The 53,961-nt window shown below is 43.8% G+C and overlaps 3 protein-coding genes across 11 annotated transcripts; all 3 read left to right on the plus strand.

Annotated features, from left to right (window-relative positions):
- Window positions 1-11,145: 11,145 nt before the first annotated feature.
- LOC307090779 (bone morphogenetic protein 2) lies at window positions 11,146-13,281 on the plus strand (the record flags this gene model as incomplete). Its single annotated transcript, XM_079757546.1, has 5 exons — window positions 11,146-11,476; window positions 11,766-11,902; window positions 12,012-12,128; window positions 12,499-12,679; window positions 12,884-13,281. 5 exons carry the CDS (start codon window positions 11,146-11,148, stop codon window positions 13,279-13,281), a joined length of 1,164 nt encoding a protein of 387 aa, XP_079613672.1.
- Window positions 13,282-25,767: 12,486 nt separating this feature from the next.
- vstm4b (V-set and transmembrane domain containing 4b) lies at window positions 25,768-46,836 on the plus strand. 9 transcript variants are annotated; one of them, XM_079756679.1, is made up of 13 exons: window positions 25,768-25,855; window positions 28,087-28,137; window positions 28,788-28,945; window positions 29,056-29,080; window positions 33,612-34,211; window positions 34,518-35,905; window positions 37,048-37,455; window positions 42,386-42,439; window positions 42,765-42,872; window positions 43,233-43,266; window positions 43,511-43,635; window positions 44,310-44,374; window positions 45,234-46,836. In XM_079756679.1, the coding sequence occupies exons 6-13, from the start codon at window positions 35,638-35,640 to the stop codon at window positions 45,357-45,359; spliced, it is 1,188 nt and encodes a 395-aa protein (XP_079612805.1). In that variant the 5' UTR covers window positions 25,768-25,855; window positions 28,087-28,137; window positions 28,788-28,945; window positions 29,056-29,080; window positions 33,612-34,211; window positions 34,518-35,637; the 3' UTR covers window positions 45,360-46,836. The 9 variants fall into 9 exon arrangements, with proteins under 9 accessions (XP_079612805.1, XP_079612808.1, XP_079612809.1 ...); XM_079756682.1 differs by having other exon boundaries at window positions 33,612-33,791; XM_079756683.1 differs by having other exon boundaries at window positions 33,612-33,704.
- A 3,404-nt stretch (window positions 46,837-50,240) lies between these two features.
- lrrc18b (leucine rich repeat containing 18b) lies at window positions 50,241-52,426 on the plus strand (the record flags this gene model as incomplete). Its single annotated transcript, XM_079756351.1, has 3 exons — window positions 50,241-50,364; window positions 50,814-51,103; window positions 51,917-52,426. The coding sequence occupies exons 2-3, from the start codon at window positions 50,837-50,839 to the stop codon at window positions 52,424-52,426; spliced, it is 777 nt and encodes a 258-aa protein (XP_079612477.1). The 5' UTR covers window positions 50,241-50,364; window positions 50,814-50,836.
- Between the last annotated feature and the right edge of the window lie 1,535 nt (window positions 52,427-53,961).

Genomic DNA, 53,961 nt, shown 5'->3' on the forward strand with positions numbered 1-53,961 from the left:
CATGTCAACAAACTGTTTTAGGTTTTGATTATTTTTCCCTCTCCATATAGTTGGCGCTACAGGAGCGAGGATGGCTGGGGAAGAGGGTGGCCAGGCCAACAGGGGCTGGAGCAGAGCCTCTCTCTCTCTCTCTCTCTCTCTCTCTCTCTCTCTCCCAGGGAACGTTGATTATCCTGCCAAGTTGCCTGAGAATCTTTAACAGAGCGCACCGAGACAAAGTCAAGGAGGCCAGAGGGACAGGGAGGAAGAGGGGGAATTCAGGATAGGGATGAGCTGAAGACAAAGAAAAGGCAATGATAGAGACGGGCTAAAAAGAAGAATGTAAGGCGTAAGTGGTAAATAATATCAACTCAATCATTGAGAGGAGCAAACGAGAAAAAGAAAGAAGTAGCCTATAGGCTACAATAATTTTTTTGTTAATTCAGAACAAAATGCTTCAGTGCTTTAGTGCTCTTTAGCTCAACTATTCCCGAGTTGGATGACATGGGCCATTGGTTGGGGTAGCTCGCCATCAAGCTGTTAGGCTAGATCCCAGCAGAAACACAATCTCATTAAAACTAGACACCTTGTTTATGTCCCGCTACTTTGACAGCTTCTACAGGAACACAGGACACATTGTGAACTAAACGTTAAACACAATGACTTCTGTAGCCGACACCATGAACCACACACAATTGTCGTAATCTCATCTCCTGCTTCTCACAACCTTTTGCATAGCTCAACATAAGGTACCGTCAATCCAGAAAAGTGTTTATGCAAACATATGTCAACCACACAACCATACAGTGAACCGCTTCGACACTGAGAACCCATGTCCATGACAAGCTCAAAACAAGCTCATCTTCAATGTTATGATTCATTACCTGTGGGAATCCTGTTGGAGCGTCAGAGCTCAACTTAGTGTCGTGCCACTCCTGGCGCTGAGACGTTCCTAGATGCTACGTTCACTAGAGTTCAAATTTGCTCAACTTTCACGCTGACCCTTCAGCATCGCTCACCAATAATCAATCACATTCGAATTCGACATTGTGTCCACCGGAAAAAGAATAGTTACATTTATGAACAATTCATAGATCTCCAATACCCAGCCCAGACTAACGCCTACACAGCTTGTCTCCAACGCCCAGCCTAGCACCTACACCATTTAATAACAAATAACTCCATCCACAAATTGATGGGACAGACATCAGTAAATGCAAAAAGTAATGCAGAGCACAATATGCACAATAGTACTTTTCCCATTATATTGAACTGCAATGGTTTAAAGTAAACGGGAAAAGCCAAACTCATACTTTCTAATAAATTCTGTTTTATTTCCAGACATTTAAAAAGATTTGTTGCAAAACAATCTTTGTCTTCTGTAGCAAATACCAAGAACTACACACACACACACTTTTTGGGGGGTTTGGAATAAGAAAACAATGCAGAGACAGGTCCTATAAACTGGCCTATTACCGCACCAGGTTTCCTTCCTGGGATTAGAGGTGAGCTCCGCGGAGAGATCAGCGGAGGCTGGTTCTGTAGCTGGGTCTTTCCAGAAGGACTGCTCACTCAGCAGGACCTGGTCCCTGCTATGAACCCAACAGAGAGATGAGATGAGCTGGAGACGTCCAAAGAGTTGGAAATGAGTCAGTAACATCTGTAATTAACTAAGTAATTTCGTAACTTTGGGATGATGTGGAGTTGCTTTTTTTAAGTACACTTTTTCTCATGTGCCTCATTGGAATATGGGGAGAAACCGAATAGCACTGAAGAAGAAAAGTGTTTTGCATTGCTGGCAGTTGGAATCCCTTGCTCAACGACACTACAGCAGTGGTCGGTGAGAGCAAACTTTTCCCCTGATCCTATGCATCACAGACATTGCCTAAACCTCCACAGATGTTGGGCACATCATAACTACTTGAACTGTATGATATATTAAAACATTTTTAAAATCCTCAAAATCCTAGACTGCCATCCAAAACCCCAAAAATTAAATCATCCTCATTGCCAAGAACAGTTTGGTTGCAGGCAAGGGCTTGGACAGCCATTTCAAAACAACATACGATACCCCTTGGATCATAGATTTGTGACTCAAAAACAAATGATGATCATAGTTTATACTTAAACATACGCACCCCCTCACGAACACACACACACACACACACACACATACACAAACACACACAGACACACGCACACACACTGAATTGGCCTCCATTAAATTAACATGTTGATGTATTGACTTGCCAATATTTGGGCATGAAGGTATTGGACTGCCTGTTCTGTTTTCTGCAAATTGTTTAAGCAGTAAATATATATATTCATATTTATGCATATACATATATATATATATATATATATATATATATATATATATATATATATATATATATATATATATATATATATATACCAAAGAAGATAACGTTCCTTTTGACTCAATTGACTTATTGTGTCTGCTGAGTTGTTGTTTTAACTCTAACAGAGACCCCAGGACAACCAAATGGAAAGGAGGGAGATTCCAAAGAACCTTTTAGAGAAGGGGGTGGAGGGATGTACCACATGGGGTTAAGTAAGGAAGGGTGAAGGTGTGCCAAAATTGCATTTATAAAAGGTTCAATTCAATATAAGTTCAATAAGTCATTTGCCAGCATCGTTCAGTCCACCCATTTGGTGTGTAAGTCCAACCCCTAATGGTAAAACGTGTTTCAGGTTCAAGTAATGAAGCTAAATTCACTTTGTGAACCTGGAAATGCTCAGCAGATTAGCGGAGGGAATATAGATCACTGTACCTACAGTACGTAGGCCTGCTACTCAATAGAACACTTTGCAACAGCTCAGGCTAATAGGAAACACCATTAGGTGACCAAATTGGATTCCTGTTTCACATCTCAAGAAAAAACACAGGCCGCTTCTGTTATGTCTTTTGACATACATCAAAATATCAGTTTGAACACAGTAACACACTGCATGGGTCATTTAAGCCAAGGCAAATCCATTCAATCCTTTTGGCTTAGCCCTTCGCTTAGCCCATCGCAATTAAAATCTCAAGGGGCTGAGTAGGCCCTATATTACCGACATTCAAATGAAGATGTTATGAACAACGGCAAAATCTTTGTTAGAAAATATTATGTCTTCATCCATTCCTGGATGAAGACAGCATATTTTCTGGACATTAAGGAGTCATGGGTCGCATATCCACTTTTCTCCACATACAACATTTGATCTCATATTCTGTCTTGCTTCCCCTCTGTGCCTTTTTGTTTTGCCAGCCTCTCGCCCACATCATTGATACCAAGTAATCTCCTCCAAGCTCTTAACGTTCTGTCTGTCTCTCTCTCTCTGTGTCTCTCTGTCTGTCTCTCTCTCTCTCTCTCTCTCTCTCTCTCTCTCTCTCTCTCTCTCTCTCTCTCTCTCTCTCTCTGTCTCTCTCTCTCTCTCTCTCTCTCTCTCTCTACCTGTCAGGGAAACAGAATCTCTTCTCATGATCTTGATCCTATTCGCTGTGTGGCTCTCTCCCCCCCCCCCCCCCCCCCCCCCCGTCCCAACCAGAAGGAGTGCACGAGGGAGTGAGCGGAGAACTCTTTTCCATCTCACATCTCCAACCCATCACGGCTCTGACCATGAAATGTGATTTTTCTTCCTCTCCTGGGGAAATGTGGTCTGTGTAGGATATACATTTCTCTCTCGCTCAATATGCTGAGATTGAGATGACAGGGGCCTGGACAACGAATTCGGGGGTGTATTGAATTAAAACCTTGTTTTTTGGACCGCTAGGGCGACGCCGCGGACGATAGCCTAGTGCTGGGACGATGGGAAACGTGTTTGTTAACCGTGTGTACCATTGTCATGTTTGAATCAAATTGAGGAAGTCGACAGCTGCCTTTGTGATTTCGTCCGGCCGTCCGAACGAGTAACATTTCAGCACAGCGCTGATCAGGTTCAGACTCTAAACCGCAATGTAACTACAATAATGTATTGACACGATTACATCTTCATTTGCCTTTCTTCTACACACTTTTGTTTCTTATTATTCATTCTTATTATTCATGATTTTATCCCAAATCCCTGCCTCTCCTCGTTAGAAGACTAATCAGGTTCAACCATCCCAACAAGTTGGGTTCCCTTTGGGTTTCTCTGGTATTTCTACATCTCGGCCCCCAAACAACGATTTGTTTACTGTAAACGCACGTTGCCATGGGGAGTCTCCGTCTGTCAGAAGGCATCAATAATATATTTTGTGAGTAAAAATCCAGTCTTGGTTGTTGCAAAATATTCTGGCCTTCACGCCAACCCCAAACACACTGCATTCAGAGTATGAGTTTTAGTGTCTGTATTGTTTGCGTGTGTGCGTGTATATTGTGTGTTAGCGTTTCTGTTGCTTAATCAGCCTTGGCTTTAGCTAAGGCTTTTGGGGTCATTAATAAAATGTAATTGCAGTCTTGCGTAGCTGTTTATCAGATTCTCGCCCTCCAAAGAATAGCTGTGGTTTGAAACTCGAGATCCACTCTGGCCTGCAGGTTTGGCCAATTCACTAACCCCACTAAGCCTTCTCTCTATTTTAAATCCTCCTCTGATGTCAGCACAACACACACAGAAACACACAGACACACACACACACACACACACACACACACACACACACACACACACACACACACACACAAACACACGCACACACACACACACACACACACACACACACACACACACACACACACATACACATAAACACACACTCAATAACATTTACAATACTAGGCACTATTTGAGTTATTTGTTCTAATGCAAAAAGTTTTTTATTTGTTTTAATAATTTATAATTAGATATCATGTTTGACTGCAGAAGACACAATGTAAAAAAATAAATCGGGTAAATAGTTGCCTGTATTGGTTGTTACGGTAATCGGGTTCAAAACATACAATTACAAAAATAGACTAGTACACACATTATTACCCGGCCAGTACTGTGTGTAGTAGTGCAACACGAATACATACAACACAATGATAAAGTACTGAAATGCATCCATAGTGGTTTGAAAAGCCACAAAGGGGAAAAAGGCTTTGGAGAGAACCCACACAGTAGACCCAGTAGTAAGCTGTAATAGACATCGCTCTGCCTCGGAGCTGGAGACATGATGACTGCGAGATGTCCAGGCTAGGGTGGAGGACTCCCATACACTTCCATCCTCACCTACTCAAGACCGCAGTCTGGGCTGACAGTAAGACTCCCAAAGACCCAAAAGCTTCCCAGCACCGTATCACCCTCAGCCAATGGAAAAGAGAGAGAGAGAGAGAAAGAGAGGGGGAGACTATGATGGCTAGATAATCAATGATTCATAATGGGAATACGTTACAAGTGTGCAAACAAGGTAGAAATACAACAGAGTTAAGCCCCAGGAGTAAAAGTTAGGTGGTGTTAAAGGTGAACAGCGGTGCATTATATATACTATCAGTGAGCTACACTAGAGATATTTGGCTTTTTTTTTTTTGGGGGGGTTTTTTACAGATTGTTTTTTTTCAAACAACTATTGTAACTTTTCCATATGAGAAAATACCAACCTATCGCACGGACACTGAAAACTATACAAGCTGTGCAAAAACATTGGTTCAATTATCCACAAAATGTATCTAAATCTTATATCACGTCATTCATTCATTAGGACTGTGATAGGCTGCTGTCCAACGTTTACACGCACCATTTGCAGTCATCATTCGTCAAACTTGTGACCGGTTTATGCAAACATCCACTTAAAAAGCGCGCAGAAAAGAACAAGAGATATGCATTTGGGACTCAAGTGGACCTTAGAAATAATGGCTTGGTAGCGCAAGAGGTTTGCCAAATCAAATAGTAGGGAGCCCTTAGACTGGCAACCTCACTGAGCACATATGCAGACACACAATCACAGAGCCAAAACCAACTAACACACATATATATAGACTCATACACAAACACATATAGGTAGAAACTTAGTCCCTCACACCCATACACCAACTTATACACACAGATACGTAGGTATAAACTTGCACACACGTACACCCACACCCACACCCACACACACCGGCACACACACAAACCAAACACATACACATACGAACAAATTTGGAAGTTCACCTTTGAAAGGGAAACTATAATCTATTAGTCCATGTTTACCTTTTAAAGGGAAACATAGACTAAATATCTATTTCTTTGAATAATTTGGTTTACTGATATTTTCTCAATTCTTTTCAATGGTTGCAGTGGTTTATTTCGATGTAGTATGCCTTCTGCGTCCATCTGCACATTGTTTCATGTGTCCGGTATGGAATGTTCTTTATTGATACATTTTGCCAGACTGACAAAATCCAGAAGAATTTTGTCAAGAACCAAATACGTAGCTCCATGGTATCTATGATCACAGCTTCTGTCTCATAAAAATGTCAGAGCATAGTTACTGTATTACACTCGGGTCATATTCTAACATTAAGGAGGATGAAAATGAGACGATTGAGATAGAGAGAGACAGAGAGAAAGAGAGAGCGAGAGCGAGAGAGAGAGAGAGATGGGAAAGAGACATTGACACTGAGCTATAGATTGAGGGAGTGAGGCAGAGAAAGCGACCTCGACGCGAAGCAGAACATTTGTCAACAAAATATTAAAATGGGTGAGGGCTTCATCATTAAGGACCAATCAGCTGGCCAGACAGCCAGCGATCGACCAATCAGACACGGCCGTCTTACAGGCATTAGATGGATGCTCGGTGGAGCCATTAGAGGCTGCTGGAGGAGAGCCCCGTCAGCTCCAATAGAGATGATCACACCCCGACGGGGTCCAACAGAGGAGCCCGGTCCAGGGGGCTTACCGGGCTGACTCCCACCTGAGCCCCCGACGTATCGGTTTGCCCGTAAATTAGATGCTGGTGAGGTTGACCCGGGCCAAGAAATGGGAATGAGAGCTGGTGTGTGTGAGTGTGTCTGTGTGTGTGTGCGAGTGTGTGTCAGGTGTGTGTTTCTGTGTGTGTGTCCAGTGTGTGTGTCCTGTGTGTGTGTGTGTGTGTGTGTGTGTGTGTGTGTGTGTGTGTGTGTGTGTGTGTGTGTGTGTGTGTGTGTGAGTGGTTTGAGTATGCTTGAGTCACTGAAGAAAAACGTTCAAGTGGCGAGCCACGACAATAAAACATGTCAAAGTCAAATTGATTGGAACTAAATTTAAGGGCTAGGTGGTTAACAAAGGAAGGAAGGGAGAGAGCGGGGAAATAGTGATGTAGTCAGAAAGAGAGGGATTGAGAGAAAGTCAGAAGAAGGGGTGTAGTACTCACTGCAACACTTGGTATTGGTCAGGCAGAAAGAGAGTGTGTGAGTGAGAGAAAGAGAGAGAGAGAGAGAGAGCGATGAAGGGAGAAGAGAAGGGTGAGATGGAGAGAGGGAAAGAGGTTGTGGGATGATGGACAAAATGGATGCAGAAGAGGACAAGAGAGAGTGATGAAAAAAAGCGCCAAATTCAACGCACATCGGCTGTGAAAACACAGCTCTACTCCAACATCCAAAGCACTCCCTCCTCCACGAACCTCCCAGATGACACCACGTTCTCTTCTTTAACCTGTACCTCAGAGAGCGGGCGAAGGCCCTGAGAACCGCCGCGTTCCTGCTCCCCTATTGGCCCAGAGCAGCGACCTCACCTTCAGACGCTACTTCATCTGGTAAATTGTTGCGGTTGAGATTAAACCCCTGATCCAGGCGAGGCCCACATTCCTTATTTTCCTTCCGCGTTCGGGCCTACTCGTAGAGAATGAACCTGCCCGTTCTCCCTTTACGCCTGGCTGTTTCTAATTAGGGACTTTTTGGTGTTTTTTTTACTGTGAATATAGCAAAGCAAGGGAGATTTTAGCATGCGTTCTTGATTGAGGTCTGTGTGTGTGTGTGTGTGTGTGTGTGTGTGTGTGTGTGTGTGTGTGTGTGTGTGTGTGTGTTTGAGTATGTGTGTGTGTGAGTCACCCTTTCAGTGTGCGCAGTCATAACAGCACGCTACCGACTCCCTCGGGAGTAGAGGGCTGGATGAGTGAAGCATGCTGGTGAATGGATGAATAATAAAGTATGTGTTGGTATTGCATTGTTGATCAATTTAAAAGAGAAACAGGTATATATCGCGTATAACACTCACCACAGAAGGGTCTGTGTTTATGTTCTCTCTCTCTCTCTCTCTCTCTCTCTCTCTAGTCATATGGGTTTGTAAAATTACTTCCTGATACGGGTTAGTGGTATTGGTTAGTGATATGCGTAAGTGATATGGGTTAGGGATACAGGTTAGTGATATAGTTTAGTGATATAGGTTAGTGATATGGGTAAGTGTTATGGGTTAATAATATGGGTTAGTGATATGGGTTAGTGATATGGGTAAGTGTTATGGGTTAATAATATGGGTTAGTGATATGGGTTAGGTACAGTGTAGTGGCTAGTCTGCTTGACTGCCAGCCATAAGGTAGTGGGTTTGATCTACATTGTCCGATGCGTATCCACAGGTCTCCCAGAGCTACGATGGCTCTGACACGTGGCTTCATATACAACGTAAGTCACCTCGGTCCGCTAGATGAATATAACAGATAAACCGGCTGCCATCGTCATTCAATGAAAACCAGAAGAAATACACAGCTGCTGGTGTGAGTTTCACAACGGCAGGTCTGAGAACACAGCTCATTGAGACCCTTCATCAGACCAGACCACTCCCAGACAAGGCCACACCGGGATATTTCAAACATCTCTCTCACAGACCTGGAGATGTCCATGTCTTTTCAGAGGTTAAGAAAAAAGTTTATCGACAAACACATTTGTTTCCCCAGAACCTGTGTTTGGATACTGAACCACAAGGCCAGCAGATCTTCACAGTAGTTTGAGTTGAAACCATAACAACCCCCCCACCCCCCGACCAACTTTTAATATACTTACATATTAACAGATTAACATGCAAATGAAGGAAAACTCCCAACCAATACGGCCTCCCAGGCTCAGATGGCTTTTACTCAGGAATCTGATATACTACTCTAATCGTCCCCATGCTTCCATCTTAGTATTGGGTATTAGTATTGCTAATGAGTATCAACAATAGTCGTTAAAGGTCAATATTAGTATTAATGCAGGCCCATTGGTATTAGTAATATAAGTAATGTATTAGCAATAGCATTAGCAGGAATGTATTAGTTTGATTGTAATAGAATTTTCTACACAGAACTGTATGTTAGTTAATAATTCTACGACTAAAGATTTATGAGTTGCTGTGGACAAACCCACACAGCCGTGCACACACACGCACGCACACACACACACACACACACACACACACACACACACACACACACACACACACACGCTCAATCCGGGCTGACTTCTAGACCTAGATGGTATGGTTCCACTTTGACCAGTGATTGTATTCTTCTTCATTATTCAAACCGAGGGGGCAACTAATGCCAGTGCTTGTGGCAAATGCCTTCCAGGTGTGTTTGATTGGCGCAGTAAGAAGTATTTAACACAAGGTGAAGTCATTAACACATGCTAGATTGGCAGATGTGGGGACAGCTGCCTTTTAGTGTAGAAGTAGCCAGAACTGCGGGTCAAATGTGTGATTTAATTGCACATTGTGCTGCGGCACATGATCGTTACAAGGAGGATTTATGTTTTTTTTCTTTGTGAAACCGCTTCATTTCCATTTTCAATATATGGTGTTAATTATTAAAGTGTTAAGAATGTCGCTTGAACACATTTAAAGAAGAATCGTTGCGTTTTTAAAGAGCAAACTGAGACTGCAGACCTAGAAGCTTAACTAATGGGGTAAAATAAGACTCTTTCACATTTCATGGTCAGTGTCCCCACCTGCTGGTGGAATCAGGATCGTGCTTCATCTACCGAACATCATGTTCTATATCATGTTCTACACACCACGTATTTGATTCTACTGCGATTTAGTTAGGTAAAAAATCGCAGTTAGGTAAGCTAAGTTAGGTAAGCTTAAAGTTAGGTAAGCTAATAGAGTTCAGAAAATATTTCAGAAAAAAGAGATATGAATGTAGTTGCGGTTCGGTGTGGTAAAATAAAAGCAGACTTCTTCTGATTATAGGCCCAATCATCAACATCCATCCGTAGGCTATATGTGAGGCAAAGCAAAGGTTTACGATGGGAAATTATACTGCAAATATAGAAGTATTGTATTAAGAGTCATTAAGCGCATGCATGTTACTGTGAATCAAAACGGTCGTTGCAGAAGAAGAAGCACAGGCCGGAGTGAGCGATTGCTCCTCAATGAGGGGATCATAATTTCCATTGTAATGGGCCCGCATTCTCTTCAATAACGAATATACTTAACAAATCAGGATTAGCCATGTCGTATTGATCAGCAGGGAAAGACCTTACGAATTTGATCCCTTTTGTCCTCGCTGATTGATCGGAAGATAATCCCTTGTCAGTTTTGACCCATGTGACTAAACGCATCATCCGTTTACCCCTCAACCCAACTCTGAGTCACTGTGCAAACGGCGGGTCCCCCTCGGGTGCCATGGATACCGAGGGCTCCTGACCTCCCCGACGACGTTTTTAGAGGGAGGGGGACACGCCGGACAAATACACGCTCGCGTGTGCAGCGCCCTTACGTGCGTCATAGCGCGGCTGTTGGTTTGCTCTCGTGGCTGCACAAGGGCCAACTGGCCCCACACTGATAAGGCGCTCATCTGATCTTTGAGACGGAGGTTAAATGGTTCAAAAAGCCAACAACGTATGGGGGTGGGGGTTCATAATTCGCATGCGTCATCCGAGTGTTTTACACGTTTATTTTGTGCACAACAAATGTTTTTTCAAATAGCCTACGCCAAAGGGACATTGACATTGTGGCAATTACCAAGCAATGGAAGGGAGGAAAAAAGGCGGGGAAATGTGTATTTACTTTTTGAGTCGTTCCTCTGAGTTTTGGGTTATTAACACACCTTTGTCATGTAAACAAGCATACACGTTTGCAGCTCTTAACGCAGGCACTAATCCACCATCAATCACTGGCCCCAGATCACCCTCATCCATTCGGTGTTAGCAGAATACAGGAACATCCTGTCATCAAAGCGGGGCTGCGCCTCTATTATATCACCCACCACCTTCCCAGGTAGGGAGCTCAGTCCGGCCGCTCACCCCACACCACACAACACAAAACAACATGACAACACGAGGTGTGCGCGTCTGGTTGCTCGTGGCTCTCCATCTCCATCTCAGGTGCGCGGTGGACGCGCTCGCCTTCCCGCACGAAGGCCTGCAGAGACACGCTAAAGAGGGGAAACCCACCACCACGACGACCATGTCGTCTCAGGAGAAATTCGACCGGATTTTCCACCTGAAGGAGTCGCTCCAGAAGCCCCCCTCGCCGCCCCACAAGCAGGCGCCCCAGTTCATGGTGGATCTTTTCAACTCCGTGTCCAAGTCCGCGGGCACCCCGCTGTGCCAGAAGGATATCCTAAAAGGAAACATCGTGAGGAGCTTTGAGGATAAAGGTACGTTGTGAACGGGTTAGGATCGTGCGTTTGTTGAATATTAGGGCCATTACGCAGTTTTTTGTTATAATGAATATGTTTTTGAAACAACAGTTTGGGGAATATTTGGCCAGCGCGCAGTGACCCAAAAATCAATCCCCAAACACCATCAACAACTTTACACACAAGAAAGCATGGAATTGTAAAGAAAATTAACGTAGAACCCTACGAGTGGATTTTTATTTTTGTGATGAAAACTAAATCTGCCCCCCACCCCGCCCACCCCACCCACCCCTTCCCATGAAAACAGGTCCTACGGGAGAGAGGTTTCACTTCTTCAACCTCTCGTCGTTCAGCAGAGACGAGCGGATAATCAAAGCGGAATTCCGATGGTTCAGGCAGAAACAGAAGCATTACTTCAAGTCCTTAGGGCCGCACGTCTATAAGGTAAGGCTTGCACCCCCGCCCCCACAAAACAAATAAATATATTATTCTGATATATTAGTCAGTTCAGGATGTTTGGATATAAGTTAACAATCTACTGCTCCTGCTCCAGGTGGACGTGTACGAGGTTTTGGAGAGCCGGGTGAGGCCGTGGAGAGGGAACCTCATCACGACCCGGTTGGTGCCCCTCTACACCCAAGGGTGGGAGGTCTTCAACGTCACTCAAACGGTGAGTTTCAACAGCGTTGGCGTCGGCTAAAACATGGGAACGCAGTTGCGTTTCTGTATGTGTGTGTCTGTGCGCGAGCCCGTTTGTGTGTGCGCGCACGCGTGTACGTGAATAGCTGTGCGTATTTTGCCAGTGGGTGCGCGTGCGTGTAATTGTGGGAGTGTATGTGTGCGCGCTCACGTTTATGTCAGTGCATGTGCGTGCGTGTTTTGTGCGCGTATGTGTTTTCTGTGCGTGTATGTGTGCGCGCACACGCATTTACGTGCAAGTCTGTGCGCGTTGTTTCAGTGCATGCGCGCGCGTGTGTATGTGTGGGTGGTCAATTGATCAGTTCAATCAATGTCAATACGAGTGTGTTGTGTCCTCGCAGGTGTCCAAGTGGATCGGGGACCGCCAGGAGAACAACGGCATCCTGGTGGTGACCACTCTCCCGTCAGGCGCCTGGCTGGAGGCCGCGGCCGAGCACCAACGCACCGACCACAACGCCTACCTGGTGGTGTTCTCCGACGACGCGAGGACGGAGCTCACCGGCAACACATCCATCCATCACGGTAGACGAATACGGCTTACTAGAAAACAAAAAAATCTTTGTCTGGCCCTCCTAGTCCACTTTTCTCATGGATAACTATACCACAAAATCAATAGCGTAGCCGCCTACAAAATGTATTTTTTTTAGCCTAGAAGTTCTAACGTTTTATGTAACGACTTGTCTAACACGATAATAATAATTTTCATTCATAACTTTATATCGATAGGTCATGGGAAAGCCCCTCCGAGCAACGACCCTCACGACAGGAAACGGAGAGCGATCCCCTCCTTCCTCCGCGGGCGCCCGCAGCCCTGCCAGAGGGTTCCCCTCTTCGTTGACTTCGAGGAAATCGGCTGGGCGGGCTGGATCATATCCCCGAGGGGCTACAACGCCAACCACTGCAAGGGCTCCTGCCCCTTTCCGCTCGGGGAGAGCCTGCGCGCCACCAACCACGCCACCGTGCAGTCCATCATGCACGCACTCAAGCTGTCCGACGACGTGGGTTCCCCCTGCTGCGTGCCGGACAAACTGCAGTCCATCAGCCTGCTGTACTTCGACGACGAGGAGAACGTGGTTCTGAAGCAGTATGATGATATGGTGGCGGTGAGCTGCGGGTGTCACTGAACCCCTGGCCCGCTGGGCTCTTTGCGGACTGTATGGTTGGTTGGCTGGATGGTGGATTCACATCTTTAAGCTAAATTAATGTTGGAAAAAAAAGAAAGCAATGTATTTTCGTCAAAACATGTCTAATATTGTCAAATTGTATTATTTTTAGAAATAAAAGATAGAAAAACGCATTTTATTTTTTAATGCCGGTCCATGGCTAAGCCCTGTCTTTATAGTGAATGACTAGTATAACCTTAATACAAAACGGTGAAGCTTTAAAGGTTAGCATTAAAGGCCTATAAAGAATGACCTGCAAATCAAGCCAAAAGATTGACGCATTAAATCTAACAAGATAGGATATTATTGATATAAACGAATAGTTGGTATCAATATTGTCAATCTTTCAAATAGTTAAAAGTTTGATACACAGTGTGTATCAAACTTGTATCAATGTATCAATACATTAATAATCTTCACAGAATATTTGTGGAATATTGAAAATTATTTCGAAAAATATATAAGTTAAGTAAGGAGGAGTACGGTCAGTAATATCTGTTGTTTTTATTGGAATGGATCACATAAACAGTAGTCTATCAATGAAATTCAAAATGAAACACCAAGGCAAAACAAAGTATCCTTCAAAGTCCTCTGCATGTATGATTTTTGGCAAAAGGCCACGGTATTTTACAGTTTCTTCTATAAATGATTGCAAAATAACTTTTGTTCTTCCTTTAAAATCGTTTTTTAAACTTGTGCATGCATAAACAGCCCTTTTTGTGCGATCATTCACAGGATATAACCAGGATTAACTCAAAGAACGTATATTCAAGGAACTTTAATAGTGCTCTTTGTGACTGCAAACCTACGTGGAAAAATATGAAATTGAGGACCACCATTATAGTGCTTAAACAGAAATACATCCAAAACTCTTCAATTGCAATTGACTCATCAACATTATATTACAATTTCAAGATTTACATCCGTGCTTCATCTTTCTTATCACATACAAAGAACAATATATATATATATATATACATAAATTTAAAGCACTATAAAAAAAATATGAAATTGCACATTGTAACACACAAGAATTCTAACAGTCACACACACACACAACACACACACACACACACACACACACACACACACACACCAATCACCATCTTACCTGCATCATTTGAATAATAGATTCACACTGTTGACTTCATTCCAGTTCAAAAAGACATCTCCTTACAACAATGAATGGTGGGGACTTTTAGAACAAGTCATTTATCAAAGTGACCAATGTTTTTAAAGCATAAAAACATCACCAGAAATCCAAATGAAATAAAACCTGAAAGTTCCTCAGTCTATTTAAAAGCCCTTGCTCTATATCAGCTTGCACAATCCAGCTCCTCTACACCCAGAAAGTCTCCCAGCATGTGGTCGTGCTGACCATAAACTGGTTCTAAATAGGGACGGCCTTCGTTACTGTACACCTGCCGTGACCTCTCATTCTGCCTCCGTTCAAACTCGCCCTGCTCCATTTGGGAGGCCTGCACGACAGATTTATGGGATATGGACGTCATGGGCACCGGGACAAATCCGTGGTAGAGCACCATCGGGGTGTTTAACACCTCCACAGTGGGCGCCTGAGGTATGGCGCCCTCTGGTGGCTGGACAGGCAACTGCAAATAGTTCCCTGTTTCTGGATCATAGAAGGTTTTGGTCTTCACCTGGATGGGCATGTCTACGAAAAAGTACTGCCCTGAGTCGGGATCTTGGAGGAGTTTGCGCTGGGTCATGGGGATGGACTGAGTCACGATGGTGTGCTCCACGCTGGACTGACGCGACAGCTGTTGACCATTGTAGCTGGACTGGCGGGAGAGGTTGGCTGGGCGGGGCGCCTCGGTGGCATACGCGTCGATGCTGTGACTTCTCTTCACCGTGACGTCTCCTCCTCTGCCGGCTTTCTCCTTGGCGCGACCCCTCTGCTGTAGCTCCTCCATGATGGACTTCTCGATACGCTGGTTCCTCGTTTCAGTCATTTCCGACGTGTTGACCGACATATCCGCACTGGCTCGGCGCTCCGCGTGATCCCTCACATGCCTGTCCACGCTCTGGGATCGTTTGGACTGCCTGTCTACTGCTGGCCGACTCTCGCTGACTTGGGCTTTGTATACGGGTACATTGCTGATCACCCGGTCACTGCTGTAGTTCCTACGTTCGGGTTTGTCCCGAGGATGATGATGCCGGTCACTGCTGCGGCCTTCCCGTTCTGTTAAAACGACGTCAGGAAGTCGATCAACGCTTCGGCCGCTGCTCTCCTTCCTGTCCTGCGTTCCTGCCTTGTAGCCGGATCGGACCACTTGGCTGTGATCCAGTTGATCGCTGCCTTGGGCTCTCTGTGGATATTGGGCTTCCTCAGTCTTAGTCTTGGTGTGCCTGTGATGATGACCGCTCTCGTTGGGATGGTATCTTTCGTCATTATTTTGGCCGTGCTCCTTGTTGATGCTCTGGCTCCGCTTTTCAGTGTGTCTTCTGGAGGTGGTAGAGGGTTTGTCCTCGGTCTGTACATTTTCTGGGTTATCAGCGCTGTGTTTTGCCGCCCTGGGCTTTCTGCTGCTGCTGGACGACTTCTGAGATGGCTTTTTCTGGCCCTCTTCTTTCTTAATCCTTCTGGTGGTCAACTTCATTGCTTTCATAAGGGCCTTCTCTGATTTAGGTAAAACCGGGGGAGGTTTGGAAGGCCCTGATTGGCTGCCGCTGGCACTGGATGGAGAGCCCGACCTCTCACTGGGCATCTTGGAGACTTTTTCCCCATCTTCCGTCTCAGCAGTGAGGTCGTCCCTGGTGTCCGCTGCCCAGCTTTCGACCCCGTCGGACAACGGACTCACTCCAGAGTTTCTGTCCTCTTCTTGTGGAACCGGTAGAGTGGGGCCGAATTGGCTTCTCCTGAGATTGATATCGTTTGAAACACTTGAAGGAGACAAGCTATTAAGTGGGGAGTTTTGCGGTGAGACTTCGCCAGGGGCGAAGCTTGTAATAATATTTTGAGAATGGTTGCTACTGGCGATGGCAGTGTTGCTACCTGGTGGGAGATTCTTTTTTACGTGATTTATTGCACCCAATTCCGAGCCGTTGAGATGTTCTTTCGGTAACCAGAGATGCACTGGCTTTACTGGTTTGTTAGAGAATGTGTTATCTTTGACGATGAATAAGGCAGGGATGTCCAAAGATGGCGAAGAGAGAGTGCTTGCAGGAGACATGGGTGATGAGTTGATTGTCTTTTCCTTTGTTTGTTGGCTTATAAGACTGTCGATTCCTCCCTCTCCACCGCCCCCAGCTCTGTGCCTGCCAACCTCCCGGTCCGCTTCTTCTTTCTCTGTACCAGGAGTTTGTAACAACGGCTTGCAAACTTCTGTCTCCCGTTCCCATACAGAGACAAGCTCTGTTCCTGTTGATGCTGAACCGTTATTGAGGTTTCCCAAGACATTAATAGGCTCTCCGTCATTTTCCTCCAACCCTGCAGTCAAATTCTCTAAAGAGTGATACACATCATTGTTTCTGTGTCCAGCACTCTCCACAGAGAAATAAGACGACTTTGATGAAAGACTAGCTTGATCAGGAGGGCTTTGGTTAATATTATAGCCATTTACTAACACTAGAGGAGACACAATGTTTCTAGGTATGTCAATGGCAGCCACCTGATCCAGTATCCCTTCGGCTTTGGTTGTTTGGTCAGCCTTGGCTGTTATCAGAGTTGTAGTTCCTGTTTTTTCTGTTAGGACAATACTTTCTTGGTTCAAGGGCTCTACTGGGCATACATCATCAGGCCTTAGTGGGGCCTTGCGCTTAACCTTCCGCGGTGATCCAAGACTGCAAAGACTCTCTTGGCTGTAGGTTATTTCTTTCCTTCTTTCCTCTCTTGGTGAGACAGAGCCATTTTTGGTCTGCAGCTCAGAAGACGTAACACATTCAGGTAGGATTGGATCTCCCTCAACTGCTGAGTTTGTCTCATTCTTTTTCCCAAGCTTATGATTGAAGATTTCTCTATTTTGTTCTTCCCTTTCTGAGTCTGTATTAACATCCGTAATAGAGGGTCTTTTATCTTTAGGACCGTCTTTAATGGAGAAGTCCTCCTCAGTTCCATCCATAGCGCTTCCAGACTCTTTTATGTTATCCTCCTCATCCTTTCTAGTAACTCCTTTTTTGCTCCTCGGTGGAACAGGTGGCACAGGGGGTACATCCTTCGTCTTCAGATTTTCTTTATTCTCTTTCAACAATTGTTTCCCGTCTTCCTCAGATTTTTTGGGTCTTACTAAATTGTTTTTCAGCTCTAAATCAGGGATGTGCCTTGCATCGTTGAATTGTTCTATTCCATTGTTTAAATCGTTAGAGTTGCTCGCTAGCCGTTTTTTCAAGTCACCACTGACTGTATTTATACCTGGCAGAGGGACCATTCCGCACAACTGATGACCTGCACCGGGCCTAGTTTCAGTCTGTGACAGAATATGTTTGATTTGATTATGATCCCTCAGATCGCCTAACCTCTCTTTGAGCTCCATATCTCTCAGTGCAAGCATACGGCCATTTTGATTTTCCTTTGCGTCCGCCGTGAAATTTTGCAAAACCGACTCACGTTGCTCTTGACTTTGTGCATAATCACACTCAGTAGCAGTGTTTTCTGCTAACAACGGGCCTGCGTCCTTTTCCTTCAAAGATTTATACTTTTGTCTTTCCGATATAACTTCCTCAAGTGCCATTTTTGCTCGGTCATAATTGTCATTTATAATTGCTTTGTTGAGAACAACATGGTTATCTAGCTTTGGGAAACCCTCCTGCTTGTTACGTTCTTGTTCTTTCTTTGCAAACATGTCCCTTTTGGCTTGTGTGTTACCTCTCATGGATAACATCCCCTTTTTGATATTTCTCAGCTCCCTGGAGATCAGGTCGTTCTTTGCCTTCGTCTCTTCATCTATGTTAATAGACCCTCGTCTTTCCCTTGCTTTATCGAGAACATCGCCTCGTCTCGCCCTTTCCAGCTCTTTTAAAGCATTCAAATCATTAATGATGTGCCCACTGTCTCTCATCATCTCTTCCTTCTTTCCCAAACCTATTCTCACTTTATTTTTACCCTCATTATAAACTTCTTCCTGCTCGTCCTCCCTCTCTGCGTGTCTTTGAGTTTTGATATAATTGTTCTGCCTCGCAGAAAATATGTGTTTCTTTCTGGCATCCTTCCTTACAGAATCACTTACATATTTCGGTATACAATCATTTTTAGCATTGCACGGATCTCTCTCGATCAGGTATTCATCAGCTGGGCTTGGTAAATCTGATAGTTTCTCAAGAGTAGGTATAATATCCGATTTAGTGAAATTTCGCTTTGGCACTGGTGGGGGATTTCTTTTGACGATAGTATTTTCAGACACGATGTCATCTGATCCACCTGTTTTATTTTGATGGAAGTGATGATCCATAACGGACCTGTCTTCAATTATATCTTCTTTTGAGTTCTCTGTGTTTCTCTTGCTCAGTTTTCTTTTGGGCTCTGAAATCATGTTTTTGATGTGACTTGAGTGATTCGTCTTGTTTTTTTCTGCATTTATTGCATCCCTGGCTGCTTTAATGACATCCATCGTACTTAGAGGATGGGAACTGGCATCTTTATCATTAACAGCTATGAACTGTGCAAAGTCTTTTGATTGTGTTTCCGAGCTACTGGTGTTTTCTGGTAGGTGTTGTTTATAAGCCGAGCTCTCTTTCTCCTGTTTATAGGGAGATGGTACTTTAACATCTGCTGCTATTTTGGGTGACAGTCGTTGAACAATATTTGGTGAAAGCGCTGCGTTAACAGCTTCCCCCTTTGGTGCATCTGGCAAAGGTTCCTTTGTTTGCTTTAAAAGATGGCGTCTGTTATCGGGAGAGACACTTAATGCCTTCTGTGGGGCTTGCGGCGGACCAGCCCCATTACCAGCAGTGACGGCTTTCTTGTACAAATTCAGGGACGGATAGTTTTTCTTGATTACCATTGGGCTCCTGTGGTTTTTCATCTGCATTACAGGTGCAAGATAATTCTCTTCACCTAGACTTCTGCTTCCCGAGGCCTCTCGTTTTGTCTGCAATAAATTTGTTATTAAATAGTCATCGGACAAGGGCGAACAGAAATCGTGTTTCCCAGCATCAACACATGGGGTGTTGGCTTGTTTTGAAACCGGACTGCAAGAAACCCACCCTTCTTTAAAGATGGCCGGTGTGTTTAAGCCTGAAGCAAGTCCCTCAGATCCCATGTTTGTATGGCCGCCGTTATCCACTCGAGGTGGCTGGGTGTCGCGATCAGGCATCTCTGATGATCTGAATTTAGGTGGGCTGTATCGACTCTTAACTCTTTTCCTGTTGTCTTTTAGGTTAAAGAGGATGCTCGAGGCTAGGGACTTGTAACCCTCTCGCCTGATGGGCGTTTCAGAGCCCAACCTGGCCTCCGAGTCCGGTCTGAGGGGCAGGTCGAGGGCTAATTGGAGAATCTCTGATGTTTCCGTCGGCTGTCTTGATGGAATAAGAGGAGTCATCAGCTGACAGATGCTAAACGGAGTGGAGGCCGCAGAGCAGCACTCCTCAATAGCTTGGACTTTAACACTTTTAGCTTCCTGTTTCACCTGTACAACACTCTCAGGTCTCAAACTCTCCACTATTGTTTTGGAGACGTGACCCTGAGGAGGCGGGATCACATTAGGCAGATTAACAGGAAGAGCGCTTCTTGACCTTGATTTGTTTTGCCTCCAGGGGGCAGCATTTCCTTCACTTGTGTTAGAGGAGCACCGCATTTCAGCCAAAAGGACTTTGGGCTTTGGTGGGACCTTCGGTGGAGGAGGTGGGGGGTGAGGTTTTGTAGCAGGGGTTGGAGGAGGTCCAGCCCCAGCTCTCTGAAACGGTTCCACCCCCTCTGCAGACATAGAGGGTTCTTTGGCCAGGGCTTTCAGACATGGTTGGGAATCCTCTGCATGGAAGATATCTATTCTATGGGCCTCTGCCAGCTCCCTGTAGAGTGGCGAATCATACCATTTGGGGATCTTGTCCGAGGGGATAGAAGTAACTATTTCCTCCCGCCCGAATGGGAACCGGTTGATGTCCCTCCACATCTGAAAAGGGCTAAATTCACTATGAAGGAAAAAGTTTTTAATATTCAGTTTTCTCAGTTGGATGGTGGACTTCCCATTCCTTACTTTTGAGGCGTCTTTTCCAGACTTCTTTGACGAGCCATCACCGGAGGGATGTCGGTGACGGTCGTTTTGCCCAAAATGTCCATCCGCAAGCGTGTCGTGATAATCCGAAGAAAAATCGGAGAGCTCCATCCGGATGCTACGAAGTGCCGATTTATCCCATGATTCTCCATTAGAGTCCTTCTCGTCGCTATTGTCCAATATTCCCTTGCAGCCTTTCTCCGTGGCGCTCAATGCCTTCAGGAAAGACGACACCTGGGTCATACTCTGCTGCAAGTCTTTCCCGCCATTGCTGCCGTGATGCTGCGACTGCGCTTGCTTTTTAGACTCCTTCGTCTTTGTTTTGCGAGGCGTCCCCACTAAAGGCTTGTGGCAGTTGAACGGTGAAAATCCGTAGGTGAACTCGTCGTTGTAAACGGCGTCGTCCCCCACGCAGAGACTCCGGAAGGCCCGGTCCGTCAGGGTGCTGACCTCCCGGTCGGCCTCATCCATGAGCAGCTCGGTGAAGCCGTTGGGGAAGCGATGGTGCAGCATGCTCCCCGCCCGCTGGCCCAGGTGACGCTTCTCCACGCAGGTCATGGCGCGCCGGTCCTCGGACTGTCTCGACAGCGGCCTGGGTTTCCTGGGTGTGTGTCCGTCACGTCTCCCCTTTGAGCTGACTGTGTGCAGTCCAACGAACCATCGGCTGACAGTCCATTCAGGTCCCCATGAGGACGAGTAGGTTGGGTATCACTGTTTCCTAAAAATAGAATCCGGTTTTAGACAAAGCATTGACGGCTTATCTAAGCACATATCGTTATAGGTGATAATTTATCAAGTGTGCGTGTGTGTGTCCAAGTTTCTGCATATGCTATAAATGGTTTGAACTTAGAGGGTGTGCAGTTGACCTTTGTGTACAAAGCATGTGCAGAAGTTGACTATGCGTCGCTATGTGCATGGTAGACAAGCACTCCAGAGCCCCAGCGCTATTTAAGTCAAGCAAGGTGCTTAAAGCTAAGGGTAAAGAGTGGAGACTGGCATGATAAAGGGGCTCTGAATCCATATTTGAAAGTTTTCTTCCAATTCCATTTTACCAGGATCACTATCCATGTCACAAACGTCTATGCACAATCCTTGTGCATATGTGTTAATGTTGGTCGTTCAATTGTTTACAAGTAAATCGCTAAGCAAATTGTTTTGACAATCATTTGTGCAAGTTAGTGTCAAGCACAGAGCCCTGGAAATCAACTCATCTCTTATAATGTGCTTTAACAGCTGCTGCCCTAGCTTACTTTAGCTATCTGGCTGAGGGCCTGGAATAGCACATTAACCCATTTATATATCCTGACCGAGGATCCTCTATTGACACTGAACTCTTTAAGTATTCCCACGCAAACAGGACACTCCAAGAAAGCAGATGGGTAGCTAATTGGAACAAAGATCAACACAAACACTCTGAAGTTGCTAACACTTGCAGTGCTAGGTCATTGGCTTAGTTTAAAATAAAACGCAACTGGTGAACTGGTTGAACTGGTTCATAGGTAAAAAAAAATAAATGTTAGGATTCATCACACCCTGACTGCTTTATAACATTCTAATGACATGGCCTTTTCAAATATATCCAGCTACATTTTATGAGCTATATTAACACTTTATACAATTTTGTTCGACAAACACATTTTCTGTTGTTAGCTAGAAAGAATGTTAAATCGATTAGGACCCTGAACCATAACAAAGCTACGTGTTGCTAGTGACAATATATATTTTCCACATATTAGGATGTTTTTACTGTAACCAGCCCCCTGTTGTTAGCTCGATATCACAACATTACATTAGTGACATTACTGTATGCACCCCGAGGAATATAATGCTTTCCAGTATGACTTTGGCTGTATTTAGTTATTTTCCAGTGCTCAGAACCTGATACCAGTTCGGCACCAAGGTGCTTTCCCACCAGTCGCTGCTGGTGTATTTATACTCAATGACCTGGATCTGCACCCACCCACTGGTAACAGTGCTGTATTATATGTAATTACCCGCACGCAGATATATCTATGGCTGTCTGATACATTAGCAATGATAAATTACTTCTGTAATTACCGTAACTCCTTTTATGGTCATTGAAAGTGTGTCATTTATTGTTTGGGAAACTTTCTAAATGGATTGTTTGTTCATCTCAGAATAATAATAAAAAAGAGAAGCAATGTAATAAATAAAATAAAAAGTGTAAATAGCACACAATATGCACACATGCTAATTCCATTCTACATGCCTCCTTGTTTTGGTTATGTCCATAGTAGGACAGCTATCCCATGGTAGCGCCAGTGAGCACGTACAGGCCATCTTCTGACTGCTCAACCGTTAAACGGATATCTCACCTTCCAAATGTGTCTTCCATGTATAGGTTGAGTGAATCCAAAAGGAAAAAACTGAAAGTCAAGCAATATCGATCCAAACAACCTGTTGAGCAAAAAAGTACTGTCAATGATTCACTCTTTGGGATCAAAGAAACAACAACCTGCACATTTACATTCATTTTAATTTTAAAGTTCAAACAAAACAAACCAACCCGACAAAGACCCTTTACTCACTTAACTGACTGAAGCCCTCAGCTCCATGTTCTAAAACACTGCAGGCAACCGTCTCACTGTCCGATACGGAGATACTGAAATAGACACACCCGTTGGTGTGGCCTAACTTGAGTATAGGAACTCTGGAGCTAGCTAGCTTGCCCACATTGGAACCTCCGGGCGGGTGTCGAGTGGCAGTTGCAATGGGAGGCAGTGAACGGCAGGGCCAGAATTGAGGAGGATGAAATGGACACTGTCATTGGCTATTTTTGTTTCAGGGCTGTATTGGCTTAGAGAGTACCACATGGGCACTGCTGTTGGATGGGTGGTCGCTAAGCACCTTTTTTCTTTTTGAAAGATGACAAAGGTTGCTGGGTATGTGTTATTTGAGGTTTCCTCGGAGAAGGAGTGGCAGTGGCGGGGGGTGGGGAGGAGAGGGTTGTTCAATGGGATCGCAATCCTTTAGGATGAGCAACTGAAGTATGCGTATTGTTTTACATTTCTTAAAAGAAAAGTTAAACACCCCTCAAATTAACACAAAAAGACCATAACAAAGCCTAAACAACAACGTGCCCACAACTCATAGTGGAGAGAGATGGGCTTGGGAAACAGGCACTTAAGGCATGATGACTAATGTGTTTATGTGGGAGGGCCGATGTTGTCCATGTCGTTTCCCCAGCCCCCGGTTCATGCTTTGTTTACATCATCATGGGCTCTCTAAAGCTTCTCGTGACCCAGATGGCTGGTTAGAGCACCAGCCCTCCACAGTCCTCTATGCAGCTGTTGTTTAGGTTGAATGTGGAAGCTGCCATTTTGTTTTGCTTCTTTTCTTTTTTTATTGTAGTGTTGTGAGTCAGAGGAAGAGAGAGGAGCTGAGGTCATGCTTAAAGGTTGACCTCTTGGTCATTCCTGAACTGGTGAAAGTAGTTCTACATGTGTTTATCCAGAACAGAGTGCATGAAACGGTGTATCGATAGGTTTAGACAAGATTTTAAAAAAACAACACCTTATTAATAGCTTCAAATGCAATTGAACACCAATGTTGCAGACACATAAATAGTCAACCATCCGTAAAGCTCCAACCATAGGTTCTGTTCCAACTGCCTATTAGGGAGCTGAATCTGCCTGTTGACCCAGCGCCTTGGTGCCGCTGGAGACACCGCTGCCTGCAAGGCCGCCACAACATACAAATGCCACAAAAACATGATGTCATTATAAACACAAAAACTTATGACGAATTTATTATTTTTAATCTCCTTACAGCCCAACACAATATGAGACCTATACAAATAAATTGTAAGATCGTAATATCTTTTAAGGCCTTCTTGCATTTGTGTAATAGCACAACTGCCAAACTATACTTTGTACTAGTTTAATGATATCCAGTTTGGTTATAATTGTGCAGAAACCCTTTCAAATACCCCCTAATACAAAAAGCAGGATAAAGTAATGGTTACCTTAACACAAGTCACTTTGGATTAAGGCTTCATCTAAATGACTGAATAGGAGTGAGTCTGATAGTCATTTGATGACGTTCAGGACTGCCTCTGTGAGCCAGTCGGTTCAGAGTCTATGTGAGACACCAGATGGGAACCACTGCCACCACTGCCACCACCACCAAAACAACCCATACACAAAGAGCAGCATGACGTTGCCCCACAGGTCCACAAATTTGCGAAAGCTGTTAACCACGAATGTTAGTGGCTAGGGTTGAGCCTTTGTTTGTGAACTTTTTGATTGACAGCCACACCTGGCTGACTAGCAGACGATGTGTTGGTCATTTTTGCTTTCCTTTTTAAAACAATCTTGTATTTTCATTGTGATGCTCATGGTTTAACTAAGCCTGTGCTACCTTTGCTACTGTTGCTAAGTATGCTCAATGGATCAAATTAGGAAATTGACATTGGCTGTTTAAAAGCATGAGGGCTTTGTTGCAACTGGTTGGATTCTGAGCTGAGGGAAAGGCTTTACTGTGCGAAACCCATTAAACACAATGATGTTCACCTCTGTTTAAATGGCTATTTGTTAAGGGTCAACCATGAGGGCTGCTTCATTCTGACATGCTTACAACATGGATTTGACTGGAGCAAAGGCTTCAACCATCCAGTAGTATGGTCCTTCCATTGGGGTCTGGATTATACGACAGGGCTTCAGTCCCGCACTGTAACGTGATAGATACTGTAGCTGGGAATATGTTGTGAGGGTGAGAAGATGTTGACAAGTTGCCAGTTGACTTGAGGCTTTGAAAGCAGGATAAGCTTTTGTGTTGTTTGCTGCCACATTGTGTGACCACAATGTACCAGGGCTAACCATGTGCTGAAGGATAGACTCAAATAAAACATTATTTTTTGGCGGGAGGGGGGAGGGGGGAGTAGGCTTCAGCTGGGTAACTTGTCATTCCATTGATGATTACCACCCTGGTCACCCCACCGGGACCAGATTCTTAAATAACGTTAATAAATAATTGTATAATGTCCAGCGGTGGTAAGCAACTTCGGCATGGCCCGGCCACAGGTCACCGCCATCTGTTCCAATTTTTGGGTTTATTCCTTACTTGTATTCATTTCTCAATCAATTCATCCAGTCACCCATTAATTAAATATTTGATTAATCCGTTAATTTGTAAATTCATCCATTCATCCGTCGCTCACTATTTACTTTTGCTGATCGCTGTCGTTTGTGCAGACCGCACTGCACAGAAAGAGCTTGAACTTAAGATACAGGAAGTGGTTGTGAAGGGAAACAGCTAGGAGGAGCACTCAGAGAGAGAATGCATGGCATTCTGAGAAGACTTGATCATGGTCCATGCACGAGGTTGCTTCTCAGCCGTTCTAATCACTGGTGAGTAGGTTACTATTGGAATATATGACTATTTAAGGGAGTGGATTTCATTGCAGTGGCTTATGATTTGTTTTGCTTATCACACAGAATCTTTGTGATGCACTGATATACACTTTATCAGTGTATCAGTGCATGTTTTGTAATGTGTATGAGTGTTTAATGTGTATTTTCAAGGAAGGACTATTTATTACAAACCCTAATACATTTAGAATGAATAATGTTGCTAACGTCACAAAATAGACGCTAATCCTGCAGCCTCTTTTGCCGTGACTATTTGGACTTGATGTCTTATGTAACATGTGAAGCCCAGGTCAGATCTGCCAGCATAGACATAGGCGCACACATTTAAATGTACATAAGGTAACATTAATAGACGGTGTGTACAAATAGATAAGAGGAACTATTATTTTTACAAAAATTCAATTTCTAGAAAAGTCTTTGTCATTTAGCAGATAAGTTTTGTTTATTTAAGACTGATCTTCTATAGCCTAGAATAACTGCCATGGCATTCACATGACAGGTCCTATCAGGTTTGCTGCGTGTCAGGTCCTAATCTCCAGTCAGCATAAAACAAAAACGATCCAAGAAAAACATAATGGATTCTTACAGCACTTTGTTGTCTCTGCAGCCCTGTAGGCACAACATTACCCCTTAATATTTCACTATGTAGTCATTTTGGAGACATTACTCATTCTTTCCACAATGAGTAAAAGGGACTTCAGATACAGGCCTTTCAGGTCATTAATGTCATTAAAGGAGAAATCCGTGGATCTGGGATGTTTAGTATGATAACGAGTTGTAATGTTCGTATGGGAGCAAAAAAACGCATAGACGCATTCTTAAGTTGTCTGTTTTTAGCCGATTCTACCAAAACGCTATAAACTTGGAACGATGGGGGCATGTCTCATGGAAAAAACTAAATCGCTATTTTAAACCACTTACAAGGCAAGAAGTAGCCCGACACTTCTTTGAAAGTATAACAACGGACTTAACATATAAAACGAGACATTGATAACTTTGTAAGTGTATAGATTGTTTATTAAAAAGGACATTTTATACACAAAATACCATCAGTAGTTCACCCGTTGACGCCATCTTGTCTTTAAGACTCGATAGGTAGATTGGCGAACACAGAGCTTGTGAAATCCGTGAACAACACGCAAGCTCTGTGTTCGCCAATCTACTTATTGAGTCTTAAAGACAAGATGGCGTCGACAGGTGGGTCGATGGTATTGTGTGTATAAAATGTCCTCTTTGTTTTTTAGAATCGGCTAAAAACAGACAACTTAAGATATATAAATGCGCTTTTTTGCCCCAAAACAAACATTCCAACTCAATATCATACCAAACATATCCCAGATTCATTTTACACCAGATTTCTCCTTTAAGGTCACTAGGCCCTCAGATTGGACCGCGGACATTGGGAGATTGAACCCTGAACATTTTGTCTGGGGGTCACTAGACTAGACAGTCCCCACAACCTCTCCCACCCCCTGAATCACATGCCCTGAAGTGTGCCCAGCTCCCATTTCAAGCTAAGGAATGGCGGCAAGTTGTTGATCAATGAGTGTTTACTACTCCGATCATGGTGTTATTGTTTGTATACTCCTACACCCTAATGTTCGCAAGTCAACTTTTGAAGCAGCACCTGTTGAAGTGTGTTTGTGACATGCATGTGTGTGATTGAGTATGTGACTTTGTGTTGTATAGCGTTGTATCTGCCTTTTGCCTCAGTTCCCTGTGTGTGTGTGTGCGTGGGGTGTGTGTGTGTGTGTGTGTGTGTGCGCGTGCGGTGTGTGTGTGTGATTGTGTGTGTGTTTGTATTCGTGTGTGTGTGAGACATATGATACCACAGCACTGTTAGCACATGTCTTTAGGTCAGTGAGTTATCTATTTCCTTTTCCTGCTGTCTGAGGTATTGCTCTATTTCCTTCCATTGAAGTTGTTAATAATATATAATAATCAACTCTACACCATGCTTTTGCCTTTCTTTAGAACTTGAATTTATGTTTTTTGTTTCACAAAGGTATTTTATTTTGATGTTATTATATTTTGCCTGTAGTATTATAGTTTTTCATAAAAATGAGAGGTAACACCAAAATGTAAACTATTTTGCTTTACTACTAATGAGTGTTGAAGCACTCCTACAATATATTTAACTTGTGGTATTGCTAATGTTAGAATACACACTGCTGATGGTTGTTGTAACCAAGGCCTGTCTTTCTTTTTAGACGTTCTGCTGAATGGTGTCAGAGGAGAGGATATGAGGGAGGAAGGAACAGGTTGGTATAAAAGAGAAAGAGAACTGATTTCTCTCTATAATCCCCACTGTGGCTAATATACACACAAACACAGACACACACACACATACTTCAATATAAACCACTTCCTAACGCATATTGACTATCTGAGCTGTTCTCCAACACAATGTGCTGGAGAAAAGTAGAACTTATTCTTATGACTTGTCTTAAACTCAGTTATAAAATTGTAAATCGTATTGGTTTGAAATAACTAACATTGATGTAGCATGTTATCAGATCAGATGTTTGCCGTATCTTTGAGTAAAGTTGATTTGAGTAAACCGTTTATTTGTATTGGATTTAATCATCCCCCATAATCCCCCACAAGAACACATAAAAAAAGGAAAGCTGAATGAAATGCAAGGAATGTGGTTCATCAGTCTCTTCTGGGAACCAAAATATTGTGCAGGACATCTCCATCCCACGCAAAGAGAAAAACAGATTGTGAAAGCAAATCTCTCCTTACATTTCCCTGTGTCACATAGATGATTCACACTTCCAAGGAATCAACATGACATGGCATTTCCCTATACTTGTTTCACAACAGTGTATCAGTGGGCTAACCTTAACCACAACACAAACCCTGACATGCAATCACATGCCCTTACCACCCCCTGCCCCACCTCTGTCAGACTTCAGATTCGCTCTGCTTGGGGTAGGGATCGGGCTGCTCCTGGCTCTATGCCTCCTGGTCGTCAAGCTGTACATGATGGGAAAGTGCAAATGCCCGTGCACCGAGGCACACATGCACAGCGGGGACTACAAAATGCCCTCATTCACAACACCTCAGGTACAGCTATGGGCTATGAGTGAGGAGACTCTGTGTGCGTCAGGGGAAACAGTTGTTGATGTGTGTTATTGTTTTCAAATTGTGTAATTATTTTCTTATTCTATTAATAGTCACCCACAAGCCCAAGCCTCAGAGGTGAGATGTCATTGATCTATATCATACTATTTTTTATTGTTTGCACTCGTTTTAATTGTTATACATTTTTGCACTGGAATATTTTTATATGAATGTGAATGACAGTAAACTGGAATTGATCCAATTCCTAATAAACAACACAAAGAATGCATTAGGTCGTTTCCTCTTTTGAGACAATGTTTATTGATTAGAGGCTAAGAACTCATTAATTTAGATATTTTACATTATTTTCTGTCGCTATCTCAGGCTGCATTACAATACCTACTGCAATGCAGAAACAGACATACAAATATGCGACAAGCTTTTCAGTGAACCTGGCACCACAAGACTATGCACATGGCTATGTTTATGGACAAGTTCATGTGCGTGTCTCAAATGGCAGGCGGTGTGAAAAGATCAGCTGAAGTCTTGTGTAAGTGCTGCATGGGTGTGTGCTGTAAACTATGCATGAGTGAGAGCCAGAAACTGCCCTTCACGTTTAGTTCCACTAGAGGTCACTGCCCGCAATATTACCATATCCAAAAATGCCACTATGGTTGGCTTTTATATTTACTAGAGTTTTTGCATCGCGCGCTCAACCTCTAGTTGTAATTAAACCCATAGCAATAATGTGGAAACACCAGTCGATAATGCAACAAATTTCTGAGAGCATAATATAATAACATTTTGCCTATAATGTTACAACGTATAACATTCGTTCACCACAAATGACCCTTTAAAGCAGTGCCAACATTTAAATATTTTTTAACCATTCAGCGAACAAAAGGCAACAGGCTGATTATCATTTGGGGGGCCACTCAATGACATGCAGAAGCGTCATCAACACGCCCACTGAAGTAATGAGAAATACCGACTTTCTACTCCTCATTCACATATAAGGTCATTTACATTTCCTACAGAGAAAATACTACCTCAGGGGTGGTATTATTCAGGAGATTTTCAGGGTACAAATGTCAGGATATATTGTTTACACATATGGCCCATTGGGAGAATATCAGGACTTACACGTGTGTCTGAAAGCAGCTAGTGTGTGAGCATTTGATTACTTTTTTTTTTATTAAAAAAAATAAATTAGTAAATTTATGGTAACAGGGATAATTGTTCAATGGAAAGTGTAGTATACTTTGCATGCAAATCAATAATTAAATAGCTTTTACTGATATTCAGGGCTGAAAAGTGTATTGACATTTTAAAATGCAAGACCACTACTATTGAATAGTTGAAAATAATAATCATCATTGAGATTAAGAATCTCTTCCAGTGTCCTGGGCAAGACATGCAGCAGTAGCCTACAGTCACACATAGCATACACACAAAAAATAAGATACTAAAACAACTAAAACAGTCCACAGGGGGGAAGGGGGATATCAATATCGCAAGACATTTCGGGAGGCACAAGGACGAGTGTAATATTAACTTTGAGCAAAAACGTGTAAAGACATTTCGGGAGGCTCAAGGAGAGTAATATAACATTCGAGCAACATAGTGTAGTCTTGTGGTGGACTCTACAGCCATAATTCACCGTACTGTGTTATTGACATGTTTTCATTGTGTTATAGGGACACTGTCTCTTTAAGATCACTTGACTTGTGTGTTAAAATGCTGGTTGGCGCGATGATTTAACGGTTTTTATAAGACAAAATGAATGACCTGCCGTTGCTTGTCGAGGTGAGAAATTGTCTCTTCCCTTTTATCGCAATTTCTACAGTCTATAGACAGAACGTCATACCTGGGAGAGTTTGTCGATGGCGGAGCCGTTATGTTTATAAACATAACGCCTTACCTGGGCGAGTCTGTCGCTGCGGTGTGTGCGTGTGTGTTTTTACCTGGGCACGTGTGTCGATAGCGGAGCCGTTATGCTTAAAAACATAATGTCTTACCTGGGCGAGTACCGCTGGGTTGTGTTCGTTGTGTGTGTGTTCTGACCTGCGCGTGGGTCGATTGTGGAGCCGTTTTAGACTGGGTAGCCCCGCCCATTCTGCCGGCAATTTGAGTTTGCCCTGCACAAGGGTCCGGAGAAGAACAATACATTTCTTACTGCTTCCGATATGTTTTTGCGGGAGCAAATCACCAAGCTGGCTTTTCACCTTGGCACACTATTGGCTGGTTTAACACAATAATAAAAATAATAATAATTGATCAGTTTTTTATAGCGCTTTTCTAAATACTCAAAGACGCTTTACAAATAAGAAAGGAATACATACAGACAGTACAGACAATCAAACAAAAGGGAAACAAATAAACAACACCACAACAATAGGCAACACATTAAGAGAGCAGGAGAGAGTGGAAGATGGCGGAGGATGATTTGTCAAATGTTGTAGGTGGTCCTGAAGAGGTAGGTTTTAAGTTGACTTTTGAATGAACAGAGTATCAGAGTTTCGGATGGCCAGAGGGAGGGAGTTCCAGAGGGTAGGGGCAGCGATGGCGAAGGCTCTGTCCCCCAGGGTGCGATACTTGGTCTTGGTGATGGAGGTGAGAAGGTTGGCATCAGCGGAGCGTAGGCGGCGGGTGGGGGAGTGGCGATGGAGGAGATCTGTTATGTACGAGGGTGCAAAGTTGTTTAGCGCTTTGTAGGGGGTGAGGAGAATCTTGAAATTGATGCGTTGTTTTATTGGAAGCCAATGAAGTTGACGGAGGATGGGAGTAATGTGTTCTCTGGAGGGGGAGTTAGTAAGCAGTCGGGCAGCAGAGTTTTGTACATATTGCAATTTTTGAAGAAAAGTGGAGGGGAGGCCTCCACTATTATAGAATGCTATTGCATTAGTCGAGTCTGCAAGTGATGAAGGCCTGGATTAGTGTTTCGGCAGCTGAGGATGAAAGGGTGGGTCGAAGGCGTGCAATGTTGCGGAGGTGGAAGAAGGATGTTTGTCTGACGCTGTTTATGTGTGATTTGAAGGAGAGCGTGTGGTCCATGATGATGCCGAGGTTTCTGACCAGGGGGGAGGGAGTGACAGAGTGACCATCGATGCAAAGTGAGAAGTTCTGGGAGGTGGGGATGATGGTTTTTGGGCCGAAGATGATAATTTCAGTTTTATTGCCGTTGAATTTGAGGAAGTTGTGGTACATCCAGGTTTTGATGTCTGTGAGACAGTTGGTGAGAGTGGACAGGATGGCAAGAGCAATGGCTGTGGTGGTGATGTATAGTTGGGTATTGTCGGCGTACCAGTGAAATTGAAGACCATGGCGGCGGATGATGTGACCTAGTGGGAGCATGTAGAGAATGAAGAGGATGGGGCCAAGCACTGAGCTTTGGGGGACGCCGTGTGAGACAGGGATGGTGTGGGATATGTGGTTGTTGATGGAGATGTATTGGAATCTCTCAGACAGGTAGGAGGTGAACCAGGAGAGGGCGGAGTCAGTGATGCCAATGGATTGCAGATGTCTGAGGAGGATGGAGTGATTGACGGTGTCGAAGGCAGCACTGAGGTCAAGGAGGAGGAGAATGGTGAGGGAGCCAGAGTCAGAGGAGAGTAGGAGGTCATTGGTGACTTAAAGCAGGGCTGTTTCAGTACTGTGGTGGGTCCGGAAGCCGGATTGGAATGTTTCGTATAGGTTATTGGAGAGGAGGTATTGCTTGAGTTGTGTTGCGACGGCTCTTTCCATTAGTTTTGAGAGGAGTGTGAGGTTGGAGATGGGCCTGAAGTTGTTGGGGTCGTCGGAGTCAAGGCCAGGTTTTTTAAGGAGGGGGGTGACGGCAGCAAGCTTAAGAGGTGATGACAATGACGACAGGGAAGCGACGGTAAGCAGACAATCGCGTACAGTCATTTGAACTAGGCCCGTTGATCACGCCTCTTGTGCTGAAGAAAATGACAGCAGCCTCCCCAGACCAACGTGCAATCTACGATTGAGCTTGGTCTGGCAATAGCCAGACTAGAGCCGTTTTGTTTAAGGGCGAGTGTCGCTGCGGTGTGTGCGCGTGCGTGTATGTTCTTACCTGCGCGTGTGTCGATGGCGGAGCCGTTATGTTTCAAAACATAACGTCTTACCTCGGCGAGTGTGTCACTACCTTTGTCTAGACGTGCGCTATGTGTGCGTGTGTGTGTGTACGCGCGTGTGTGCACTTACGTGTATGTGTCGCTGCCTTTGTCTTGACGTGCAGTGTGTGCGCGACGTGCGCTTGTGTGTGCGTTTCCTTGTTTATTCGTGCACATGTGCGTGTGTGTGCGGTGTGTGTATCCGGTGTGTGTTTGTGCGTGCTTGCGGTGTAATTATGCATTTGTGCGTGCTGTGTATGTGTGTGAGCTGCAGTCATGGAACTTGGAACATGCACACATGACTAACTTGAATAACTGGTGCAACAGGCCTGCTATTATAGAAGTAAGATGTTTGTTTTATGTATTTACTTTAATGATATGATAACAACTTAAAGTTGCTTGAGTATTATATTCTAGCCTAGCACATCTATTTCTTTTTGGTATACTAAATCCACCACTGCATATAGACAAATAATCTAACTGACCAATTTACTGTACTTTTAAAGATCATTGGACCTTCATTTACTTCTCGCACTTCTCCCTTCTCTCCACAGGGGGGCTGTGTACACAACACAGCACCATTCACATCTAGAGGAGACGGGAAACCAGGCAGATGTGCACTTACATCACCAGTGTTTACTTCACAAGTATAACACGGCTAAGGAACATCGACTGTGGTCTTTCATCAGCATGCATGGATTGATGTCAATGAGTCTGTCAATTAAATGAAAGCAGTGAGATGAAGCGTCCAACCATTGCAGTTTAGATTCCATTTCCTTATGTTGTGTCGGTCCCCGTCTTTTGAAATTGTGTTTCATTTGTGTTGTTGCATTAATTTTTAAGTGTTTCAGACATTATACTTACAATGTTTATGCATCATCAAAGTGGGCTACTCTGGTGGGAACAACGTTTGAAGAAGTGACGTTCAAACAAAGTTGATTATATTATTATCTAAGGAAAAATAGTCAAATGTACTGCATACCGGTTTTCATGGTCATCACGTGACAAACATCTGGAGCTGATTGGTCTTGCCTTTTTGCTTATGTATGCAGTAATGTGGCACCCGAATCCACACTCCCACATCCTTCATGAGCTATAGGAGCCCAGGGCCGACTGCTACTAGCACAAACCCATAGGTCTTATTACCCTAAAATGTGAGCAGCTTGGACTAGAATGAACCAATCAAGAACACACAAATCAGAGGCTCCATACAATATACCAAACAACATTCGCATATATTGCAAATATATGCAATATATTTGTCCCAAAACCCCCAATATAACTCATTGTTTAAACGACACGATAGCTGTACTCCATTGTACAAGTTTGTTGTTTTCATTGCCATGTACATTCTTGCTGCATTGCTGTTCCAAGTTCTGCAAGTATAACAGCAGTCGACTAGGTTTGGTGTTCCAACAAAGTGTTGAATAATTATTGGTTTGGTTTCCCTTTGCAACCAGACTGCTGCGTCACCAGTGTGATAAAATGTTTGCCGTCAAGATGCTCTTTGGCTGAAACACCAGTATCACGGAGGATGAAGTATCTCACTGTATTCTAGAATCTGCCTTAAGTTAAGTACTTCCATTTTGAATGCATGATAATGCCTTTCCTGTTGAACTGTTCAAGCCTCTCCTTTGTATTCATTATGTGTGAAATAAATACGGCTTCTGTCTCAAGGGAGCCTGTTTAACTGCCAGACCAGTGTCCCAGACAAACACAGCTCTAAGTCTTGCTGGGCAGAGATTCACTGTTGGGTCTGGTTTCAGACAGAAACTGATGAACAACAGAAATACACATAACACACACACAAACACACACACACACACACACACACACACAAACACTGAATCTGTCATTGACTGTCTCACACACACAATAGAAGAAAAGAGAAAAATCTGACACACACACACATACACACTTAATGTAATTTACTGCCTCACAAACAATAGAAGAAAATCACACACACACACACACATGCACACACACAGCCATTCACTGTATCACACTCAAAAATCGAACACAGGCAGCCCCCCAGCCTTGCCCAGTGTGTGTCTACTCTGGGCAGCAAATAAAGGATGGGAGGGGGGTCTGTTTGCTTGCCGTCCCCCACAGCTGGAAGTGTGATTTGCATGGCGTCGATCTCTCAGACAAACTTCCTGTTTCCTACCCCCTCGCACTTACTATTATTCCCTCTCTCCGCCCCTAGTCCTTTCTTCCCCTCTCTTCCTCGATCTCACTATCCCCCTATTAATCATCCTTTGCCCTCTCCTCGTTTCATCTTCCTTTATCTCTCTCACCCTCTCTCTCTCCCTTACTTTCACCCTTTCCGTCTCTGTCTCCTCTAAGCAGAAAAAAACATTTCCCACCCATTTGCCAAAAGTCAAAGCAGTAAATGCACATGTGTGTGTGAGTGAATGTCAATGTGTGTATCCTTGACTGTGCTCAGACATCTGTCTCCATGTGCATGTGTGCGTGTGTGTGTGTGTGTGTGTGTGTGTGTGTGTGTGTGTGTGTGTGTGTGTGTGTGCATGCCTCCACGTGTGTGTGTTTGCACCTCTTTCACACGTCTCGTGCCAATGTATGTTTTCACTAAGAGTGCCACAAAGGAGGGGTCAGAGACGAGGAGGTGCATGTCCCAGGGCTAGCTGTGGACCCGCCCCTCGGTGTCAAATTACACCCGGCTGTCAGCAGAGGGCCAGGAGCGGAGGAGCCGTGGAGGAACCTCCAGACTGCTTCTCCTCCTCTCAGTGGATCAATCTCGCTGGATGTTTATGGAGGCTTCAGCCGTGGAAAATGAAGATCTCCCCGGTGGTCTTTGGTCTCCTGATAAGGGTGTTCTTTCTGGGAGGTAGGGTCACTGGCGCCGCTGGTATGAGATATATTTTGGTTGGAGGTATTTGGTATTGAAGTACTAAGAGGGATTCTGGTAAAGTTGAAAGATGCGTGCGTGGATACTGAGTGAAGGGTGGGCAGGATCGTGGTTTAAACCAAACAATGTGGTATGTGCCTTTGTGTTCTTTATATTCCTGTTTCTTCCACTTCGCTTTGTCTTAATGTCAAAAATGTTGTTCTGTGGGAATTGTGACAACATATTGAGACATTATTTTATCTATTTCCTTTTGTGGGTGGTTGGTTGGCATTGGTATATGTCTGTCTTTTTATGGCTATGGTAATGTGTTGTAATCTGTGAACTCCCATGATGTAGGGCAGATGATGTGGTTGCTACAATGAAAGTGACGGAGTGAGTTTGCCAAGAGGTGCAGTTAAAACAATGGAGATAAGTTGAGAGGAAATACAGTAATAGAGAGCTATGTAGAGCATTACTGGGAGGAAGAGAGGAAGAGAGAGATATATGAAAATAATCAAAAATGTTACAAATTAAAATAAAGAATGGAATGTCCTCAAATTTGGGTCTGATTGCATGGGTTATCCTGCTTACTCTGTGAGGAGCTGGGGTGTTGTGAAATGGTCAAGGATGGAAAAAGCAGTTAAGGGACGTGCAGCACCTCAGAGCTTCATCCTCCCACACTAGTCCTCCCATAGTGTTTTACTGCTCTGTTTTGTAATGGAAGTTGGCTGGAGGCTCCTAGTTTCCTCTAAATATTGTGGAAGTCCCTGACCATAAAGATAAAGTGCAATTATGCAATGGATAGTGTTGTTTCGTCTTGGAACAAAATCAGGACAAAATAGCAAAAGGGTCAAATCTTCAACTTCCAGCCACCGTCCTTTGTTTTTGAATTGTCTGTTGCGGAGATAATACAGAGTAAATATATTTGCCTCAAGTTAGTTGTCTCAAGTTTAAAATTGAGCTCACCATAAGTGGTGGAGTGTAGATTTGGGTTTCGCACTTCCAGCATTTAACAGTCGACTCGAGTCCAAATGGCAGCAGCTGGAAATCCTCAACGCCTGTGGACCCTTGTCCAAAACCCACCTTCAAAACATAACACACCTCTCGAAAAAACATCATCTTCCATTTCCTTTTCCTTGCAGATGTTTGCTACTCCATCAACGTCACCGTCACGCCCGCCCCCTTCACCGTGGCCCAGGAGGGCGAGAACGTGACGCTGTCCTGCGTCGTGTCTCAGCGGCGCCGCAACACCGCCCTGCCTGTGGTCAAATGGACCTTCCTGCCCGCCTCTGCCGAACGCCCGGAAGACGAGGTCCTCGTCGCCCGCGTCAACATGAGGAAGGCGCGTTTCTACGGCAACTACACCAAGAGCTTCCCTTGGCCCAAGCTGAAGCTGACGGTGGTGAAGCAGGGCAAGATCTTTGACCTGCTGGTGCTGAACGTGTCTGAGGGGGATCGGGGTCTCTACATGTGCCGGGTGCAGGAGTTTAGGAAGCACCAGGAGCGCTGGAAGGCCTTCAGCAACGGCACCGCCGCCACTGAGCTGAGAGGTTGGTGGGAGTTTGGCCCTTCTTCCAGTCAATTTTGTCTGGAGACATTTTCCCTGGATTTGTTGTGTATTGATGTGTGATTGCAGCTTTCGGCGTTGAGACTCCACACAGGAACACAAACAGTGGTTGGTGGGGCCTCAGAATGGGGAAATGGAGGTAACCACGGGTCAAATTTTCAGACACTGGATCAATATGAGAAGTAGTGGAGTAGTCCCTCTCTTAGTTTGTATTGTGTCTTTAGCTTTGTTACTACATTCCTGTGATCCTATGTGACTTTCAAGATTTGGCCATTATTGGGCCATGTTATCAATATCAATAATAGCTTTCAAATGTTATGGCCCTGGTGACAATAGAATATGTGGAAATGATCTGACAGGAAAAGCTCACCACCACAAAATGTTGGTTTCGTGTTGTCTTTATAAACTGAGCAGAGGTATTACTACTAGACCACTACTACGTAACAAGACTCCTGGGGGTCAACAAATGCAATGGCGAATCTCGATGCAGGAATTTAATTGAATGACCACAAAACACATCTAACCCATATTTTGTCTGTCCCCAAGTGGATGGTTCAAACCAGCAAGTTGTGGTTTCAAATGGGGAAGATGATAAAGTGTTGCATCCATACACTGTAGTATTGGATTTAAATGACAGTGTAATTACAATACTAATCAAACATCAAACACAACAATCAAGGACACACAAATGCTATTCTTCTGGCGCAAAAGCATCAAGTCTCTGGAAGCAGGCCATACTTAATTCATCCATCTCACATTGACACTAAGTAGCCGATGACGCTGGTTTTCATTAAGGAAGGAAGTGGAGGAGGTTGTGGGCTGTGGGTGAGGGGGCTAGGGTAATGCTGTCATTGGTTAGGAACATACCTAAAGATAAAAGAGGCCTCCATCGCAGTACGTCATGCTTCTTCTAAAGAGTCGTCTTAGAGAAAGTGCAGGAACGCGTTAGTGGTATTCGATGGTAATGATGGGCCCTATTGGATGACTGGGCATTCACCAGTGTGCTAGATACTCCAGCCAAGCCTTGGTTTTGTTGGTATAATAGCGAAGGACACTTTGAGAACGATTTTGTTTCTCGCTCCTTCTTCTTTCTCCTCCATGGTGATCCACTTACATGTGCTGGAATATGATGCGTTTGGCGATCTTCATCATGAATCATGAGGGTATATTTGGATTAGGGATAGAGTATATCGACACTAAGGGTTGTCTCAACGGTCTCCAGCCATTTGGTTTGATTGACAACACAACTGCCCAACCTCCCGCCTGACTATGCCAACCCCAAATTGAAAGAATGTCCTTGAAACACATAAAGACCGAGCCGAGCTAGAGCGGTCTTTCTTCACCTCCCTACACCCTCACTCTTCCTCTGTGAATATTAGGGGGCCTCTACTATTGCACTTTGAACTGCGTTGAGACGAAGCTCACCAGATGGAACTTGTTCCATGGAAAAAAGCCTCCTTGACTGGGTGACATCCAGGGATGACAGCCAAGTCTGAGTCGACAGCCCTGGTAGACACATCGGCCTCCTTCTATAAAAACTGTTGACGTTGGCAGCGACCAGAAGTTTCCCTTCCCCCCCAAAAAAGTAGAACACAAATAGGGGGTCTATTGTAGAAAGTCTGGAATAGGACAGGAGAAATTTGTGTGAATCGCGGCGGAGTCAGATCATGTTTGTTTTACTTTTCTTCTGGGATGACATGTTGAGTGGCACAGCTCGCCAGGGTGTGAGTCTTGACCTTATATGGACCTGATGGAGGAGGCACTGGTGCTTTTCAGTTGTTGTTTTTATGTGTGGCATTTTACATTCTGAAACTGTTCCTTGGGGAATGTGAATTTTTAAGCTTGAATTCCAAATGACAATGTGCCACTGTTTTAAGATTGATATGTAAAAGTAACTATTGGTATTCTTGTGTCATTTAAGCTTCCCATTTGGTTGCCAAGTATGAGAGATGTGCTTATGTGCTACTTGGAGAAAGAATGGTTTCCTTGGAAAAAAGAAATTGCCTACTTGATAGTCATTTTAAAATCTGAAGGGCAGGCCTTAATCTCTTGCTAACATACGATACCTCTAACCTCCAACAGTGTTTACTTTATTATAGTTGAGACACCAAATGTGTGTGTGAGAGAGGGATTGTGTGTGTGTGTGTGTGTGTGTGTGTGTGTGTGTGTGTGAGAAAGAGAGACATCAGACAAATGGCTTTCCTGTGGTCAGACCATCAGGTGGCCAGGTGTTTCCACAGTCCAGTGTGACCACACAGACACAGTGGCCAACTCACACGGCCTCCGTTATATCCATCCCGGGTCAAATAGCAGAGCAGGGTGGACAGGGGTGCTGCCCGACATGAACAATAATAATGTGTGACGGCTTCGACACGTGTGGGCTGGCAGGAATAGCTATTTTAAAAGAAGGAACATGGGTAGGATACGGATGTGGCGTGTCTTAAGAATAGAGCTGGTGACACACTGGCTTCCCTTTTCAAACGATGAGTCAGTGAAAAACGTTAGGAAGAAATAATAGCATCTGAGGATTCTGGTATTGCTCGATTCTACCCGCATTGCTATATTTAGAAAATAAGTAATTTGCTTTTGTGCATACAATCAAAGAGCAGCTCCTGTTTCTAATTTTGGATTAAATGTTCTGAAAATTAATTTACAATTTGACCATATGTACAATAATAAATAAGCTCGATAGCATTTCAAAAAAATTAAAAAACAAGGCGCAGAAGTTAAAATAAGTCATAGTAGTGATGGAGGTCAGTAGAGGGCAGATATGAAGAGAAAAGTTAAACATGTGTTTCAGTCAATGCTTTGACTGGAAGGATTTCCCCTCTGTTTTTCGGCACTCTGTACCAAATAACTGGACTGTATGCAGAAGAAAAGCTGGCTCAGTAACAGATGGAACTGACACAGAGCGCAATTCAAGCCCAGTGCCATTTAATCTATTTATATTTACAGTACTATAGAATCAGGCTTGTTGGAAGCAACTGTCACAGCATATTCAAAAGCATCTCTTTGAGCCCAGTGAACAAGGGCCAATTTGTGTCGGTCTGTACTGTTTTCATCCCTTCATAGTTCATGCCGATCAGTTCGGGGTATTTGGTGGCTGGGGAGACAGAGCAGGTTTTATAGGCAACAGTTAGAGTTACTGTTTGATCTCGGGTGTCATTATTCCTGTGTGTGCAGCTGCCACATATTTGACAACTGCTTTTATATTGTAGCATCCCCTGCAGTTAATGCTAACACATGCTAGTACATGACACATGACAGGCTTTTTAATGTAGTGTCAGCTGCTGTTCATGCTAACATCTCTTTGTCTCCATGATGGCGCTTTAATTCTTATTGAGGTTTTCTTATTAATTGTCTAGCCCATTTTTCAAACTTTGAGATCATAAGGAATGCATGGATGAAGCACTGGTATGGCAGTTACTAGTGCTCATATTCTAAAATATTCAAGACTTCTGTGTACTTTGCCCATTAGAAGATGAGGGATGGATCCCAGAGGATACAGGAAACAGAAGTGGGGGCTTGCCTTGCTTGATAGGCCTTGAGCCGTGTGGCATTAAAGGCCTCATGGGGCTACCAGCAGATGCAAAAGATTAAAACGTCTCGATGAGCATCTTGTTCCGATGATTTAACTAAACATTTGGGAAAGGGAACATTAATGGAGACCGCATGTGTCCAAACAAACACAGATTATCGTTTCTTCTCGTGCGTTGGGATTTGGTTTATGTAGGAACCCAGAGGTGGGATCTCTAGCAGTAGTTTTATTCAGGAGCAGTTTGTCTGTTGTTTGGTTGGTTGTGAAATTCACATCCTTTTCAGACCAAAGCAGACGAGGTAGACAGCGAACTATGGCAAAGTACCTAAAAAGTTGCTTGGATTTCTGTAATGTCTGCTATATCAAGAGGAGAACTGAAGTACTAATGCCTCGTAACACAACAGCATTAACGATATCAATGCAGCATGACATTTGGCTGAGGACATATGCCTAAACTGGCCCATGATTCACAATGAAAACACAAAGGAAATCGGCAAAGATCCAGTGCAAAGCTCGCATCTGGTTCAATGGTCATGGCTGCCAAGCTGCCAGGGAAGGCCTGGCATGGCTGTCTGCATGTGGGATTCAGGGAGGGGCTTGTGCCTGTGGGGCTAGCCTGCGAGTCATCTTCTGAAAGTGGTTTGGGGTTGCAGGGGGGCGGGGGGAGGGGTGGTAATTCAAGGCCTTCTCGATGGGTGTCACCCGCCTCTCTACCACGCTGTCCCCAGCTATGCCAGAAAGGACAGTGTTAACATTTGTGTGGTTTGCATTAGCTAGGGCGGTAAATTATTTGGGAAGTGTTGTGCTCTCGTGTGCGCTTGTAAGAAGGGGTCTATGGAACTCGGAAACCCGTTTTGGTTTTCAATAACCAGCTCATAATTCTCAAGTTCATATAGTGAGAGATGACATTATATATTATAGCAAAACTGTCATATTTTGTGAAACTGACTTCATGATAGCTTGCATTTACTGTAGTTAATCACAGAATACAGAGGAGTAAAGCATACAACTTGAGAGCCCAAATAGAGAAAAGATGTACCATCCATTCATATGACTCGTTAATCAAAGACTAATTTCTTCCAGATAAATATCCCGTCATCTTGCTCAAGGGTTCGAACCCACAACTTTACCACTACAATATCCTGCCCCTAAGACGTGATAACTGTCACAAACTGACAGAGGATTGTCAAACCCAGCCAGTAACATCTGTTTTTTATCGAGTTCAAGGTTAGGGGTCAACACACCGTTGCCGGCCAGTCAGTTAACCCAGAAAAACTTAGTTTTACGTTCACCTACAATTAGCTTTATTTAACCTCCGTACAGCGTGTAATCAAGAAGCCACAATGATGAACTCTCTCCCTTTCCCTCCCTCTAGTGCACGTAGTCCCACCCACCAAGCCCAAAGAGAGCCTCCTGAGCTTGTTTCAAGGTATGACATGCTTTTCTTGTTCTATTCTTCACTGCACTGCCTTGTTGACTTGCTCGTGTGTGCGGGTTTGTTGTCCTTGTTTTATAAAAATACCCGCCCTATGCCACACAAACTTAAATAGACAGGGAAGAGTGTTTTAGTGTGTGTTTTTATGTGTGTGTGTGTGTGTGTGTGTATTTTCATTTGTGTGTTTTGATGTTATGTGTTTCTGTGTATTTTCGTGTCTGTGTTTTGTTGTTCAATCTGAGCTTGACACTGCCCTTACTGCTGTGTTTTTGTGTGTTTTGTTGTTATGTTTGTGCGTGTGTGTGTGTGTGTGTTCCAGATGTGTACCTCTGTGCCGTGCTGATCTGCTCGGTGGGCCTACTGTGCATGTGTTTGTTCACCGTGACTGTGACCTGCCAGTACATACACAGGAAGCAGAGGTTAAAAGGTTAGCATCATCCTCAGCATCCTACAAGCCAAATGCCCTCTGACCTTTACGCACAGCTGGCTTGTTTTCTCCTCATTTCCTCCTTAAATCACTCCATTGTTTTTTCTTTCTATCTTTTCATGCTCAAATTTCCCAACCCAAGTCATTAGTTGCTAATCTCCTGCTCACTCTCCATCTTTCCATCCAGTCTTTTCCGTCTTTTCTCATCCAGTATAAACATTACCAAATGCAGTGACATCTGAATTCACTTTGGGGGATTTCATGAATCGTTGGGTTAAGGTTGCATTGTGTTAGAACTACAAAGTGTTTTATTACATATCACAGAAATCCTTTTATTTATTATGCATAATTTCTCTGCAGATAATTACCTACTGGTCAAAAGCCCACAGTACAGGTATGTTTAAACAGCGAGAATTGATGTTGAAATAACTTTGTAAGTAGTAACTTTTACTTACTATAAGTATTGAACTATAGTAAGTAATCAAATATATTTTTTACAATCGTTTGCACTGCATTGCATACATATTGTATTGTGTTATTTCTCAAAGTGTAAAATACACAAATAAAACACAAGTTACAGATACAAACAAAAGCGTCCTGTGATCTTATAACCTTCTCGTAAACTGGTTTGCTCCCAGCTCAGGAGAGACGGTCACCAGTGTGATTAGTGGGTCCCCAGCTCTCCCCAAGAAACAGAGGAAATACAGAAAGAAGAGGAGCAGAGCCCCACAAGAGGACATACCCCCGGAAATACCTGCTAAGGGTAAAAATATTTGTCTCTATGCAATGCTAAACACATGCTGCCACACGACAGGCTTATGTTGTTGTAGCATCGACTGTAGTTTCTGCAAACACATGCTGCCACACGACAGGCTTATGTGGTAGCATCAGCTGCTGTTAATGTAACATATGACAGGCCTATTTTTGTAGCACTAGTTGCAATCAATAAGCAAACATTTGACATCTTGACAGATGGCAAGACATATGTTGATTCGCTGGCATCACAAGCATATCTTGCAACAACTATTGCCACCAAGTCCTAACGTATTTGTTTCCCTGTCTATGTGAAAGGTTCTTCAGGCAACATGTGTGTGGTCTTATAGCCCCATGGTAGTGTGGGTGGACTAAACGGTGATAAACCTCATTCAGTAAAACATTTGTTGAGTCACTCACTTTAGCGTTTGGATGCTTTAATTCATTTAATTAGGATAATTGGCATCCAATTTCCCCAAAGATTGTGTCATTAATCATTCGTGATGATGTAAGACAAAATAAAAAAGACTTTCTAGAATAAAAAGTGGTTTACACCACCCAATAAACTCTAGAGTGCACACTTAGCGCCTAGCGGTCACTTATGTTGCAAATCCACCAAAGATCCCATATGGACCCTAGATCCACTTGAAGCCACTGACTTGTTTGTGATATTGTATTCTGTAGCTCCAATCAGAGAAAAGGTGCGGATAACCAAACTTCTAAAGCCGCAACCGAGGAAACTGGTTCTGGTAAGTCTGCGCCCGCCCCCCACCCATACCCCTGTCCCAGATCAAATCTCAGTGTTCACAAAGGAGGCTTAAGTTTCAGCCAGCCAGCTATTTGATTGGTCAAAGATGTGCCGCCGTCTTCTAGTAATATGTTGTGTTATTTTTTTCATCAGTTTGATCACACTGGAGCTTGATTAGTTTGACCAAAATAGGACAGTGTGTTCTGAGTTTATTTGGTGAATAAACAACTGTCTACAACCGCACAAAATACTTTATAACCAAACCTTCTAATTTGTCTGCTTTTGAAGCACAGTGTGAAAATATAGAATCCTTCTAACCTTAACCTCCACCTCCTCCCTTTCCCACCCATCCCCTGACTGCAACCGGCCCCTATTGGTCTTCAACTCCTCTCTTCCCATTCTCATCTCTCTCATTTCCCCCTCTCTCTCTCTCTCTGTGGGCCTTTGTTCTGTTCGTATGTTGTTATCATTTCCATACTCGTCCACCCCACTCTGATACTCCTCCCTTCCTTTCCCCATGGATCCCCCCATCTCTCATTTCCTTTGCTCCGCATACTCCGCGCTCTCTTAACTCCCACTCTTACTTTCCCTGGTGATCCTCTCTTCACTCTCTTCTCCCCCCCTTTCCGGATTTTCTATCTACCCTTTTCAATGTCATCTTCTCTCTCCCCATCTTCTCTATCTCTCCCTCTCTTGTCTTTGTTCCTCCCTTCCTCCCCCTCTCTCCCTCTTCTCACCCCTCCATTCTTATTTTCTCTCTACCCTTTTCAATGTCATCTTCTCTCTCCCCATCTTCTCTATCTCTCCCTCTCTTGTCTTTGTGCCTCACTCCCTCTCTCCCTCTCTCCCCCCCTCTCCAGCCGAAGATACTGGAGGAGAGTCTGACGTATGCAGAGCTGGAGCTGGTGAAGCCCATACCTGAGACCAAGTCCCCCAGCACGGGCACCGTGTACGCCCAGATACTGTTCACAGAGAGGAGACTTTGAAGGGACATTGTCGCGCCACTTAATACCTGTGTTTTTATCTCATATATATAAAAGACTGTCTATTTATAGTATGCATCATTGTTTGTAGATGCAATTATATATCGAGTATATGTAACAGAATGATGTCATGATTGTAATTTGAACGTACGTATTCGGGCCTTTTTGGCATCCTGGGATCAGACTTTACGGTTTTGAGTTTTATCTTCTGACTGATAACTCATGTTTTAGGCTCAAGTTGTGTAGGGGAGTGGATCTCAGTCTCGGGACCCCTTGTGTTTAGCTGCAGTTTGGCTGTTTCTTATCCGTTTCACCACATCTCAGCCCAGTATGTGTTTAAAAGGATCGCAGATGTGGGAGGCTGACATTAAAGGCCGTAATTAGTTTCAACTCCCTCGCGAGATATCGCAAACCCTCGATCTAGGGCTAACATTAACCGGCTGCTAGTGAGACACACACACACATCATGTACATAGCCGCAATGGGTTTATATATACACTTTTCTTTGTGCACACTAGGGTGTGTTGGTGATTACTTAAGATAACAAATGAAAAGACTACAAAGCTGTGTCTTTAGTGGTTGAGTACATGGTCACATTATCACTGAGGTTTGTACCTTTTAATTGAATGGGAGACAACGACCTCTGCTAGAATGCTAGAATATGTTCAAACCAATCAATCGCGCAGGAATTGGGTAGGGATCTCCCATTTTTTTAATTCCTCTTAACGCGTGGCTGATATGTGTACGTTTCCTTATGATCAGGAAAAGCATATTATTACAAAGAAAAGATGGGGGCTCCCTCGCTATCTTATCCTTTCGCCCAGCAACCCAGACAAGAGGGCACCATGTTAGTCCCCTTCCCCTTGGCGTGACTATCTGGTACACGGATAAAATCGATACAGCTTAAATGTATTTACTGGTCCCCAATAGCACTCCTTTTGGCTGCCTACAATTAGGGATTCATTCTGAAAAGTTGAACTTTCTTTTTTAAAACTGTGTTGTATTTTCATTTGGCAAATAAACTGAAGAGAACTACAAAATAGTTTTCTTCAGTTATCTACCACAGTTTATATTAAAGATGACTAAAGGATAAAACAGTACCAGTTTTACAACCCCCCACCTTTCGCTCATAATGGCTGTCAACCCGAGGTCTGAACCATGTGCCTTGTTTTCTGCATCCATACACTACAGGGGAGAGCAGAAAAAGTCATAAAAAGTCCACAAACTGTGAAATGTGGAGAGGCCTACAAACCACATTGTTCTTAATGGGAGGCCTCTAACTAGATCCATGTGTGTGAAGCTCTACTCTTTTTCCTCCATATCTTCCCCTCTCAATCTATCTCACCCTCCTGGTCTCCGTAAACGACATGCAACAACAACATTCTGCCTTTGTACTGGAACTTTTTGTCATTTATTTTGTAGGAATTTCTGTCTGGGAAAGTGTGCATTGAAGTGTAAATTAAATGGTTAAAAATGTAAACATGAGTCAATGTTGCCTCAAAGGGCTTCTATCTATACAGAGCTACTGTTGTGGCTTTCTTGTGTGAAATATGTCAACATAAGAAAAGCAGGACTTTTGCTGCGTTTGGCTATCTCTATGGGCTGGGAGGGGTGGGGGGGGGCTGTATTTCAGAGCAGGAATCATGGTTTGTTGCTGGAGTGATATATAACTATAAAACAATAACTATAACTATTAGCGTTTGTGGACCAAATCCATTGTTTGACAATGAACTTCCCCAACTGCTTCCATTTATCACCTGTTGCTTTGTTCTATGAAGGATGCTGTGGCCGCCAGCAAACTAGCCAACTAGTAGTACTGCCAGGTAGGCTACTTCCAACATCTTGAACGTTTCAGTTCAATCACCGAGAAACCGCTGGCGCCACACACAAAATAAACAACGTGGCGTAAACGGCTTCTTGCTCGTTATAGCGATACCCAGCCGGCATTACAAGTATGTGACTAGTAGTTAAACGTGGCTTACTCCGTCCAATGGGTATTCCTCTGGTTGCTGATGGGAAGCAGGCTTCGCACACCTCGCAGTCTGCCCTAATGCGTGGTTCCCCCGGAGGGTACGGAGCCATGGGGAGCCGTGGAGAGGGAGAGTCATGGCTGGGGAGCCGGGGAGGTGGGGAGCCGGTGAGATGGGTGTCAGCTGCTGTTGTGACCGCGGGTGAGCCGCTGTAATGAGAGGAATGAGCTTTCAATTTCTGCTTCGGCGTTGGTTACTTTTCTTTTTATACATAGTTATGTGTGTTGTAGACGTGTAAACATGGAAAAAACCCTGTTTGGGGAAGTGAGAGCAACATAACTAAGAGAAAACATAAATAGTAGCCTAAAACAGCCAAATTGTACCTCATTTTGAAGAGATCAAAAGTAGACGTTGACGTCATATGGGAAGAAAGAAACAGGAAACGTGTATGGAGGTTAAGCTGTTCAATTGAGTATGAGAGCTTGTTCATAAATCATCATGAGATAATCCTAAATGACCCTATCTTATCTCATAAAAAAAGGTATGTTTCAGGTCTACAAAACCATCAAAATATATTCAAATGTCCCAACGACATCCATTTGAAACCCAACAGTCCCACTCATCTGAAAGATGACCAACACAAAAAGCCCTCATTAATCATTAACCATCAATCGTCAATCAAGCATTCATCTGGGGGAACGTGGAAAACTGTTTACAACATAAGCAGAGCACCCCTTGACTATTTGACACGCCTGGTCTTCAGACGGAGCAAAATGAAGCCACATGCAGTCAGAGCTTACGTAAACACAAGGTGAAAGCCTGGTTCGCTGTAGTAGTACTTTTCCAAAACATGTCCAAGAGGCTATCGGTCATCCAGCAGCTAAGGGCGCCGTTAACCTCGCTCTGAATTACAAGGCCTTCCAAACACCAGTCTGTGCGCATAGAGAGATACACCCCATCCATAAATAGAGGAGCCAAAGTCCTCAACACACCCAAAGATAGGTTGACATGTCTACACCGTTTATTTGAGCATTTACTTACCTATTTTTTTAAATGTATTAAATTGTTAGCCTTTTTTTGCAGCCTGCAATGTAGGCAATAACAAAGCCATCATACAAAAGCACAAGTCCCTATATCTTGACAATACCCCGACCTGTGAGATGGACTAACTATCTATCCGTCTGTCTATCTATCCGTCTGTCTGCCTATCCGTCTGTCTGTCTGTCTGTCTGTCTAAATAACCATCTGTTGGCCTAAGTCGGCCAATTATAATTGTTATTGACGGTCCAACACTGCGTGGTATAACAAAGGCACATTTCTTGTTTCTTTGCCACTATAGACTAGAGCAAAATGAAATTAACATGGAAACGAGATGAGGTGACAAAACTGTCTAACAGACATCTTTGCCATCAGCAGCAACAAAGGGGAGGGAAGCAAGATAATGGGATATGCAGGAAGAGGCATCTCAACAAGGTGTTTGGGGCCGTGGTGTGGACATGTAGGCAGAAGTCGGAGGGCTACATTTGAGAAGTTTTGTCTCTTCATTTGGTTTTATTTTTTTCTCAATGGTTGGGTGTTTTCTTTGTTTTCTTTTCTAGTCTTCACTTCCACCCTCTCCATTTTTCTAGAAACTTTTTGGTGCAAACATGAGCACGCATGAACGCACGCACGCACACATACACACGGTCATACTCACACACGCACACTCACAGTATTACAAATAATATAACGGATAATCTGAATTTAAACTGCTGTGTTGAGTACTTTTCCTGAATAAGGTCAGAAAACTTCCTCCTCTGTGCTCTACTTTTCAACTGAACTATATTGCTCCTTCATGACATAACATAAATACAAAGCTCTAAAGGAACTCTGCTATTCATGTGTGACCTCACAATCAGTCATCAAATCGCGAAATGGAATTGAATTACCTAAATGGCGGCAGGACCTACCAAGTGGAGGCGAATTTCAACGTTGGCTTGGATGAATGAACGCGAACTAAAGGTCAATATTATTTAAACACATAACGTACATATATCACCACAGGGCCCTCTACTGGCGTATTTGAGTTACTGCCTTATCTCAGTAATCTCATTGCAGTCGCGCGTCCATCGAACAATCTATAGCTATGGTTTGGAACAAGCTATTTAATGTTGCAAACATTAGTGACAGAATTTGCTATGCGTAGAGGTATCCTGATATCTTACACAGTATGCTCAAACCTTGGATATAGGTCAGACAGGATACTGTTTACAACTTAATCCAGTATTTAACTTTCTGGTTGTCAACGTATTATAGTTTAATTGTTGTTTAACACTTTGTAACAGTTGTTTCTATGATTTTTCAATATAATTACAGAAATATACATAAATGATATTCTTCCTATAGATTATAACTTTATATTATTTATTTATTGAAATATGTAAACACAAAACAATTTTTATTTGCTTCACCGGCCTCTTGCTAAATAAGTACATTTCTAACTACAAATACCATTTAAATTTGAAATTCATGAATACCTTTTAAGGCTTACCATTGTTCCGAACATTGTACATGTTTTGCTTCAAAATCTTCATTAGTGTTTGCTGGTTAACACTGGTTATTTATTCCCCAAATGGCCTGTGAAAACCCTCAGGAAAGAGGGCAGGACCTATCCCTAGCTATCCCAGAGACAGGCCTCTGCCACACTCGTAAAAAAAGAAAAAAAAACTCTTGGCACATAAAGCAGTTGCCTAGAAACAAAGCTAAACAATTCCATTGGCAGTCCCCCTGCGTGCTCAAAGCAAAAGCCACCAGAGAACAGGTCTAATCTTTCCATCTTCAAGTGACACAAATCTGCCGTACACTTCCTGGTTTTTACTTACGAGGATCCTGAGTGTCGTCTTTTGTGAATTATTGAAGGCCCTGGGAGATGAAGATAGGGAGATACCTGAGTTGACCCACTAGTGGTGGAGATCGGAGAGCGAGAGAGAGAACAGTGTCAGTCCCGGCTTTCTTCAGTTTTCTCAGGCTCTGGGGAAGATAGAGCAGCTGCTGGCCTGGTAAGGATTCTGCTCTATTTAGACTATTTACTAAAAAGTCTCAAATATAGTTGAATGAAATGTACGATTTTGTGTTTGGTAGAGTAACATGTAACTTCAAAGTCCAGTGGTTTAGTCTTAGTATAAGTTCCTTCAAATACTACACAAGTACATAAATAAATGCTGTCCCAATGAATGTAATCATATAAAAATAATAGCCCTTCTTGCAGATTAAAAATGAACAAAGTAAATGATCAGTTGAGTGATCATCTAAATTAGACTTTGTATTTTCTCTCGCAAATATCCTTGTTACGTGGTTTGTCATTGTCCAAGATCCGGGATCACATTCAAACTGGACATTGGTTAACCAGTAACTTTTTACATGCTTGCCTGTGTGTTTGTGTGCGTGCCTGCGTGCATGCATGCGTGCGTGTGTGTGTGTGTACACGTCTATTTGCGTGTGTGTACAGCAGACTACTAGCCTTCCAGAAACATGGCCAAGGGGAAGAAGAAGAAGAGTAGCAGTGAACCCAAAGGGAAGAAGATCACCCTGGCCATGGCCACGAACTGCCTGAAGATGACGGTGGACGGCAAGCGGCGCCTGGACCTGAGCAACCAGGGCCTGGCCAGCGTTCCCCGGAGCCTGCTGGGCCTCTGTGACGTGGAGGAGCTGGACCTCAGCCGCAACCTGCTCACCAAGCTCCCGGATTTCATCGACAAGTTCCTCAACCTGCGCTTCCTCGACTTGCACAGTAACTATGTGAGTGAGACCGGTGAGGGTATGGCTGACATGGTAATGTGTGGCCAGGTTATGTTATTATTATAAGAGATGGGACCTCAGACAGTAACTTTGTGAGTTGGACCGGCGGGGTTATGGTTGACATAGTAATGTTTGGCCAGGTTACGTTTTAATTATTATAAGGGATGGGACCTCAGACAGAAACTGTGAGTGGCACCATCCGGGACATGGTCATGTGACCAGATGGTGTTATTAGATTGTTAAAAGTGGGAACTAAGATTAAGTAGGACGTCCAAAAAGTTGGCTGAAACTCTTGGCTGGAAACATTGTATAGAAACCCTTGACTATGGTTGAGGCTATGACTGGTTGATGGTTATGACTAGTCGAGGTGTATTGATGCATAAATCATCGCGTGGATAAAATACGATAACAAAATATTAGGGGGTAGGATGTACAGTCACACAAATGCTTAAATTATCAGTCACTGGCACAGGCCCTTAACAACAGAGCCTGAGCTTGGCTTACTCTTTTAGTTGGATGCCAGGGGAACTAAACAGAATGGCCACTAGGAGTCTCTGAAGCCTGATCGCTTAAGTTTTTCATACCGGTATGTTTAGCATTTCAAATTCTAGACTTCGTTGAAATGTACCATTTCCGATGTAACTTTTATATACTAATCACTATAAATAAATAACAAATACATTCTGCTAACTCCATCCTTCTGAATACTACTCTGCACCCTCTCTAATTGTTTTGACTCAGTCTAAATGTATGAGGAGGTATGAATAAAGGTGCAGGTTAAAAAACGCTCAACAGCCATCTCCCTCCTCCCAGCTGGAACACATCCCCCCCTCCATCGGGCGGCTGCAGAACCTGCTGACCCTGAACCTGTCCAACAACCGTCTGACCAGTGGCTCCCTGCCCAGCGAGCTGGGCCTGCTGGCCAAGCTCCACAAGCTCAACCTGGGCCTCAACCGGCTGGACAGCGTACCCCGGTGCCTGGCCGCCCTCAAAGAGCTGCGGGATGTGGGCCTCTTCGACAACCGGCTCACCGCCTACCCGGACTGCCTGCGGCCGCTCAAGAAGCTGGAGAAGGTGAACCTGGACTCCAATCCGTTCCCCCCCGAGGTGGACGACCTGGACCCCATCCGGAGGCAGGAGGTGCTGTACCTGGTGGACGGAGAGGCCTGCCTGTGCGGCGGCTGCCTGGACAAGTGCCGGTCGCAGCGGAGGAAGGTGGAGGGGCGGGCCGAGCTGGAGATCAAGGTGAAGCCCCGGCGGATGTTCGCAGGCTTGTTGACGCCCAACTCGGTAGCCCAGGTGGACCAGGAGACATGGAGATGAAAGGGGCGGGGACAGAGGGGTTGGATTGGCGTTACGATCCACAGTGTTGGATTGTAATATTTCATTGCTTTTTTCATTTATTCATTCGAAAAATATATTTTTTAATGAAATAAAAGCATTGGTTTTGGATGAAATGCTCCAACGGATATTTGATCATCATTTGCACACTACTAACATTTGAGGTGCAGCATTTTAGGAAAATGTCTGTTTGTTGTTTCTAGTTGAGAATTATCGTGCCGTGTACACTTGAAATTCATGACATTTACCCCGGGAAGTCGGGGGAACTGCATGGAGTCATCTCTCTTCAGCCCTGGAGAGAGCTTTGAACCTCCAACTGCAGGGAGAGGATTAAGGATTAAGGTTAAACTCAACATTTTACAGGTGATTGTACAGACTTTCAGGGGAGGCCTGGAACAATCAAAGCATTCAATCAATCTTGGAGCAACTACAAAAACTCCAGCAAGACCTAAAATCTATAGAAATTAAGATTTGTTTTAACAGGTTGATGCCAGGTGCATATGAGGTTCGGCATCTAGTAATGTTCTAACAAAGTACACAATTCAGTAGAAGTCTTCCCCAAAAAATGTGTTGAATGAAGATTGGGAAGGACTTGACGTACTTAGCGTAGGCCAACCTGCAGAAGATGGACTAATATTCACTACAGGGTCACCTGGTTCTCTGCACCATGCCTCCCCATCTACTGCGGGTCCGCTCTTCATCTTCATCTGAACAGAAGGAGAAAGACTGATCTTCCGTGGACGTGATACCCAGCCAGAAGAGGCAGAATATAGGGTAAATCTAGAACCGATCTGTACATTGGTTAGAAATTGCCTCGCGACAGCATCAGTTGATCTGAAGTAGGTGGAGGAGCTCAAGCCATCCAGAGAACCTGCCACGTGCATAGCATCTTTCACTCTCTCACTGCTCCCCGTCCATAGAGATATGAAAGTATATACTAAATCTTCAACTCAATTCAATTTTGATATTTGATTTCACCAATGCAACCGCTAATGCAAAGAAAATGTAAATTTAGTTCATTTTATTCCATTCCTCTCCTCAAACAAAGCTGTTCACTAAGTGTATGTTGATTATCATTAATCTGCCATGATTTGCATTTCCATATATATATGGAATCCTCTATAATTGGCTTAAAATACCTGATCATGGCTCAAATACACAAGTTACTAATAAAGAGAAATACAGAAGCCCGTCCTTTAGTGAAGGCTTGTTTAAAGTAACCCAGAACTAACAGTTCTGCATATTTTATGGGCACACGTCAGTGTCAAAAGATACACTATGACAGAGGACAAAAAGACAGCATTTCAGCATCTTACCGATACCGTTGCTGGGTGCTCCTGGGGTTCAAATAAACACTAACCATTTACATGGAGCTGTACTTGGAAGTTATCTTCACGTTCCAGGAGTGGGGCTTTAATGGAGTAGTCTTCCTCATCATCATCATCATCATCATCATCATCATCATCAGGACCACCATGTAATCCCGGTGACACTCCATCAATGACCCATCATGTAGT

Source organism: Pollachius pollachius (genome assembly GCF_949987615.1).
Source record: "Pollachius pollachius genome assembly, chromosome: 19".
NCBI lineage: Eukaryota > Metazoa > Chordata > Actinopteri > Gadiformes > Gadidae > Pollachius > Pollachius pollachius.

Bases quoted from the DNA above. Each gene is read 5' to 3' on its own strand.
- vstm4b (XM_079756678.1), top strand. From the start codon at position 35,638: ATGTTTTCACTAAGAGTGCCACAAAGGAGGGGTCAGAGACGAGGAGGT. The intron at 35,906-37,047 runs GTAGGGTCACTG...TTTTCCTTGCAG, and splicing joins AAGGGTGTTCTTTCTGGGAG to ATGTTTGCTACTCCATCAAC. The intron at 43,267-43,510 runs GTATGTTTAAAC...GTTTGCTCCCAG, and splicing joins GTCAAAAGCCCACAGTACAG to CTCAGGAGAGACGGTCACCA.